The sequence below is a fragment of the Gossypium hirsutum genome, chromosome D11, assembly GCF_007990345.1.
Source record: "Gossypium hirsutum isolate 1008001.06 chromosome D11, Gossypium_hirsutum_v2.1, whole genome shotgun sequence".
Taxonomy (NCBI): Eukaryota; Viridiplantae; Streptophyta; class Magnoliopsida; order Malvales; family Malvaceae; genus Gossypium; species Gossypium hirsutum.
Window position 1 is genome coordinate 25,123,863 of NC_053447.1, and position 72,089 is coordinate 25,195,951.

The 72,089-nt window shown below is 31.8% G+C and overlaps 3 protein-coding genes, 1 long non-coding RNA gene, 1 other non-coding gene and 1 pseudogene across 5 annotated transcripts; 4 read left to right on the forward strand and 2 right to left on the reverse strand.

Annotated features, from left to right (window-relative positions):
* Positions 1-5,968: 5,968 nt before the first annotated feature.
* On the reverse strand, positions 5,969-11,417 carry LOC107911107 (triacylglycerol lipase OBL1; the record flags this gene model as incomplete). Its single annotated transcript, XM_041104253.1, has 5 exons — positions 5,969-6,358; positions 6,429-6,839; positions 6,877-7,047; positions 7,275-7,468; positions 11,234-11,417. Coding segments are annotated over 5 exons (1,221 nt in total), but the record flags the coding sequence as incomplete, so codon positions are not given.
* Positions 11,418-11,582: 165 nt separating this feature from the next.
* LOC121223023 (60S ribosomal protein L8-3-like) lies at positions 11,583-12,464 on the forward strand (annotated as a pseudogene).
* A 56-nt stretch (positions 12,465-12,520) lies between these two features.
* LOC107913244 (uncharacterized) lies at positions 12,521-13,542 on the forward strand. The gene is made up of 3 exons (XR_005920369.1): positions 12,521-12,714; positions 12,969-13,019; positions 13,356-13,542. It is a non-coding gene; the product is annotated as an uncharacterized lncRNA (long non-coding RNA).
* Positions 13,543-29,481: 15,939 nt separating this feature from the next.
* LOC107911381 (transcription factor HEC2) lies at positions 29,482-30,626 on the reverse strand. The gene has a single exon (XM_016839222.2). It carries the CDS (start codon positions 30,398-30,400, stop codon positions 29,597-29,599), a length of 804 nt encoding a protein of 267 aa, XP_016694711.1. The 5' UTR covers positions 30,401-30,626; the 3' UTR covers positions 29,482-29,596.
* Positions 30,627-45,643: 15,017 nt separating this feature from the next.
* On the forward strand, positions 45,644-45,717 carry TRNAR-UCU (transfer RNA arginine (anticodon UCU)). The gene has a single exon. It is a non-coding gene; the product is annotated as a tRNA-Arg (tRNA).
* Positions 45,713-46,595, forward strand: LOC107913243 (protein RALF-like 34). Its single transcript, XM_016841767.2, has one exon. It carries the CDS (start codon positions 45,935-45,937, stop codon positions 46,337-46,339), a length of 405 nt encoding a protein of 134 aa, XP_016697256.1. The 5' UTR covers positions 45,713-45,934; the 3' UTR covers positions 46,340-46,595.
* Positions 46,596-72,089: the final 25,494 nt, after the last annotated feature.

Sequence of the window (72,089 nt, forward strand, 5' to 3'; positions counted from 1 at the left end):
CAATGGCATTAATTGGTAAATGTTCAAAATTGGCTTTCAGCCATGAAATTTTCAAACCCGTAAAATTAGACTCAGTATCGGCGGACGAGACTCCTAGTAGGCAACAAATGGCAGTCGGCTCAGCTATCGCACTTACGCCCGTTATGGCACTCCCATCGATTGGGAGCCCAAGTTGCAATGCATCATCCTCCAAAGTGACAGTGCACTCCCCATACGGCAAATGAAGTGTGGGTCTCCGGGCGCCAACGCTCGACTAATGCGGATATTAAATCGTACCACAAATCAAACGTCCGAATCAATGTTGCTGACCCGAATCCAGCTAACTCCAAGTATGGCATCAGTCGTTCATCCTAGAAATATCCTAAACTATTCACCTGACCCCTTAATGCGTGTACGGGCCCTGACAGTGTTAAATTACAGAAAATAGTTATAATAACATAATTTATTTTCATAAATTAAGTAGATCTTTTTTAAGGGAACCCGTGATTAACAAATAACAATATATTACCATATTATTAACTGTGTTTGATATGTGACCATCGTTCTTAATCAATGGAGCCATTGCAATACCTGCAATTTCAAAACAAATTTCGGTTATTAATTTCAATGTTTGATGGATTTTAAATATTTATCAAAATACCTAAATTTTATATATTACTTTTAATTACAAAAAAAATACCAAACAATTTTTTCCACATCATATTTTTTGCTATACTACATTAACAAAATAAATATATCTTATAAATTCCAACTCAAACTCCAACTCAATGGTCCCATTCACAAATTCCATCTCAATGGTTTAATCTTTTACTTACATAAAAAACAAAAATTTTATATTAAAATACTAAAAATAACATGCCAATAAAAAAATATAACAAAAACATAACATAATAAATACATAATAAATAGGAATATTATTATTTAAAAATAATAACAAGTAAAATGTTTTGGTTTAAAATATAATATATATAATAACATGCCAACTTAATTATTTTCAAAAAATATAATCTTTTTCATAGAAGTTCAAAAGAAATTTCATCTTAAATATTTATAAAAAAACATAAAATAAAATTTAAAAACATAAACTCTTATTCTCAATTATAAAATCTTAAAAAATTAGAACATATAAACTAATTCCTAATTTATCTCAAAAATTCTAAATTCCATATCAATGATCTCATCTTTTACCTACATAAAAAAATAACATTAAAATAATCAAAATAACATGCCAAATAAATTTCATAAAAAATATATATAATCAACCTAAAACACACATAACAAATAAATTACATAAAATAATAAAACATTCTTTGTACATAACATAAATAGGCTTTTTTTTACTTCAATAAACATTAAAAATAAAATATGAATGAATGAAAATATAAAATAAATACGAACATACCTTAATAGCTCTTTTTAACCAAATAATACCTTACAAAAATAAATTTAAAAATTAAATCTGAATTAAATCAATAATAATAACAACAAAAACAAATTAAATATTATATTAATAAATTAATTTATAACCAAAAAAATTACCTTTTCTTTTCTATTTTTTTTCCTTCTCTTTCTCTTTCCCTCTTTCTTCTTCTTCTTCTCTTTTTTTTCTTTTCCTTCTCTTTCTTCTCCTTCACTCACCTGGCAAAAATGAACATTGGGGACCATTATAAGGTCCCCAAACACACAAAAAAACAAATGAATACAGCATGCAGTCGTCCCATCGCCTGCCACCGCAATGCCGCCTCTGCCAGAGGCGTCACCAGTACCGCCTGTGCCGTCTCCTCCACCACTGGGTGTCACCTCTTCCCTAGGCGTGACCCAGTGTCCTGTCCCATCGTGTCAGCGGGTCAATTTTTGGGTTCGATTTTTACCGTATACGACTAGTATTTGACCCATATTTTTACATGTGTGCCGCCTATCTACATGCCTCCACCATTATTTTTTTTATTATTTATTTAAAGTGTATTGTGTCAGAATATCAGGGTGGTGTCGCCTATGCACCACCCTCCACCCATCTAAATGTATCATTTTGGTACATAATTGCTGCAACATACCATTTTGGTATTTTTTTATATTATCTGGGTAAAAAACCCTGAATCGTAAACTAAAGAAGGAATTTATCATCAGGAACATTAAATTTGTATTTGTACTTTGCATATATAATGGAATTTATGACATAAATAGTCAAAAAGTTTAAAATTACTGATATTAATACATTATCTAGAATGAAAATTTTAAAAATCTCTAAATCAGAATTTTTTTAAAATTAAAATATTAAAATATTTATTTTAGTTAAAAATTAGGATAAACTACACCACTAGTCATATGATAAGTTTTTGTTTTGGTCACTTAATTAAAAAAATTATAATTTTGTTACTAAACTTTTCAAAATTGTTTTTTGTCACCTAACAGTCAAGTGGCGCTTTTTTAGTTATTATAATATATAAAATGATAAAATTGATTTTTTTTTTAAATTTTAAAAAATTCAAAAATAGATAAAAGTAGAGAAAATGAGGGAAAATTGTTTTGAACCCTCCAAATTTTCTATATGTATTATCGATATAGAAATATCCAATTCATGTTCTTTGAAAAACATAAAAAAAATATATATATATATATATATAAACCATTAAGATTCTCTAATTTTTTTCCCTCGTTTCTTGACATGACTTTTTCATTATAAGAAGAAAACATTTGAATATAGATTTTTATAATTTGGGTTTTAAGAAAATAATTTAAATGAAATCAAACTTTGAGTTGAGTTTGAAAAAGAAAATGTTGTGGTATATTTCATTTTTAATTTTTTTTTAAATAACATTAGAGTTTATTTCACAAGGTTATGTAATATCAGTTTTAGATGTTTTTCGAGGGTATGAAACTCGATTTGAAAATATTACTAATTTGGTTTCCAAAAACATTGAGGAAGCATGCAATGATCTAACTTTGTTTTTGTTCTATTATTAATTTATTATTGGATTCTATTGAATGGTAATTTTCTTTGTTTCTCATACATATTAATTCTTCAACAACATTATTTTCAAGATTTTATTTTTCTAGAATTTGTATATAGAATTTCTATTTGTTTATATAATTTTGAGTTTTTAATAATTTTTATATAGAACTAGAGATAAATTGAAAAAATATATAAAATTGAGGACTAACATTATTTTTATACCAATTTAAAAGTACAACTTGACAGTGGAGTGACCAAAAAATTAATTTTAAAAAGCTTAATGTCTAAATTTTAACTCTTTTTTAGTTAAATAATTAAAACGAAAACTTACCTAGTTTAATGGTTAATGGTGTAATTTACCTTAAATTAATTTGGCACTGAAAATTGACAATAAGAACATTGTTTTGACTCGTAGCTCTAAGATTACTAGCATGAATAAGTCAACTTCAACACCACCTAGACTCTTAATCATAGACAGACTTACACTGACCTCAACATAAAAAAGAGGATGAACCTGGTCCGTCTATTTGTACGCATTTGCTTAACTCACTTCTAACCTTCCTAGACACTGCAAAGAACACATAATGAAAATTACCTGGTCAAGGCGGTACAGGGGAACAAGAAAGGGGTTTGATAAGGAGTTTGGGAATGTCCCGCTTACATCGAGGTTGGACTCGGGGCAACATGGATACGAGACTATTGATTGGAGTGAAGTTTGGAATCATTGTGGTTTTCTATCTTCAGAGATTACCAAATTGGAGAATCACCAAGGCCTTTCAGCGGTTTGACGCACCCCCCTAAGCTAGACGCTTTACTTACCTGACCTCAAAGAGAATAGAATGAGTCGCCCTAGCTCTTACTAAGAGTTTGGCTCCTTAGTTGCTAGGTTTGTCTTTTCTTTTTTCGTAATGAAAAATTGGTAGTATTACTATTTACAATATTAAGTATCGAAGGGAACACTTCTTAATAAGTTCTTCAGAAGAAAAAGGGTCAAAAATTTGGTAGTATTTACAATATTAAATAGCAAAGAGTTGTTGACTCAACATGTAATGATTTAATTAATGCAGAATTTGATTTCCTCTAATCCAAATCTAAAGTTCGAATTTAGTTTTTATTTGATTGGAAGGTGAAATTTAGACATGTCTTGCGAAGAAGCAACAAGGTAGCTGATTGTTTAGCAAAGGCGGCAATAGGAAAGCTAAACCAAGTAATTCTCTTCCCATATTCACCACAGTATGTTATACCGTAACTTGAAAAGAATGCTTATAATTTAATATATAAAGAGATCACTAGTTCTATTCATTCCTAGTTAATAGGTGTGTGTTTTTTTATCAACCAAAATAAATTAATTTTTATTTATATATAGATTTATTACACTATCCTCACTCTCGATATTATATTAAAAGAAATTAAATCTAAAATTTTGCACGACATAGACATACTAAAATAATTCAGGAATAACAATGTAATACATTTAAACTTACTTAATATAACATGCTTAGTAATTGAAGTAAAGACAAGATATTAATTACTGATCTAGACTATATTGGGGACTTGCTCTCGATTAAATAAAATAAATGTTGCATATCCATAATTACAATTAATTTATTATTTACATGCGAAATCGACAATTTACAAAAAAATATATAATTAATTTATAGCTAATTCATGATCAAAACATATGGAAAAATAATATTCGTACCAACATAACATTAATGTTTTCTTCATTCGTATTTGATTTTCTTATTGCTCAAATCTCAAATCTCAACACTCCCCCTCCCCCCATCCAAGTCCACCCAGTTCATCGTCATCCTGCCAATTTTATCTTTCATAGTACAAAACATGTGTAATTGTGTTGATGGGTGAGAGTTGGAGGATGTAAAAGCGGTTCATTTGGCAGTTGAGGGTCCTAAGAGAGGTTCTGAGAGTTGGAGGAGCTAAGAAATATAGGAGAGATGAGTAGATGGAGTCATTGTTATTCCTTTTATTGAGCTTCAGAGAGTTATTTAAGGGGGATGCTCATAGGTTGTCTTCTCTTGATTGACGGGCAAGGTCATGTAGTGTAGCCTTCTTTGCTAGATGAGGGATTAAGCTTGATACAATGCAATTACAGCTGATGACAATGGTCTTGCCGGGTGGAGTCAACAAACTAGTAATGTAGTTGAGCTTGGCATGGTCTCACCTTTCGACAAATTATTTTCCATGGTAGAGTATGTCTAACATTTGTCCCCTACTAGAAGATGAGGTTATAAAGTGACCTCCCCTAAGATCAAGATGTGGTGCAGTGTAGGGTGATACAGTTTTAAAAATTTTGAATTTGTAACTGATGATTTAATGCGGTGTTGCTTAAGGAATCATGTGTTAGCTGTTACCTAAGCTACGCATATTATAAGCATTATAATGAAATATGGGCTACGTGGAGACTTGTGGTTGGTTGTCATTGCTGCAATTAGTGAAATTAATGTATGCAGGTCTTGCACTAGTGGCATAATGAAGAAGACTTAAACTTCTTTTATTAATAAGGGCACTTCTCCATCCATTCTCCAACAATTTTAGAAATCTCTTCTACAAATTTATTCTTGAAGTTGCTTTCTTTTCTTTGTTTCTTCTTAGAAGTTTGTTGGCTTGTTTGTAAAGTTTCCTTTAGGTGAGTATTCTATTTCCCTTCTATCTTCTTTATGTTGTGTTTTGTTTGAATCACTTTGATGGTTGGCCAAGGAAAGGGTAAGGGTAAAGATAGTTAGGGAGTTCATAACACTTTTCTTTTCTTTTTTTTTTGGGGGGGGGGGAGAACATGCCCTTAGATAGTTGACATATATTTGTCTACTAAAGTTTGGTTTCCATCTCTTATTACATTCTTTCTTTGTCGAAGTGTTGGATTCATACAATGTTATGTTTAGACAATTAGTAGGGTTGTCAAAATGGGATTACCAACATTGTGAAAATGGGATCAGAAACAAAAGCAGTGATGAGATTTAGTAGACAATATATGTCACATGATTAAAAACGATTAAGTTCCACTAGTTCAGCCCTGAGATTTTTATAGTCTAAAATTTCAGAATGACAACCATGCTCCACAAATAATGTTTAAACTAGCATTAAAAGAGAAATAATACGTTGGAAAAAAAAGAGAAATTTATAAGTCTACATGTCTTCAGGTGGAAGAAAAACATCGGATGACCCAAGACGAGTAGAGTTAACATAATCTTGAGGTGAATGAGCTGAAACTCCTAGGATCACCAATCCAATCATTCTAGAAACCCTTAAGAACCACCCTTCTTTGTAACCTGGTCCCTTTGAATAATGTATTGTGAAGCTTCTTATCAACTCAAAGACAGAGTTTATCCTCATCCGCACTGCGTGTAGTACCGAGAAATAGTTCTTGTTTGGTAATACATGAACAAACTGCAATAATCAAGTAGTTTTGGATAAGAAAACAATTGTTGTAACCTCAAAAATTAAACATTGTGGCTACCTTTCCATCATAGTGTCTGTTATAATAGAGACAGGTGCCAAAGTGCTTGTACCAATGCTCTTTGTCATCGTAAGGCAGCCTTGGGACCATATCGTTACAGTAAACAAACCTGAAATATGGAATTTTGTGCTCTTCCAGCTTGTTCTCCATGAACTTGCAAAATTCCTCATCCCCAACCCTGGGTTGACCATACGTGTAAACCCCTTCCAATCTCTTCAACAACAATTTCTCATCATGGTATAACAAAATTGCAGGAAATAGAATTGCTAACGCCCCACCCAAACTGTGGCCTGTCATTATATATTTTGTTTTCTCAGTTTCGCTCAATAGTGCCTTTAACTTGTCTCTTATGTGATAGTAAGCCAAGGGTTGTTCCTGGTTTCGTCCTTTTTGCATTCCACTGGCCACCCGTCACCATACTTTTGCATCCCTAGGGCTTTCATGAAACCGCGATGGACATGTCCAATGCTGGGAACCTTGTGATAAGAGAGATCGATGTCTGTACACCATGCATCAGCATCAAATGGTTCTGTTCCCCTAAAGGTAACAACAACAGTATCGTGATCATCGCTTTTATCGCGAAGAAAAAAGAGTTCAGTTGTGGCTTTTCCTTAGAAATCTGCCAAACAAAAAAAAAATCACATTAAATCATCAGTTCATTCGATGTCTAATCATGATTAACATGTTCTTTAAGGGTTGATGAAGATTGATATCTTGAAGTTACCATTCCAGCATTTATAAAATCCCAAGTACTCCATCTACCAAAAGATTGAAAATTAAGTAATTATATATATTCAGCAAAAGTGTAGGGAACAGAGATGTTGATTCAAATTAGATAATTTGTACCTTCCAATGATCCTTGACAATAGTTTCAATGTAGGCTTTGTTCTCATATGCTACTTTGGAAGCCATCATAGACAGTGCGGAATAATACTTGCATCCGTCTCTAGGTTTGATGTTCCTATCTAGCTCCTTTCTTTTATCTATATATCCAACGCAAGAGATGAATGCTGCTGAATTTCTATCCGGTATCAAAGTCCCTATACCAAAACATTACGTCTTCACTAATTTTTACTTTCCAATGCACATCATAAACCCAAAACCTATACTTTTAACAATAATAATGATTTTACAATGACTTCTTTTTTTTTATTACCTGATACTCGTCACACTAAGCAGCAAGGCAATGTAAAATTTTTATGAAAGCTTCACAGAAACAAGTAATTATATCATATGATGAAATGAATGTGCATATATATATCAAAGAGTTGAAAAGGATGGGTAAATAAGGCTCCCGCAAAACTCACGTTTCACTTTTCAGTGTAGACGCACCATACTTTTGTCTTTGGATAACATAAAATTTATTCAGCACTAATTCTCTACTTGTCAACTGAAAAAATTCCCAGTTAGAATTTCTTTCTTTCTTTCTTTAACCCTGTTCAGAGCTTAGATGTGATGATTGAATACTTAGGTAATAATTTTAATAATAATTATTTATTTAATATAAACATAATTTAAAATCCAACAATCCCACTAAAGCAATGGTTAAGATTTTAAGTATTAGCACCCACACATTTAGAGTCAAACCCGGTCATAAGCCGACAAAATATTAAAAGCAAATATTAAAAAGAATCCAAGATAAAAAAGTGCTATTACTTGAAGGAGCACAAGCAAAAAAAGGTTTTTAGCGGCATTTGAACCAAAAACGCCGCAAAAGTTGTACATTAGTGGCGCTAGTATGAAAACACTGCAAAAGGTTAGAGCTATAGCGGCATTTATAACAAAAACGCCGCAAAAGGTCAAGCATTAGCGGCGTTTCTGAAACAAACGTCACTATAGGTCAAGCATTAGCGGCGCTTTTTGAAAACGCCACTATAGATCAAGCATTGGCGGCCCTTTTAGAAAAATGCCGCTATAGATCAAGCATTAGCGGCATTTCTCGAAAAACACCGCTACAATCGAGCATAGTGGCGCTTTTCGGAGAACGCCACAAAAAAGTTGAGCAAAACACGTCGTTTTGTTGAGCTTTAGTGGCATTAGAGGCTCTTTTGTAAAAAACACCACAATAGATCGAGAATTAGCGGCGCTTGTTGAAAAACGCCGCTATAAATCGAGCATTAGTGACACTTTTCGGAGAATGCCACAAAAAATTGAGCAAAACACGTCGTTTGTTGTTGAGCTTTAGTGGCATTAGCGGCGCTTTTGTAAAAAACACCGCAATAGATCGAGAATTAGCGGCGCTTATTGAAAAATGCCACTATAGATCGAGCATTAGCGGCGCTTTTCGCAAAATGCCGAAAAAAGTTGAGAAAACGACGTCATTTGTTGTTGAGCTTTAGTGGCATTAGCAGCGTTTTTGATAAAAACGCTACAAAAAATTTATTTTATTTTAGGGTTTAAGGTATAATATTTAAAGTTTAATGTCTATGGTTTAGGGTTTTAAGGTTTATGATATAATGTTTATTATTTTGGGATTAGAGTTTTGAGTTTAGGGTTTATGGTTTAGAGTTTGTGGTTTGGGGTCTATTATTTTATAGTTAGGGTCTTAGTATTGTTCATGGTTTTAGGGGTTAAGCTATTAGGGTTTAAGGGTTAGGGTTTTTAATAAAATGACAAAAAATCAATTTATTTTAGGGTTTAGGTAAGCAATATGATTCTTTTTTAATTACTTTTGTCCTTTGTAATATATATTTAGGGTTTAGGGTGTAGGTTTATGGCTTATGGTTTAAGGTTTAGGATTTATGATTTAGTGTTAAGAGTTTAGTGTTTAAGATTTAGGGTGTAGGTTTATGGTTTAGTGTTTATGGTTTATGGTTTAGAGATTAGAGTTTAGGGTTTATGGTTTAAAGTTTAGGAGCTTAGGGGCTTAGGGTTTATGGTTTAGTGTTTAGGGTTTGATTTTAAACAGAACGGCGCCGTTTTGCTCCCTGTATTCTCACACATCATCCAAGTGGTCATCATGTATTCTTTTCGACAACTCATGCACTCTTTCTTCCTCTTCTATTTATTATTTAACTAGTTTCTATATATTAATTAAAATACAATTTATTTTTAATTTAATATTTAAAATCTTCAGAAAAAAATTAATGACATGTAGAAAAAATTTGAAAGTAAAAACATAGAAAAATATATGTTAAAAATGAAAAAAATTTAAAATACTATTATTTAAAATAATTTTAAAGTGTTTTGGGTATATGACTGATTAAATAATTTATTATTTAAAATAAATTAATATATTATTAATACATAAAATAATAAAATAATATATAACTATTATTAAAAGTATTAATACATATATAATTCAAAAAATATATTTCATATCATGATAACATAACATCATTTGTATTATATTTAATGTCAATAAATAATTCAAAAATTATAAAAATCAAAAAATTAAATTCAAAATAAAAAATATATAAAAAGTTCACAAAAGTTTTAAAAAATTAACATGGAGTACATGTGGACTATCATGTAGGTTGTGATGTTTAAAAACTTAACATTTTAGTTAGTATTCTTGTTGAAGAAAAGTCATTTTGACTCTTTTTCAAAAGGTTGATGGTCAAATTTGAAAAAGATTGAGGTCAAATTTAACTGAAAAGAGGAATAAGGGCCAAATTGACAAAATATGTAATAGTAAGGGCTAAATTTTATATTATGCCAATAATAAATAACTAAATTCGTGGTTTACTAGACAAAACTGTTAAGGGCAATACGCAACTAGACCTGTTCATGGGTCGGATTACCCGTCTAGGCCCGAAGGCCCGCTACAAATTTGGGAGGATTTGGGCAAAATATTAAGCATGAAAAATGTGCTTGGGAAAAAAAGTAGGCTTATTTAAAATCCAAGTGTATCAAAGGGTTATTGGGCTGAAAATAGTGATTTTGAGTTGGCTCTTGCCAAAATCCATTTCTTTTTCTCCTTTTTAACCCAAATCTCGATCTTAGAAACTAGAGGTGTTCATGGGCCGGGCCGGGCCCGAAAAAAATTTCAGCACGATTGCTAGGCCTGGGCCCGGCCCAGAATATGGGCCTAAGATTTTGCCCAGACCCGGCCCGGCCCGGCCTTTTTTTTTATTTAAAACTAATTTTTATTAAAATTATATCAAATATCAAATTATATTTTTTTTTGTATATACTATATAATGAACAAAAAAATAAAATAAGATTACTTATTTGAATTTAAATACAAACAATCAATTCTTAAAAAAAGAGAATAAAAATAAAAAATGATTATACAAGTAATTACAAAACAATTAACTCGAATTTAATTACTTTTAACTTTTTAACTTAAATATTTTAAAGTTTATCATATCATTACATTTTTATGCTTTTAAAGGTTAACAATATTATACTAAATCTGTTAATTTATGGCCAATTTTGCATTTCTCAAAGGTAATTTATGGCCTCACTATTTTATACTAAATCTGTTTGTTCTTGGCTATATTTTGTCTTAATTATTTATGGCCAAATTAGTTATTTACAAATGGTATATAGAAAGCATTTGAAGAAGACTCTCTTCATTTTGGGATTATTAAATAGACTTGATAAATCTGCTTATGGTAGCTTGTAAAAACTGATTCTCACCATTTTAACAAGGATTTGCACTTGCAAAAGTATAATTGCAGAAGAATCGAAGTGAAGAGAAACTAAAACTTAAAACTTTGGGGCTTCATAATAACAAAAAGATAACATTTTTCAACAGTTCATAACATAAAAATAATACCTTCGAACAGTACATAACATTTAAAAAGAAAACAAAAACAAATCTTTGGACAGCATAAAACATAAAGCATAAAAAATAATACCTTCGGAAGTTGCAGAAGAATCGAAGTGAAGAGAAGTAGAGAACAACAACAACGCTAGCGTCGTGGAACTGGAGCCTGGAGGTGGAGTCGTCGAGGACCGTACACCGGAGGTGGGATGGTTGATCGGTGGAGGTGAAGATGGGGTTTTCGATTTGGGGGAAAAAAAAGGAGGGAAGGGAAGGGGTTAGGGATTCTGAAGTTTGAACGGGTGGGGAAAATGGGAAAGGTAAGTAGGTAACTAAAATTGTAAATGTAATAATTAATAATAATATATATATATTAATTATAACCAGGCCGGGCCCAGCCAAAAAAATGGTACCTGAGGCCCGGCCCATATTTTAAACGGGCCTATTTTTTTGCCCAAGCCCATATTTCGGGCCTATATTTTTACCCAAATCCTCCCATATTTCAGGCGGGCCGTCGGGCCGGGAGGCCATGAACACCTCCATTAGAAACCCTAGACATGATAATCTATTTATTAGATTTTCTTTCAAACCCTAACCTCATTTCACTACTCTCTGCCGCCTCCAAGAGAGATTTCTTACAGCTTTCCAAATGGGTCGTGTCATCCGAGCTTAGTGTAAGGGTGCGGGTTCCGTCTTCAAGGCCCACACCCACCACCGCAAGGGTCTCGCCCGTTTTCGCAGCCTCAACTTTGGTGAACGAAGCGGCTACCTCAAAGGCATCGTCACTGATGTTATCCACGACCCAGGACGCGGTGCGCCCTTAGCTCGTGTCGCGTTCCGTCACCCGTTCCGTTACAAGAATCAGAAGGAACTATTTGTCATCGCTGAGGGTATGTACACCGGACAGTTCGTGTACTGTGGTAAGAAGGCCACCCTTATGGTCGAAAACGTGTTGCCTCTTAAATCTATCCCCAAAGGAGTCGTTGTTTGCAACGTTGAACACCATGTTGGTGATCATGGGGTTTTCGCTAGGGCTTCTCGTGATTATGCCATTGTTATTAGTCACAACCCTGATAACGACACTACGAGGTCTCTAATTTCATACTCTTATTTTAATTTTAATTTTAATTTTGATTTTGATTTTGATTTATTTGCTTTAATTATATGCCTTGTTTATGACAAAGGAGCTCTATAGAAGTGGTAAATGCTTAGAAATAGTGATCGTGCTTTAATTATCCATCGAAACACATGTATTGGTTTTAGTTTGACGAATAGTGTTCATTTAGCTTCTATTGGTTACTGGCCTTTACATGTTACATTTCATTATCCTTTTGTCTTTTTTACATATTTATTGTCTTTTTTGGACATTCAAGGCTCATTTAAAATCGAAGTTCAGGAAGCTTAATCTACCCACTGGTCATCGCATGTCCATGTTTAGGTTCTTCATTTTCCTTTATAAAATTGGTTGTTTGATTTTTTTTTTCTCTTTTTATATTGTTTCTTTTATTCTTCAATTGCAGAACAATGGTTTCCCAGTTGGTAAAGCACGAGCCCATTGAAATTACTGTTGCCAAGGTTCTTTTCTTTTAAGCGTGTCTTTGATTTCCTGGGGTTTTGATGTGTTTCCTTACTTTGTTATATTGATTAATCTTTCTAGTTCCTTTGCTTTTAAGTCCTTATTTCTGTTGTTGGGTTTCTCTTAACTGAGTCATTAAATCCGTGTTTTATTTTTTTTACCTGAATTGATCTAATTTCTTGTTTCTTTTAGCATTAAACTGTAAGTGGATTGTACATTTTATTAACTTTTTTTATTGCTTATTTTGTTGCAGGCAAAGGAGATTCGGCGACTTGCTGATAACACGGTACAGCTTGGGAAAGAGGTATTTTAATCAATTGTAGCAAGTGTTCCCATGGTTGGGCAACATTGGAAAATTTTGCCTCCTTTCTAATGGTGACATGGTTAATGTTTTGTGTTAGTAAATGAGTGTTGTTACTCCATTAATTTCTAAGTGGTGTGGAATTTGTCAATTCTGCTAACTATTTGGCCTGTATAGAGTAAGAATACCATCTATTCTGCTAACTGCAAGCCCATTTGGGCTTCAAACTTGAATGGTTATGCCTTTATTAGTTCTCATGCAAAAACCAAACTTGAAACTAAATTAACCAAGCTTAGCTCTGAATCAATTAACTGAAACTTTTTAGCTGAATTTCTTCAGAAAGTACGACGCACGCCAGCTACAGCTTCAGAATATGATGAAGATGTTTCAACGGTCGCAAAATCCGCCATCTTAGACATTTGTTTTCTTATTGTAAGAATATTTTTAACATTGTAACTTTTAACATTATTGTAAGAATATTTTGAATTATACTTTAGTTATCAATTTATATCATATATCTTTTGTTAAATTTGAAGTATTATTTAGATTTGCTATTTTTGGTTAGATTTCATGCTACAGGAAGGGTTGTATATGGATGAAAATTGAATGTTACAAATTTGCCAAAGTTAGTGGGGGTTTTTTCATAAACGCCGCTAAAGAACGGTACTTTTAGCTGCATTTGTGATAAAAGCGCCGCTAAAGATCATGTTTTTTAGCGGCGTTTGTGAAAAAAAAGCCACTAAAAGTCATTCTCTATAGCGGCGTCTGTGATAAAAGCATCGCTAAAGGTTATGTTCTATATCGGCTTTTTTTTCACATAAACGCCTCAAAATTTAGCGGCGTTGTCTATAGCGTCAAGCGCCGCAAATTGTTTAACGGCGCTTAAAAGCGCTGCTATAAGCCTAAAAAAAGCCCACTAAAAGCCTGTTTTGCTACACGGGTCATAATCATTAATGAATGCATACACTTCAATTTCCCAATTAGGTTGATTTTAGTATTTGTATTTTTTTTTGTTTTGATATCTAAATTTAGTAATTAGATCTATTTTAGTCTTTTAATTTAAATTCTGTCAAATTTTGATGATGTAACCAATATTCTTAAAACATGTCTAAACTGGTCGATTGGGCTAATTAACTGAGAACCAATTGGTATACTAATCCAAACAAAGAGATTGAACCGATTAAATAAAAAATTGCTCAAAATCGATAAAAATAAAAAATTATGACAAAAAATAATAGTTGAACAGGTTGACGTGGTTTAATATTTTTTTTAATTATTTATTTAATTATTGTTAGTTTAGCAATTGAACTGATCAAATTAATTGAATCGGGAACTAGTAGTTTAACTGATTTAACCACTAGTCTGATTATTATAGCATTGTATTTGACACTCTAAAATTATACCCTATCGTCACTTGAAACTTATAGAATTTGTTTTAAAATTTTCAAATTATGATGTAACATAATCAGTACTACATCATTAAACTTTTATACTTTTCAAATTCAAGTACATATAAAAAAAAGTATAGATATCAAAGTAGACTTAATTACTAAATTCAGGGACCAAAAATTATATTATCCCTAAACGAATATATTAAATGTTCCTAGGAAGCAGGGATGCTCTAGATTCTTGTGTTTATTTATTTATTTTTTTGTTGTTACATGTGTCTCTAATTTAGTTTGGTACTTACATATTAAATGGCTCAACTTGCTATTCAAAAAATAATAATCAATACAGGGTTAATCATTTTATTTATTTATTTATTATTCTTTGGGAGTAAAATGATCATCAAGAAGTCAAAAATCAGATCGGAGGAAGACTGAGAGTTGCTTTGAAGAGAACATCATACATCAACTACAGCTATATGTGTATGTATACATACCTTTAAGGAGATTGATGATGAAAAGAAAAAGGGTGGGATTGTTAGAGAGAAAGTTGAGCCACATCTCGATCAATGCCCCCATCCATGCCATTGGCCTGGAAATGAGGATGAGCAACTTCTGCAACACAACCGAGATGAATATCATCCATCTCCGCCTGAAACTTACGTCTCTCTTACCTGAACTCTCCACAAACTCCCTCTTCTCCAAGTTACTTGAAACCAAGATTGAAATGAGATCCACCACTTTCGCTTCTTCAGGTTTTAATACCATATAACTAGATGAGTAAACCTTGTAATTTTCACCCATTATTATGCTGTACTAACAAGAAAGAAGAAGAAAAACCTCAAGGACTATGGCTGAGGGCTGATTGTTTAAACCCCTTTTTATATATATAAAAACAACAACAACTAAACCTACAAATACATTTACCCTTCACTCTAATAAAATAAAGTTGTAATCAATAATTCAATTGTTTGGTTGAATGAAATGGAATAAAACTGTAATATTCTTATATTTAGTTGAATGAAATAGATCTAATAGCATAAGGAAAAAAATTGAAATGACCAAAGTACCCTTAGCAGATTTTTTTTAAGTGGATGATTATTGTTATTGTTATTAAATTTTAATATAATTATTATTAAATATAATTTAATAATAATATATAATTTAATAATATTCTTAATATAATTATTTTTATACTAAATTATATTAAAATATTTTATATTACATTAATTTAATATTTTATATTAAAATATTTCAAATGTTTTATTTTTATATTTATTGAATCCAAGTTTTAAAGGACTAATCTGAAAATTAATTTTATTTTGTTATTCAAGGTTGGTGATACTCAAAAATAGCTATTACGGGAGGATAATGAATAGGAAAGTAATGGTTATTCTATTGAATTAGTATTACGTTCAACCAAACTAAAGAATGATTTACCATTTAATGAATAATGGGAGGTGCTATTTTATTTCCCAACTAAACATGGTATTAGTGCTCGAGTTAGTTAAACTTCACAAGTGAACCTACCAAGTTTTCATCACTTATGCTAAAATACTTAAGGCATAATTATGCTTCATCTTTACCAACATTCTATTTCATTTTTCATTTTTTTTAATCCTTGAAATTATGCAAAATAGATGAAAAAGTTAACGTCTATTCATTTTGCTAACTACATTAGTAATTAATTTATTTTAAAAATTAAAAATATTTCTTTTATAATTTTTATATTTTTAAATAATTTTTATATTTTTTTTGAATTTTTTATATTTAAAAATTAATTAATTATTAATGTGGCATCATGCGACAATCTACATGTACAATGCTTTAGTAAAATTAATATATGTTGATTTTTTCATCTATTTTTAGATGATTTGACAAGCAATTCAATATAAAAACTAAAAAAATAAAAATTGAAAGATTAAATATTTTTTATATAAATTTAGAGCCGAAAATAAATCATTTTATAAAAATCAAATAGAAAAACACATCATAGCATTTTGTACTAGAGGTGTCCATGGGCCGGGTGGCCCGGCTCGCCTGAAATATGGGAGGGTTTGGGTAAAAATATAGGCCCGAAATATGGGTTTGGGCAAAAAAATGAGGCCCGTTTAGAAAATGGGCCGAGCCTCTAGCACCACTTTTTTGGCCCAGGCCGACCCGGCCCGAATTTAATAAAAATATATTTTTTATTTTTATTTTTTAATTTTAAAATATTTTAAAATACTTTTATTTTTATTTTTTTATTTTTAAAATTATTTTTTGGTGTTTATTAAAAAATGGCCCGGGCTCGGGCTTAGGATTTTATTACCGGGCCAGGCCTGAACAAAATTCTAGGCCCATATTTTTTCTGGGTTGGGCCCGGGCCTAGGAGGAGGGCCGAAATTTTTTCTGGGCCCGACTCATGGACACCTCTATTTTGTACCCATTTATGGGGGTTTTTTTTTCTTTTTGGTACATGAATAAATAATGGGAATACCGCCCTATCTCATCATGCTCCAGTACATGCTGAATCCCGACCTAAAATTGCCCAATGCTGAATCCAGTACATGCTGATTTTTAATCAAAATTATTGGATTAAGCTAGATGTTTTAAAGTTTATCAGAATAAGTCGATTTTGAAGAGAGAGTAAAAATGTGTCCAGTTGGATGTATTTTCAACAGATTTTGCAGGAAAATGCTTCCAGTTGGACGCGCTGAGCATAGGGGCAAGCCAGAACAATTTTTTAGGGGGACCGAATGAAATTTTAATTTTTTATAGTCTATATCTTTATAATTTTTAAAGGATTAAATCAATTTTTTATAATTTTAGGGGGTCAAATTATAATTTTACCTTTATTAATTTAAAATTTTAAATTTTTTAAAGGGCCTAAATAGTATTTTTCTATTTTAGGGGGCCGGGCTCCTGCCAAGCCCCCTAGATTTGCCTCTGGCTAAACAAGTTTTTCCTATTTTCTCCCCTTGATCAGTTTAGAGTTTTCAAGATTTTTGGTTCTAGGGTTTTGTTTTAAGGGTTTTTTTTAGATTTTTTAATTTTAAATTTTTTTTATATATTCTTTATGATTTTTTTTATAGTTTTTATATTTGTTAAAAAATTGTAAATTTTAGAATTTTATAAATATTTTAAACTTTTAAAATTATCCGTGTAATTTTTTAAAATTTTGGTTGAGAGAGTCAAATTTGTTCATTTTCAAAATTGACAAGAACCAAAATAGTACTTACACCAATCTGTTATTCAAATTATTCGAATTGTAAAATTCAACTCGATTCGAACTCGAAACTCGAATTACTTATGCAAGTTATTTTTCGATTTTTTCAAATCAAATCGAGTTTTTCTCACCCTAAAGGAATAAGTAAATATGTTAAAAAAAAACATGCATATTTCTGAAGATATTATCCCGAAATATTTGACCAATTCTAAGGTGAGGGGCAATTTTGAGGGGGTTGACAATTGAAAAGTTTGGGGCTCGGAATTTCATCCAACTAAATGCATTTTCACACACTCTTTCTGAAATCAACCTATTCCGAAAAATTTCGAAAAAATCAATCTAATCCAATAATTTTAATTAAAACTCGATATATATGAGTAATTCACCCGACATCTTAAGGTTATACCAAACAGTTATGGAGTTAATTAATTCTATTATTAGAGTACTTTATAATAATTCATGAGTTTAGTTAATTATTTATTAGTAATTAAAAAATATGATAAAAGTCAACTAAATCATTAATTTGATGGTAAAATACTTTCATTCATTTCACGGAATAAATCTTAAAATTACAAATTAAATTTGTTATAATAAAATTATGTCTCTATTTAGACCATCGATTTGGGCCTTGAACAAGTTTCATTTATATTGTCCACTTGAATTTGACATATTTAACTAAATTAGAAGTATGGATCTACTAGGGTGTTAAGACTTCCAACCGAATTGGTTGAGATGATTGGGTAAATATGAAAATTTTATTATTAAAATGTTATTTTTTAGATATAAATATCATATTTATTCAAGAGAGTTTTGTAGCGGTTAGAATATTGATTTATATAGACTTTTATGAGATAAATACTCAAGATAATTAATGAAATAATTTCAGCTTTTAAATAGGAGTTTAAAGCCTATCAAAATACTGTTGGTTGACCACTTGAATAGGTTATTTTGTGTCGCATGTCAAGAGCAGTTTTGAAGTGTCTTTATCGACAATTTTGTTGTGTCCTTGTGTGGTTATTTTGCAACACTCTTTATATATTATTTAGAGAGTTTATTAATTGTATTGTGAGATATTTGGGTGAGTTGTTTGTGACAATTTGGGTCGATATTGGGGCTGTATTTACTTTTTTGTGTAATAGTAGATTGGACTTAAGCTAATAGGTGATTTGGATTCTTGTAAAATAAAATCACTCACTGGACGAGACTCCGCAGACGTAGTACTATTGTATTTGAACTGCATTAACAAAGATCGGTTGTATCGATTTTTTTGCTCTTATTTTTACACTGTCTATTTTTTTTCTAACTGTCGTTGCAACAAACGTTAAATAAAGTTGAATTGTCATATCGACAGACTAATTATTTTTCAACTATGATCTTTTGTAATTTATACCTAAAATTCTGATTTAATTAAGTTTTCACAAATCATTGAGACAATTATCACTATAGTACCATTTTACGTTTATATATTGCACATATAAATAATTATATTAATTTAAAATTAAAATAAAGTGATGTATTTATTTTAATATGTACAATTGAATCAAAATTAAAGTTTTATGTATACATTAAAATCATAATCAAAATTTAATGTATATTATTGCACAAAATCATAATTTATATATAACATTACATATTTGACCAAAGTTTAACATATAATTTTGAGGTTTATCCAAATTAAATAATAATAATAATACCATAACAAAGTAGCAATAAAAGCCAAAGAGTTGGTTGCTTCAAGTTGAACATGTAATGAGTAAATTGATACGGAGTAGTCAAATTAAAAAGTTTAAATTTAAAAAGTTTTCACCTTACATATAAACATAAAAAAATAAAATAAAAAGTTGGTGGATATTTACATTTGTATTTCAACATTCAAATAAGGGCTCCTTTGGATGCCAACGCACTACAGTGCGTTGAATTTTTTCCCCTTTATTATCAATCTCACTGCACCACAGCTGCAGCATTACCTATTTGGATGTGTTAGCTTTCAGCACAGTGAGGAGTTTTTGCTGCACTGGACAGCCTTAAGCTGACTGGTGGTAAAAGCTCCAGTTAGGTGTAGCTAGGGCAGTAGACATTTTTAAAAGATAATAATACCCATATTTTAATTTATTATTTTACCATTTTATCTTTAGATGTTAAACTAATTTCTTTCTCAATCTTATTTGTTTTCAGATTTTGGAACAAAACAACAATTTCTAATATTTACCATTGTTATAAAAAAATATTTAACTATAAAAAATTAAAAATAATTATCATTTTATTTAATAAATAATTTAAATTAATTATATAATTCATTAAAATATTGAAAGATACATTTTAATATTTTATTAAATGAATTTATAAATTCACATATTTTAATAATTTTAAAAAAGTAAAATAATTTAAAAAACTTCTATTATATATCAATTCTAATCTGATGTCCTTAATAGTCATTTTTTATTCTCACCTCACTGCTACAGCTGCGTTTGAATCCAAACACACACTCCACCATTGTTTCTAATCTCACCGCTACAGTATCCAATCTCACCGCTACAGTAACTAATCTCACCGCCACCGCTATTTTTAACCTCACCGGAGGTAAACATACCGCCCATCCAAACTAACCCTAAGTGTCTTTAGAGTCAGTGCGGCACATTTGAAGCATTTTTCCTCTCAACCACACCACAACAATTTATTTGGATTGCAACGGTACTGTGTTGGGTGGATTTGGATTAGTGGTGTGTTTACTTATAGTTAGTATAAAAATAGCGGTGAGGTGAGATTAGACACTATAACGTGAGATAAAAATTAAGCTAAATACACAGTTTTAATGCATTGGAGACTTTTTTTTTTCTACCTGCTCTTTGCTGGAGCTAGAAGTTTCAACATCAAATAATTAATAGATCATTTTACATTTATATCCTGTTTTGTCTTCTTGCCATTCTTTTCATTTTTATTGTTTTTTCCTTCACATTCTTTGTTTTTGTTGCGGCTTCACGTTCTTTTCTTAATTCTTAATTTAAAATAAAATAGTATTCATTATGTAATAAATTAATACATATTATTAACAATACAATTTGTGTTTATTATATAAAAATCAATTAAAAATAATTATCATTTTATCTAATAAATAATTTAAATTGATTATGTAATTAATTAAAAATTTATAATAAAATATCGGAAGATACATTTTAATATTTTATTAAATGAATTTATAAATTCACATATATTTAATAATTTTATAAAAGTAAAATAATTTTTTTAAAAATCTTCTATCATATATCGTTTCTAATTTGATGTCTTTAATAGTCATTTTTTATTCTCACCTCATTGCTACAGCTGCGTTTGAATCTAAACACACACATTACCTTTGTTTCTAATCTTACTGCTGCTGTATCCAATCCCAGCGCTACAGTAACTAATCTCACCACCACCATTATTTTTAACCTTACCGGAGGTAAACACACTACCCATCCAAACTAAGCCTAAATTTCTTTTTCTTTTTTCAATACACGTTGGGTTTGGCAATAGTGTGGCCTATGACTTTATTAAGGGTGGGTTTGGATTGACGATTGGGTGTAGTGCGGTGCGTTTAGTTTACTTTTTGTCTCACGCTACAGTATCACTACAGTATCTAATCTCACCGCCACCGCTATTTTTACACTAACCGCAGGTAAACGCACTGCCCATCCAAACTCACCCTAAGACGGATAGGGATAATCCTTTGTTATTAGATATCGATTATATTGTAATATGATTTGGATTATATCTTGTCTTTATTTAATTCAATATCAATTATACTGTACTAGGATTTTGATTATATTTTTTCTTTATTTAAAAATAAGTAAAGTCTATTGGGTTTTAGCTCGATTGGCATGGGAATTGTTGCCAATGCAGGGAGATGTAAGTTCGAGTGCACTGAAACGTATTATCCTCCTATTTATAGGTTGGGGAGGGGCTATGAGTAGTTCTAGGCATTGTGTCAGAAAGAGCAGATATGACCAGAACCTATAATGATATTATTCAAAAAAAATGAGTAAATTAATCTATATATATTAAATTAAAGAGCAAAATAATTCTGACTTAGCAACTAAACATCAACACATAATGTACCACATATACATCAAGAAAACTTAAATTTAATAAAAGAGTTTTAAGTTATTGAATTATTTTTCTTGTCAAATTCTAATTAACTGAAAAAATATTTCCAGTATTAAATATAAATAAAATTAGTATAATTAGAACCAAATCAAGCCTGAAAATTATCATAATTCAAGATGGATTTGATTGATATTACATAATTACTATTTTTCAAATGAAAATAGTGTATGATAATATATCTTTGGAAGATCAACATTTTCTTTCTATATGATAATAAATTGTACTATTTGAAATATTCTAGTTGACTCAATGTGCAATCAAAATTTATTGAAAATAACTTACTCTTCTTTCAATCAAAAATTAAATTTTGGTATTAAATCAATAAATGTTAGGTGTAACAGTAAAATACATTATATAAATTTAAATTTTAAAAATAACACTGTTGAGAGAAATAACTATGAATGAATTTCAACACTAGTATAATATATATAATTGGATTAAATCCATAATTTTACTTGGTTAACTTTATGTTCACCCTGTATATAGGTTACTTTCAAGGCCTGCTATAATACAATTTGTGGGGGCCTTTAGGTTACCGGTTTTTAAATGGCTTAAATCTACCAAAGATCCCCATATATTTTTAAAATTTAAATATTTTATTTTTTTGAGACATTGAGTCCTTACAATTTTCTAATTTAAAATATTAGTTCCTCCGTCAATTTTGCCGTTAGATTTGTTGGTGTGGCTGATAAAAGGGTAAAAATATAAAAATATAAAAAAACAATAAAAAAAATTGTTTTAAAAATTATAAGTTCTTTCATGCTTTCAATAAAAAAATATAAAAAACTATAAAATTTTTGAAAATTAAAAACTCTTTAAAATTAAAAAATAAAAATAAATTTTAAAACATTCATTTTAAATAACTTTAAAAAAAGATGAAAAATATAAAAAATTTCCAAAATGTGTTATTTACTCCATGAATGTTAATGAGGTCTCTCTAAACCTTGAGCTTTTCGTTTGGTCCATATTAAATCAAATTTGAACAATTTTTTTTAATGTTAGATTAGATTAATTATATATCTAAAATATTTTTATGTAAATTTAATTATATTTTTTATTTAATATTAGTATAAATTAATTTTTAAATAATGATATAATTGTGGTTCAAAATAAATTTAATATAGTTATTTGTTCAAAATAAAATATATTGAAAGAATTTCTATATAATGCATTTTGAACACAACACTTACATAGTATATTTAAATTTAATTTAAAACACTTCAGAGTTTGTATCATTATTTAAAATTTATTTTACATTAATATTTCATATAATTTATAATTAATTTAATTAAAAATATTTTATATATATTATTTTAAGTAAATTAAAAAGATACGACTTAATATGAGTTGCAATAATAGCTTAAATTTTAGAGAAACCTAATTACCATTAGATGTTTTCATAAATAAACCTACGCCGAGGCCTAATTTCAAAAATTTTCCAATTTCAAATAATATCAAATTATTTTATATTTAAATATAATTATAAAAAAATATTTATATATTACTATTTTAAATAGTAAAATGGGTCATGCCAAGCTAGTCAAAGATTAAAAATATAAGCGTAAGACAGTCCCAAAACAAGTTGGGCCAATTGGGTTCGCTAGGTTACATAGCCCATTGAACACCTCTTATCACCATTCAAGGAGTATTGTCCCAATTTTACCGGGGATGTCACCAAAGGGACAATCATTCAAGTAGTAAATAATATATTTTTTAAAATATATAATTTTTTTATATTTTTACTATTTTTTAAAATTTGAAATTATTTTTTAAAAAATATATTTTTTATTTTTTGAATTTTAAAGAGTGTTTTTCATAATTTTGAATTTTCCAAAAAATATATAAATTTTTTATATTTTAAATATGAAAAAAACTTATTCTTAGAAATTTAAAAATATTTTATGTAGTTTTGAAGAATAAGGACCAAATTTAAAAGAAAAAACTATAAACGTTAAGGGTTAAAAAGTTATTTTACCATTTTTACACCGCTACTTGACTAACTTCAAACAGAAAAAGTAGACAAAGGGACCAACATTTTTGAATAAAAAAGTACAGGGACTCGTGTCTCAAAATTAAAGTATAAGGACTAATTTTAAATTTCAAAAGAGAAGAAGGATCTCTATCATATTTAAACAAATTTTTTATGTAGTTTTAAAGAATAAGGATCAAATTAAAACATATATAAACATTGAGGGTTAAAAATGTTACTTTTACTACTTTTAGCTGCTACTAAAGAACTTTAACGGTAAAATTAAACGGATGGATTAAGATTTTTAATTAAAAAAAGTATAGGGACCCAATGTCTCAAAATTAAAGTATGGGGATTAAATTTTAAATTTTAAAAGAATACATAGATCTCTATAAGAATAAAGATCAAAGTAATAAAAATTATAAGAGTTGAATTTACTATTTTTTAATTGTTGCTCAATTAACTTTAAAGACAAAATTAAATAAAGAAAACAAGATTTTTAAATAATATATATATCTTCAAACAAAAATAAAAATAAATTTTAAATTAAAAAAAATATAGACATCTTAGCATATTTAATCCACGACATGATTAACACTTTGGTAATAATTCAAGTCTTTTTTATTTGATGTCTGGAATGACCCACTCCTAAAATAGAAGAATAAACATGTTTCAGTGTACTTAAACTCATGTCCTATTGCACTAACAACAATAATAATATAAACTAATTTAAAACTAACAGATTTAATTCAAAAAAGAAATCCAACCCAATCAACCTTTCTATTGTCTTCATCCATAATAAGATGCAGAAACTTACATTGGAATGTTTTGGAAGTTTCTGTCCATTTCTTCATTTATAGCCTCACCATTGCTCTCTCCCTTCCTTATATAAAATTCATAAATAATGATTCATGACATTGATTTCAATATCTTGGATTGAACTAAAAACTAAAGATTTAGAAATGATAATACTATAGCCATAGTTTTTCTAAAGGAATATTCAATCAATCGATACCATTATTATTATAAAATTAAGAAAAATGTTAATTTGAGTACACTTAAACACAATTTTAGAGATTATAAATATAAATAGATATGATATTGTGAATAATAAATATGAATTTATTTCTTAAAAAAAGTTTAGTTGAATCATAAGAAGAGATAGGAATATGGATGACTAGAAATTAATCAAACCTAGAAGTAACACTAAATATAGCAAGTCATGAAAATATGCCATCTTATCTGCTTTAATGCAATTAATTCGTGCAATTTATCATTGAAATTGATATTCGGTTAAAATAAATTTCATTTTTTTATTTTTAAATGTAATAAAAGAACATAAGAACATATGCTAAAGGAAAAGAAGTAGATGGAAGAAATGGATAATATATATATATATATAAAAAGATAGAATGTGTCAGAGGGAGGGATACAATGAACGTTGCTAGGGTGGGGAATTGAGATCTAGGAAAAATGTCCTAAATACTTACCATATTGAATAATCAGAGGCTTTGTTGGGGGGGCCTTAGTGGGGGCATCTCACATGGGTCTACTTGATGAGATTATGTTTTGACCATTTCATTTTCTTCTTCTTTTAAAAGCATTATAAATTCTTATTCTAAAGTGTCCACTATATGGAATTCATTAAGATAAGATGGGGGGAATATGGGTGTGTTAGTGAGGCATGACCCTTTAGACATCAACACTAACACTACTCGACCCTGCCTTGGGAGGCAACCTACCTCCCACCTTCCCCTTATTTAATATTACACCACACACAAAAATAATTTCTCTTTTTTTTTTCTTTTAATAAATCAATAAACATGCCATGCTTGGTAATACAGAGAAGATCATGAAAATTTTTTTGGGAACTGTTTGGAGATGGCATTATTATTTAGGTGGTGAAATTATTCCTAGAAAGAGAGCAACCCAGCCTCCGCCTTTGTTAAATAAATAAAAATGGGCAGAATAAGCTCATTATTGCATCACACGCTCTATTAGTAGTAATGGAATACAGACTCCACAAACCAAACTTTTCGGCCGACCTCCTTTCAGTGAAACCCTATTTCTGCTCCTTCATCAAATATGTATGACGAAAGCAGTTTATCTGTCGGCCCATGGCAGATCAAATTTTGCTAATCTCATATACCTACAAATATAGATACATTTGTCTAAGGATCTATAGCTAAATCTAATTTTAAGTCTTTCAACTTTGTAATTATTTGTATTTTTTCTTTATTTTGGCACATAAAATCAGATTTCGTTAAGATTTAATAACTTAATATTTTGAGATTGGTTACATTATCACTTAAAAATATATATTTTTTAATTTCAAGCGATGACACTAGATTCACTTTGGTACCTAAACTTAAGAAGGGTGTATTTTGATCCTTGAAATGGGAAAATGTAAAAATTTAATGACGTGATATTTTGAGATTGTATTATATTATCACTTAAAAATAATTTTTTAAAATTTCACGACAATCTCAAATTGTCACATCATCAGTTTTTTTTACATTTTCCCTCTTAAATGATCAAAATGGACTCTACATAAGTTTAGGTACCAAAGTGGATCTAGTTACCGAATTTAAGGACCAAAATTTACATCAATCCTATTATAAATTGGGTTATCGAGTATAAGATCATCAATTTAGTTGGTTAAGATAAATAAAATCTCAAATTTGAAAAACATAAGAAATAAATGGTATAAATATTATTCAACATAAAACTTTGTTAGTAATATTGTATTTGTAACATGTGATGAATGTGTGTTTAGATTTGTAAGGTAGGTAAGAGTTAGTTAGTAGTTAGCACATGTAACTATGAGTTAATTGTATTTGTCAAATGTAATTAATATAATCAATTTATTTTACAGAATAGAATTAGCTAATTGAGGAAAGTTGGTTAGAAAATTTATAACCACCAATTGTTCTCACCAGATTCTATTCTCTCAATTTTACAGTATTATTAATAAATGAAGTAGCCTTTGTTTTCTCTCAACCTTGATTGTTCATGGTAGCAATTTCTTATTTGTTCTTCATTGCCATTTTATTCTTCTTTCTCATTCTTCTGAACTACACTTAGTATCATAGCTTAGATAAACCATTAAAGATTATTGATTGATTGTTATTTCTTAATTGATGATCTGCTAGGGAGGAATGATATGAACTTGATTAAAAGTTTTGATAAGTTGTTATTTTTTGTGTTCTCTAATTGTTGATGGCCCCTCTTCTTGATCAATTTCTTTTACAAATTTGAGTTAGCCTCTACATGGCAACGTGTTAAGATTCATTAATTGCAATGCTCCAAACTTGGCCAAAAAGTGTAGCCAGATTCAAAGTGTCACTAAGCTTGGTAGAGAATTCTTTTTCTAGTTGAAGTGTTTGAGGAGTTCTAGAAGAGAGTTTGACATGAAATTTGGCTTATAAAAAAGTTTAGGAAATTTGCTATTTGATCTTAAAGCTAATGACATGATAAAAACCTTCTCTTTTCCTTTTTTATTCACTTTAGTCTTTAAACATGTAATCACGTAAATTTTATCTCTTTTTTTCTTCAAATTAGTTTATGACCCATAAAAATACTAAAAATCTAAATCACTCTTCTATCTAAATTTTCTAAATAATTTATTTTACTAATATTATAAAAATAATATGGTATTACAATTCAATTGGCCCAAAATTCGATATCGAAGTCTTCGTGGCATTACAATTCTTCTCTCCTTAAGAAATTCCATTCTCAAAATTTACTTGATTTGTACAAAACCTCAAATAAAAAAAGTAAAAGTAAAAGTAAAAATAAATTTTAATATTTGAAACATTTAATGATTTGTTCAATAGTATTGCTGAAAGATTTAAGAGTTCAAAACGTCCTAAAAATCTTTAAGAAAATCCTAAATTATGAAACTGTCGCTTATCAAACTTCTCAGGTTCACGATCTGAAACAGAACCATTAAACATCTCGAATCTATTCAAAAATAAGGAAAAACAATGTTAGAGTCTAATGCAGTTCGGAAAATCGTAGTTCAAAGTTCCTATTTGGCATGTAAGCTAGACTCTCTATCTATTTATACTTGATTTAAATATAGGAGTGGCTAAATCTAGGCTCTGATGCCAATAATGCAACACCCCAAACTTGATCCAAAAGTTCGACCAGATATGGAGTGTCACAAAATTCGACAAAGCGAACCCAATAATTCTTTCGTTTATAGTTATTCAAAGAATATTGTGTATTGAAGCATTCAATCACCAAAACATATACAAATAAATATGATTGAAAACTAGATTAAAATGAACTTAAAATATCATTTGGGGCCCATTTAGACAAACTGCAAGTTAGGTATTAAGACTTGAATACAAATACCCATTATTGTGTACAAGTATCTATACTTGAACACAAGTATCTATACTTTAGTAAATATACCTATACTTGAGTAGAAGTATTGATACTTGAAGCAAGGTATGGATGCTTGGCACCAAATTTTGAAAAAGTAAGCTATTGTTTGAGGAGTATCGATACTCCAAGGGTTTGTATTAATAGTCGAGCTCAAGTATCGATTACTTGGGGGCCATTGTGTCCCCTGTTTCAAAAACTTGGCTACTGTTTTCAATAGTATCATTACTTTAATTAGTTTGGGTTCTAATACCCAACTTAAAAGATATCGATACTCGGGCTTTAGGTACCAATACTCGAGCCTAGAATTGCATAAAATAAGCCAAAATATACAACAAACTCATATCGATTCTCTTTTTTCCATAATAATTTCATGTTTTTTGAAATTTTGGACTTTATTGAACAAAATGATTTTGTTTTACGGCTTTTGAACATTATTCGGTAAGTTTCAAAGTTTTTTTTATTCGGTAATTTTACGCCCTTTCGTGTCTCTTTGTATAATTAATATTTTAACGTTTCAACCATCATATTTTATATTTTATTCATATAGGTCATGCAGTCAAATTTGATATAAACTAAAAATTTCTAACTAGTTATTTTATGTAAAAAAAAATTAATCTTTTAATAAATATTAATATATGTAATATTTTAGACCGATATGATAGAAATATTAGATCAATTCAAAATTTTACATGTATGACAAGTATAATCATATTGATAAATTCAACTGTTGAATCGTTATAAAACATTAATTGTAAGAAACAGCCTAACCCAACTTTAATTTTATCTAAGATCCTCCTAAAAAATTATATAATATTTTTATTCACTGGAGATTTTATTTTATTATTCATACATGATATAGCATGTAGAAACAATACAATATACTGGTTATCTGCATTTCAGCTGGTAGAAGATATTTTCCAAAAATAAATTGAACTTGAGGAAAAACTAAAATGTTGAACTCCAAGAAAACCAAAACTGAAATGGATGCAAATATCACGTAAAGTTCAGAATATGATGGTTAGACATATGCCATTGAAAGCCACGTATCGCTAAAAAAGGAAAGGAAAATCCATGCATGGATGAGAAACATTGAGTTTGAAAGTTAAAATGCTAATATATTCTCCCCAATCACCGACATTACCTTATATTAATGTTAGAGTTTCCGATCCCCGGGAAACTGTCAAAGGATGACAATAGTTTCTTTCAATTTGCTAATCAAATTCCTAGTTAATGATTCTTAGACTTATCTCATCATTTTGCAGATAAAATTAAGTTTTAAATGGTATTTTTCTCGGGGTTGAATGGGGTGGCTGCAATAGAGATATAAAGAATATATTCAGAAGTTTAATCTGATAATGAACGCATAAGTTGAAATTCTCTGTGGCATTAATAGTAACAAGTAAATTTCACACTGTACAAGTAAACCAAAGACATAATCATGGCTACCCATTACAGGAACCAATAAAACTCTAAACTCTATCTTTTATCTAAGCATCTGCATATTGCCCACGGCTTGATGATGGTGATGAGATGGCTGGCAAGCTTTAACCAGGGAATTAGAGTAGCCCATGTTAGCCATTGTTGCACTTGGAATCCCAACTCCCATCGGCCTGTTAACGGCAGCTTGTTCCAAAGACTGCACTTGTTTCTTCAAAAATTTGACATAATGAATCGCCTCGTCCAACATTGAAGCTGTATCCATTTTGGTGCCTCCTGGAACAAGCCTCTGCAGAATCCTTATCCTCTCGCTTATCCGTTCTCTTCTATGCCTGGCGGCCACGCTCTGAGGATCCTTTGAGATCTTAACGTTTCTTCTTTTTGGAGGCTTGATGGATTCTGGGTCTATATGGATAGGTTGCATTGCTGCTATACGGAATATCATCTCCCTCATTGCTGCCATAGAGTTCTTCTTATCTACTGAAGAAGGGTATGGATTTGCATTGTTGAAAGGAGTTGGGTATTTGAACTTGCTGTTGCTACTGCATATATTATGGGGTTGAAGAGGTGGAGTAATGGGTTCTTGAACTGGGTTGCTGCCATTGCCAAAAGGCAAGGTCATGAACGTATTAATGGAAGAAACATTGGGGTTGGGGTAAACAGGTAGTGTGGGAAGGATGGTGGTGCTTGAAGTCCCATTGGAGAAATGGGTTTCAGGTGGCAATAACGTGGGAGAAGTATGGAAAGCAGGCTCACAAAAATCGGGAAGCTTTTCTTCCATTTGCATCATCATTGTCATCACATCCATGTGATCATCTTCTGTTGAGGATTTCACCATGTCAACATCCATTGAATCTACTGAAAGACGGAATGGCAGAGGGATGGGAAGGAGCTGAAGATATATAATGGCTTTTTATAGAATTAGGGTTTTTAATCGGAGATATGTGCAGAGAGATAAGGAGATGAGATTAAAAAGTGTACCCACCAATGTCCAACAAAGAAGTGGAAAGGCCTTTATATAGCAACTCGTGACCATTTTTTCTTTAAAAAAAGAGAAATTTCATGCAAAGATGATATAGGAAACTCCACTCTCAGCCAAACCTCATTTATGATTTGATTATTTGATGTTAGATAGTGACCGCCCATTATGTGGGACTAACTCCAATCGCTGACCCTATCAACCATCCGATCTATATAGTGAACCTTAAAGGTTCAAAGCTGACAACACGTGTAAAACATCAGAATAGCCATGCGTTTTGGCCCACAAATTCAATGGCTTGGATTGAAGGAATTTTCTCAAATAAGATGCATGAACCACTTTATTTCTATACACTGACCCTTTGAGTACAGAAAGAAAGAGCTTGCTTTGCATGCTTTTTTGCCTTAATTTATTTATTTTTACTTTGTCCAAAGAAGACCATGAAACCCCACAGTCACATGACATTTCTCAGAAGTTGCCCGACTCCGGCACCGGATAAAGATTCCGGTAACTGTGAAGTGGGGTTGAGAGGTCAATATCTCAATTTATATAATATTATATTAGCAGTGGCAGTAGATACAGTTTGGGTCTGTTTGGCACGCTTTTTAAGGTGGATTAGAAGGTGACGGTGATGCAGACCTCCACTGCAAGTACGCAAATTCTCCTTTCGGGTGAAATTTATTTTCTTTTGTTGCTAACTGCTACTGCTTGGCATTCCTCAGCCTGCCCTTTTCAGTTTTCATCCACTCGGGGGAAATAAAATGTCACACAAAGGACACCATATGTGAAGAAAATTTTTAGTGACATGAAAATTAACTAACATGGTTTGCTTCATACTCAACTCTACTCTGAAATTTGGATGTATAAATATAATGTGTCAAGATTTATGTAGTTTAAAATGAGAAGCATGACAAGTAGTGAAATGCACATGGGGGGCTCTCAGACCCAACATTTTTCCTCTAACTTTATTCAATATTCGTGGAACCATATCAGAAAATCACCCAGGGACCGAGTTGAAAAGATAATTAAAAGAAATTGATTTCTAGTAGAAAAACAGTATTTTGATTACAACTTGTTATTCAAGAAATAAGTACAGAGCAGATAATCACAATTTTCCGAAAGTGGTCCCATTTTCCTGAGCCTACTGGGTTTTGTTTTTTGGTTTCATTTCACTGATATTTTTCGATGTTCACCAAAAGATGTCTCTTTTTTACACAGCTTTCTGAAATGAACAAAACAAAAGCCGCAATGGAAATTCAAATTTTATCAGATTGTAAAGCTTTGACCTTGGTGGATTGGCATTAACAGTACATGCATCGATCATTCAAGAAAGAGAACCTTCCATCTTTTTAATGCACTCATACAGAAACAAAGGCAACACAAGGAGAACTTTTTAGGTTCCCATTAAATTTGGAGTCGAAGTAGGAGGGGGGGGGTCGGTGCCTCCAAATTTCCAGGCTCCTACAAGCACTATAAAACAGTAGTAACCCATTCATAAATGCAGTATTGATTCATCTCTGCCAAAGAGCCAACTCAGGGCCTGGCGGTCCAACTTAATTTACTGAAAACATTAGGTCAAGATTTAATATCACACATCCAATTGAAACTGGACTAAAATGGCAAGTTCTTGAGGATTTCTTTATTACTAGCTTAGCTATTCTTGCATAGTGAAAAGGAATCTAAAGATAAAATGATAATATATATTTATATATATAAAAATAAATCGGAAGGACCACAAGAAGAGATAAGATAGTCATGCATGCTCAATGAAATGATTGAGCTTATCGCACCGGTTGTCATGATCTGTTACATGATTCTTAAGGTGTTGATGAGCTGATATATATTAATGAAGGAGACATATTGCTTTGATGTATATACCGTTCATTTGTATGAGTTTTTCAAACATCTAACATTATACATGTAACTGTATTTATTAATCAAAATATAATTTATTTTTAAGTTAATATTTCAAATATTTTAAAAGACTAAAGAAAAAAAAAAGAAAGTAATCAAAATGAAGAAATTGAAATACTATTATTTAAAATAATTTTATACTACATTTTTTTAATTTTAAAAATAAATAAATTTATATATCTAGTTATCTAAAATTTAAAATAAATAATACATACTTGATGATAATTTTTAAATTTAATAATCAAATAATTAAAGTAAAATTTAAACAAAATTTAATTAAATTATAATGATTTTTTTATGATAAGAAATTTAAATATCAAGATAAAAAAGCATCTTTATAATAATTAAATTATATTTATATTTATGATAAGGTTAAAATGTGTTTGTAGTCCTTGCACTTTTCGAAAATTAGAAATTTAGTCTCTCTACTTTTCAGATTTCAAAACTGATCAGATCCAACTGTTAACACTGTTAATTTTTTTGTGACATTTGGAAATAAAAAAACTACTCACTTGGTAGTTGGTAGGCATGTAATTAAAAAAAGATGTTGTAATTAACCTAAATTTAACAAAAAAAATAATTAATAGTATTAATAATTAGATTTGAATTTTGAAATCTAAAAAGTAGATGGAGTAAATTTCTGGAAATACAAGTACAGGGACTAAATTCCTAATTTTTGAAAAGTACAAGGACTGTAGGAATATTTTAACCTTATGACAAATATTAAATTTAATATTATTAATCTTTAGGATATTTTTTATATTTTATTTTATTTCTGAATTTTAAACATTAAATTATATGTTTAAAGGATAAATTAAATATATAAATTAAATTTTCTATGAAAAACTTAACATTTTTTTTAAATAACTATTATATCTTCAGTAATTAAATTATAATGATATAAGAAATTTTAACAAATTTGGATATATAAAAAATAACAATGAGTCATTTTGTATTATTTAGAAAAAAAAGTAAGGATTAAAAGTTAGTGAGAGAGGATTATTTTAATGTATATTTTTAAGTATTCACTTTATGAAATAAACTAATGAATACATTCATGTATAATTGTATACATGCATCTATAAACTATATTATATTTAATGTACAAAAACGCTACAATGTCTTTTTATTTTACAATTGGCATTTATACACTTTAACATATTCATAGAAATATTCTTTTCTATAAAAAAATCTAAAAGCTCTTCAAACCCTACCACCTCCTTATGTCATCCATCTAAACACATTGGAGTGAAGTTTGTTTCCGACTCAAACATCACCTTTGTTTTGCTAGAATCGAACTTCAACTCTAACAACACCAAGGTAACCACATGCGAGAAGATAAACATATTGAAATCATAGGTTGATCGGAGTAGTTTAATTAGGGTTTTCATTTGAAGATTTCTAGTTTTCACGTCGTTTTATAGAGATCCAAACTATAAGATGAGAAGGGGCTTCGGTCCGGTGTCCAGATTAGCTGGATAAGGCCATGGACAGTAGTGACTTACGACTGTAGCTAGGGTTGTGCAAAGAAAGAAAAGAAGAGAAATAGAAGATTTTTTATAAATTAAATGCAGGTCCGGGCCCTGGGGTCATTTGGGCATAAGGCTGAAAAGGATCTAAAATGTTGTTTTTCAATTTTTGAGGGCCCAAAAAAACTTTCACCAACTTTTAAGGGCCCAAAAAAAAACTTTTAGCTTTTAAAGGCCCAAAATTCTTTTTTACCAATTTAAGGAACCTAAAACCCCATTTTATTGTTTTGCTTAAGATCCCAAAAATGTTAAGAATGGGCCTATCTAAATGGAATCAATTAATCACAAGAAATGAAGTCTTTATAATTGATTTATAAACTTGATTAGGAATTAAATGCATAAAATACAAAATTTAGGTAAATTTTAAAATTTTCAATTTAGATTCTGTGAAATTATATCACAAATAATTATCAATTTTTTATTTTTTATATTTTAAGAAAGGAAAAAGATGATGATAAATGACGAGCTTTAAAGTTTTTGGAATGAAAAAAGTAAGAAAGAAAAAACATGATGGTAAGTAATAACAAATGGAGAAAACCAACAACTTATAGGAAAAATAAGATATCAATATTGTTGGGTAAGAATGTAACACACTTTACTTATCCCGTCGATTGATATGGATTGATGATGTCACTAGAGCACCATTAAAGTGATAATCTTAAAAATATTTAAGATTTAAAACTTCATAAATTTTTAATAAAATTGTACAAATAAAATAAGATAAAATCAATTTAAATGTTTGAACACCAAGTTGAAATCATTTAGGAACAATTAATGGGTGATTGGAGGTGTTTGGGACCCAAAACAAGGTTTGACGAGTTCAAAATTTCCAAAACAGTGCAGGGGCACTATCTATGGGCTAAGTATCAATACTAATACCTAGGCTCCATGTTCCAATGCCTTTAGGCAGGTTATTGGTACATGGATACACCTGGGCCAAAAGTACTGTAGCTTTTTAGCTATTTACTTCCTAAGGTTCGATACTTAAATAAGTGTATCGGAACTTGGATCCCTGGGACTAATTTTTTTGCCACTAGCTTGCAAAGTTCAAATATATGAAGTAAAGGCACCGAACCCGTAATGCAGTGGACCCAAAATTCACATAGAAAACACCTCAAGCACACTCCAAATCACTTTTAACCAATACCAACATAAAATTTCCACAAAAGATCAAATCAAGGCATATATTATCAACCACAATCACATCCTAACTTACTCTAATTCCATGGTCATTGAAGACAGTTAATAAAATCATGTGAAGTCTTCCCAAAATGAATATCATACACTTCCACAAATGGCTAAAATTAAGTTAATTAAGTGCATGTATGCTTGATAAATATTTCATACAACTCAAAATTAAAGGTTTATTAAATGAGCCTCCAACTGAAGATTCAATTCCCAATATTTCAAAATACTAAGTAGCTTATGAAACTAGTATATGAACAAACCTTAGAAAGAATATTCTTATTTTATTTTTAATTAGGTTACAAACTTTATAGGGAGAACTAAGTACAAATAAAGAAATAATCCCTAAAAACCAATAACTTCCTAAGAATTAGAGATTAATATTAGATCCTACTATACAAGGTAACTCTTAGGACTAAGGCAAGTATTATGTCCTTAATCTTAGGGATTCTAACACTCCCCCACAAGCTGGTGTGTAGATATTTATTAAACTCAGCTTGCCAATGAGTTCCTCGAACATGTTCCTGTTCAAGCTTTTAGTTAGCATGTCTGCAACTTGTTGCTTGGTAGGTAGGTAGGTGATGCACACTTCTCCTGAGTCAATTTTTTCCTTGATGAAGTGGCGATCTATTTCTACATGTTTGGTGCGATCGTGGTGAACAGGGTTATGAGCTATGCTGACAGTTGCTTGGTTGTCACAATAAATCTTTATAGGTTTAGTGTAGAGCACTTTTAGTTCTACCATTAGTCGTTGTATCAATATTCCTTCGCATATGCCATGGGATAGTGCTCGATACTCTGCCTCTGCACTGCTACGTGCTACAACAGAATGCTTTTTGCTTCTCGACGTCACAAAATTTCCCCACACATAGCTACAATAACCACTTGTAGAACGTCTATCATTAACAGACCCTGCCCAGTCTGCATCAATGTAAATTTCCACACTTCTGCTGGCAATTTTTTTGTAGTGTAGGCCTTTATAAGGGGCCCCCTTTAGATATCTTAAAATTCTGTAAGCAGCTTCCAAGTGCTTCTCTCTTAGGGCATGCATGTATTGGCTGATAACACTCACACCAAATGCTATGCCTGGATGGCTGTGAGATAGGTAGATGAGTCTTCCTACCAGGCGTTGATATCTTCCCCTGTCGACTTCTTCTCCATCTTTATCAGTTCCCAATTTGAGATTAAATTCCATGGGAGTTTCGGCTGGTTTACACCCCAACATCCCAACTTTAGATAATAGATCAAGAATATACTTTTTTTGGGAGATGCCAATCCCTGTTTTAGACCTTGCTACTTCTATTCCAAGGAAGTACTGAAGGTTCCCTGAGTCATTAAGTTCGAATTCAGCACTAAGAAATTCTTTTAGACTTCTATTTCGCTTGAATCATCCCCAGTTAATATTATATCATCTACATAAACAATGAGAATACAACATTTCCCACCTTTTGAATGCTTGTAAAACATGGTATGATCTGTCTGTCCTTGGGTGTAGCTCCTACTGATCATAGCCTTGGCAAATCGGCTGAACCATGCCCTTGGAGACTGCTTCAACCCATATAAGGACTTTTTCAACTTGCATACTTGGCCATTGCTTTCTTCAAACTCGGGTGGGAAATCCATGTACACTTCCTCATTTAACTCTCTATTGAGGAATGCATTTTTTACATCCAAGTGAGTCAAAGGCCAGTTCATGTTGACAGCTAGGGATAGAAGAACTCGAATGGTGTTTAGCTTGGCAACCGGTGCAAACGTCTCGTCGTAGTCTAGGCCATAGGTTTGGGTGAAACCCTTAGCGACGAGCCGAGCTTTGTGTCGATCAATGTTGGCATCAGGTTTAAACTTTATGGTAAAGATCCATTTGCATCCTACAGTCTTCTTCCCACTAGGTAGATCCGAGACTTCCCAAGTTTCATTTGCCTTGAAAGCCCTCATTTCTCCCATCACAGCTTTTCTCCACTTAGCAGATTCAATAGCCTCTTTTATATTTTTGGTGTTTTCATAGAATCAACATTAGACACAAAAGCTCTATAAGACTTAGATAAGTTTCTATAGGACACAAACATAGAAATAGGGTGTTGAGTGCAGCTTCTTGTGCCCTTTCTAACAACAATTGAAAGATAGATAGATGGCGATAGAGGTGAGACTTCTATTTCAGAAAAGTTCTGTAACACCTCTAACCCATATCCGTCGCCGAATTAGGGTTACGAGGCATTACTGAACAAACACAACCATCTCAAAATCAATGCATATATTATATATATATAATAAGCTTGGTCTATTATAAAACAAAATGCAAAATTTTAAACTTCTCTCTTCTAACCATTTCTAATAAACAAAGACATTAAAATCTAACTAATAAAAACATTGCAAACTAGCAAATCCATAAGAAAATAAACCATTTTAGTATGGCTATAATAATCATATACAATACAACAAAATACGACCTTCAAAACATTTATCTAGTCTATACATGCCATAGTTAGAATTTAAATATTTTAAATACCGAGATAATAGATAGGGTGATGAACTTGCTGACGATCCCCGAGCTTGAAGCTTGATCTAAAGTCTATAAAACAGAGAGAGGTAACGAACAAAGTAAGCTTATAAAGCTTAGTAAGTCTATAGCATAACTAAAAAATATATATATAAGTCATATAATTTCCAAATCAAATTCACTGAAATCGTAAATAACACAAATAATTATTATATTAGCATTTGATGTCCTTAAACCATTTTATTTATAATCAAATATATATATACCTGTCAAATGCATACCTCTGAATATATGTATACAGATACATCATATGCATATAACCGATCATATATATATATACTAAATAAACATTATAACCAAATGCATTTAACCAAACATGTATATATATACTTATTGAATGCATTTGCCGAATATATATTTATCAATTGCTTAGCAAATGCATATACCTATTGCATATATATTTAATATATGCATATACCGAATGCACATATATATATTTAATAATTGCTTAGACTGAATATATATGCTCATCAATTTAATATAACCAAAATCATATGACTGAACATTTGTATACTCATCAAACACATGTAACTGAAAAATAGGTCGAACGTTTATGTATTCATCAATTCCATATAATCAAAATCATAGATATATCAATTGCATATTCTCACATAATTTAAACAGATTCACCGGCACTTAGCCTGCTAGGTTTTAAAACCTGATTCGGTACACCGGATTTTAGCCTGCTAGACTTATTGTCCGAAATGTATCACCGGCATTAAGCCTGTTAGACTTATAGTCTGAATAATTTCACCTGCATCAAGCCTGCTAGACATAAAGTCTGAATTATTTCACTGACAATAAACCTGATAGGCACTGAGCCTGAAAATCTCAATTCACAGAAGTTGTTACTCATGTTCGAACTATATTTGTATATACTGTCCATACATAAAATTTAGCTCAATAATTTATAAACTATTTTTTTAAACCACATAGATATATAAAGATCAAATACCAAATTCAGCTAAATAATTTAATTATACATCCGTACACTCACATATATATATACATATAACTTAATAAATTAAATTCTACTATTAAAATCTTATCATTTAACTTTTATCATACCTTAAGTAATATACATTTACTAATCGAATCACTTAAATACATATATATATTCATAACATTAAAAAAATCAATTCAAAGAAAATATATATCATACATTCTAATACCTTATAGAAAATCTAAGCTAACAATTTCATACATTTAATTCAATACAAAAATTTGTACATGTATATACACACATATTCGAAATTACATATACATACATAAGATTCATACCTTTAAATATATTCAAGACTTATTCATGAGTATACATATATATTACAACTCACGTGTACATATATATACACATTCATACCTTTAACCAAGTCCAAGGGTTTATACATGTATATGCTTATATATATTCGGACCTTATGTATACATATATATTATATATATAAATACCTTTGATTAAAAACAAGTATTTATACATATATATTTTTTCATACATGATACATATATATATCATTCATACTTAAACCAAATTCAATCCATATACTTTCAATTTTAGCTCATCAAAATACAATAGATATTCATGCATATATACTGATTTAATAACCTCAAATTGCTAATGGACTTACCTCGTACGTTGAAAAGTCGAAACCAGACGATTAATCGACAACTTTAGTTTTTCCCCGATCCAACTCTAATTTCTTCGGTTCTTGATCTAATTATATTAAAAATAAGCTAGTTTAAATATAATTACATTCAATTTAATTCAAAAACACATAAATTGGTAAATTACCATTTTTCCCCTAACATTTACACTTTTTACAATTTAGTCCCTATTGGATAAAACACAAAATACACAAAATTTGTTCACAACATACAACGGCCGAATGTACCTATTGTTCATACAAGTCCTCACATTTCATTTATTTCACATTTTAATCCCTCAAAAATTTAATTTCACAATTTAACTCTAATTACTCAATTTCACCAAAACTTCCAATACAAAACATATTAATCTAAAATGTATCTTTCATTATTCATCATCAAACATCACATAACACAAATGTTCATCAATGGTACAACTCAAAATATTCATCAAAATTAAAAATTCAAACATGGGTCGGATAGTATTCAAAGCAACGATCTCAAAAACGTAAAAATTATTAAAAACCGAACAAAGAACTAACCTTAATTTGAGCTCATTAATGGCCAAACCTAGCTAGGTTTTATTTTTTTTTTCTTGTTTCAAATTCGGCAATAGAAAGATGATGATGAATTTATTTTCTTTTTGTTTTATTTAACATATAATAACATATATATATTTGGTTTACTATTTTAACCTTATTTAATTTAATTATAAAACATATAATACAAGGGCAATGTTGACCATTGCCACCCACTATCATCTAAATGGCCCAATTTTCATTTAAATCCCCCATTTTTAAAAGACAACAACAATTAGGTGCTTTGATGATTGACCCTTAAATTTTTAATTTTACACGATTAAGTCATTTTCTTTAATCGGTCATTCAAACGATAAAATTTAAACATGGAAATTTCACACAATAAAATTCACACATAATAAACTCTCTAAATAATATTAAAATATTTTTTTGACTCAGATTTGTGGTCCCAAAACCACTCTGTCCGATTAGGGTCAAAATTGGACTGTTACAAGTTCTCGGTTGGGGATGAACTTGGCATTGCTGTCTCAGTTTCAGGAGGATGCTGTCGTCGAGAATAAACCCATAATTTTAGAGCCTGTTCTTGCTATACCCGTAGTTCTAGATCAGGTGGCTGCTGCTCATTGATCATGCCTATTTCTTGCTGCATAGGGGAACCACTGTCTAAATCTAGAACTACAATAACATCCTGATTTATAGGCTTGGTAATGGAGGTAGGATCAAGAGGTATAATGAGGAGGGTATTAAGAGTCTCATCTTCATTGAGAGTGTCCTCCTGAAGATGAGCTGCTATAAAGGATGGTTCATTCTCAAAAAAGGTAACATCTCGAGAGAAACATTCGGTGTAAGGTAGGTGAATAACACTTATAGCCTTTTTGTGTTGGAGAATAGCCAATGAAAGCATAAGTGTGGGCTCGAGGATCAAGTTTGGATTGATTTGGTTGGTAATTGTGGACAAAAGCTTTGCACCTAAAGATTTTGGTTAGAAGATTGGGCACACGAAATAAAGGAAAAGCCTTTTGAAGAATATTTATAGGTGTTTAGAAATTTAAAACCTTTGATGGTAGTCGATTTATGAGATAACAGATTGTTAGGACAGCTTCTCCCCACATATATTTTGGAACCCCCATGGTGAACATTAGTGCTCAAGCCACAGCAAGGAGATGACAATTTTTTCTCTCAAAAATCTCGTTTTGTTGAGGGGTGTCAGGACAAGAACTTTGGTGTATGATGCCTTGTTCAGCAAGATAAGGACTAAGGACAAAATTAAAATATTCTCTCCCATTGTCAGTATGGAGAGTATGTATGGTAGAGTCGAACTGGGTTCCAATCATTGAATGAAAGTTTTGGAAAACTTTAGGTGTTTCTGATTTTTTTTGAGAAGGTACACCCAACAAATCCTAGTGTGGTCATCAATGAAAGTTATGAACCACCTAGCCCCAGTAATATTTTTTACTCTATTGGCTCCCCATAAGTCACTATGAATTAAAGAGAATAGTTGAGACTAGTTATTGGGTTTCAATGGGTATGGTACACGGGTGTGTTTGGATAGTTGACATATTTCACGTTTCAAGGAATCAATACTTTTATTTCTAAATAACAGCGGAAGGTGTTTCTTCAAATAAAAAGTACAGATGTCCTAGTCTACGGTGCCATAACATAATTGTGTCTTCCTTGGAAGTAGATAGAGCCAACCCTTCTTGTCCACTGTCTTTATTCCAAATATAGAGACCACCATCAACTTTAGCAGTTCCAATCATCCTCCTCTATTTCTGTTCATGTACTACACAACCAGTTGCAGAAATTCAACAAGGACACTTTCATCCTTAGTTAGTTTACTGATTGAAAGTAAATTGCAGGACAGGTTTGGAACATGTAACACTTCATCAAGAAAAAAATTATTTGTTAATTGTATATTTCCAATAGTAGCCACAGGTGAGTAAGAGCCATCAGCAATGCGAATTCGGGACTAATTATGACAGGTGGTATAGGTGCAAAACAAGGTAGAGTTACCTATCATGTGATCAGAGGCACCCGAATCGAGTATCCAAGATGATTGGTTGTTAGATTTGAAAATACTGTTGAGGGCAATACCTTGAGTGGCTAGGGATCCATGAGCAATGGTAGTGCCTAGTATCTTATGGAGAGCCTCAAGTTGATTTTTGGTTAGGCGAACATTAAGAGCTTTATCTGTATCAGTAGAGGTGTTAGAGGATACTAGTACAGCCTTATTGTCCTTCTGATTTTTTCCAAGATAGCTATGTAGTTTGAAGTATTTTTCCTTTGTATGTCCTACATGGTTGCAGTGGTTGCAGGATGGCCTGGTTGAGCCTGAATCATTCCTAACACGGGGATTTTGTTGTTGTGGGTCTCTAGAGATAAAGGTCGAGTTTTCAGTGGGACGATCACTAGCAGTTGTCACAGGTTTAGGTTCCTTTATATCCCCTATCATGACAAGTCGATGCTTCTCTTCTCTTCTAACTTTTGCAAATGCTTCACCAATGGTTGGCAGGGAGATTCTACCCAGAATTCGACCACGGACCTCATCAAGTTCTCAGTTTAGTCCTGTCAGAAACTCATAAAGACGTTCCTTGTTGAGATGAGTCGTAAACTTGGTGTGTTCCTCGCCTTTTCTCCAGTCTGCCTCATAGTACATGTCCAGTTCCTGCCACAAAATTTTCAAATCATTGTAGTACTGAGGTACTTCACGTGTACCGTGTCAGATATCTTTCAATTTCAGTTTGATCTCAAATACTTGGGAGGCATTTCCAAGATTCGAGTAGTTTTCTTTGATTGCATCCCACATATCTTTTACAATTTTGAAGAAAAGGTAGGTGCAACTAATATGGCCTTCCATTGAATTAATTAACCAAGCCATTACGATCGAGTTGTTGAGTTCCCAAGTGCCATAAGTTGGGTCTATTGTAGCTGGTCATGGGATGTCTCCATTAATATATCCTAGTTTTCCACGACCACGGTTCACCATGATGACCGATTGGGACCACTATAATAAATTTTTTCCATCTAGTCGATGGTTAGTGATTATAATAAAGGAATTAAGGTTCCCCTTGAGGAGTTCCTTATTGCTATTTGGAATCATTCACTCATGGGAAGGAATAAAACAGAATACAAAAGAAATTAAAGATGAGGGATGTTTGGAATGAGATTAGAGATGCTAGGAAAAAACCTTAAGGCGCTGATACCATGAACAAACCTTAAAAAGAATATTGTTATTTTATTTTTAATTAGGTTATAGACTTTATAGGGAGAACTAAGTACAAATAAGAAAACAATCCCTAAAAATCAGTACTAAAAATCAGTAACTTCCTAAGAATTAGAGATTAATATTAGATCCTACTATACAAGGTAACTCCTAGGACTAAAGCAAGTATTTTGTCCTTAATCTTAGGGATTCTAACAGTATACACTAATTTCATACTCTCGAGAGTCTTGCGATAGTATAGATAGGTCATACGCATAAGCGTTCTTAGTAATTTCAAATGGAAAACATTGTACTAATTTCAAATGGAAAACATTGTACTAACCTTGTCATAAGGATAACCCAATTAATATAACCTTACATAATTACCAAGTGATTAAAAATGATTAACATGGATAGGTCAAAATGTAACAAGAGAATGGTGGTAAGAAAGTCTTTATCAAAGCTATTTTGTAGGCTATCCCAACTTACTCGATGTCATTTTTTTGCTCATGATTCTCTTTGTTTGGAGATGAAGCATATTATTAGTAAATTTTGGTGGCAGAAGCATCATGGCAAGCGTGGGATTCATTCGTGTGAATAGACTCAATTATGTGATCTTAAAGAGAACGGCAGCAAGGGTTTTAGGTGTTTGTCAAAATTTATTTTGGCATTACTTGCTAAGCAAGGGTGGCGACTACTTTGTTGTCTAAATTCTTTATTGTCTCGTACATTGAAAGCTAAGTATTACCCAAATTTAAATTTCTTATGAGCAAGTTTAGGATATCACCCTTTACATACCTGGAAAAGTATTTGGGCTACAAATGGGCACCTTCAAATTGATAAGTGTTGACGAGTTGGAACAATGACTCAAATCTTGGTCTAGGCTAAAGCTTGGGTGCCAGGGTCTACAGATTTGAGGATCCAAAATAATGTTAGTAACTCACACATATGATTGGTTACTGGTCTATTTTACTCAAATACAAGACTTTGGAAAGAGGATTTGATTAATAATACATTTCATGCTGATGAAGCAGAAAGAATTATATGCATTCCCTTACATGAGTTCCACATGATGATAAACTTGTATGACGAGGCGAAGCTTCAGGTGAGTATTCTGTGCAAAGTGGATACAAACTACTTTTACAAAGTATTCACACGCCTATGCCTAATTACAACCAAAATACTTATACACTTTTTTACAAAAAAAACTTTGGCTCATTAATCTACTAGCTAAAATAAAGATTACAAATTGGAGATTTTTCCAGAATTTCCTTCCTGCTTTTAAGAACTTACACTACATAAGATTGGTTGGTTTAGCTAATTGTCTTAGATACTCTAATGGAGTTGAAAACTTAGAGCATGTTTTTCGTGATTACTCCATTGTAAAGGAAATATGGCAGATGTTAAATACCATTTGGCCCCAAGCAGTATCCGAGTTAGAATACAAGGAATGGTTGGCATATATTTTCTTGAATAATTCCATTTACCAGTGTAGGATAGTGGCTTGTGTAATTTAGACTATATGGACAGGTAGGATTAAAGCAGTTCATGAAGGAGATAGATAGACACCTTTCGACACAGCCCACTTTATCATTACATATGTGCAGGAGTTAGATGGAATCAACCAGAAATTACATGTTCAGAGGGTGGAGACTGAACGATGGAGGTTGTCGGAAAGTCCTTGTGTGAATATTTATTTTGATGTTACTTTTCAAAATCATTCCAAGAGGTCATGCACGGTAATTGTGATTAAAATTCAAATGGTGTGGTGTTGGGTTCCAGAATGATAATGAATGACCACATATTTTTGGCATTCGCTGCGGAGGCTCTTGAATGCTTTCATGCGGTTTAGATGGACCTGGTAATGGGATTTTTGGAGGAGGAGATTGAGGGGGACACGCTTACTATAGTGAAAAAGCTTCATGCAATCAGGGAAGACAGATACGAATCAGTGCGTACATAAGGAGCTCAATATCGCTCAGTGAAAGTTATCAAAGTTGTTTTTTCGGACATGCACCGAAACAGGAGAACAGAGTAGCACATCTATTAGCTATAGAGGGCATAAAGAGAGGAGTATCGATTTATCTGACACAAGGAATGCCTTTTTCCGCTGCTATTGCGGTGGAAAAAGATTGGTGGTGGATGGATCTGCCAGATTAGGTCATACCGCTCGTCGATTATCTACAGGCAGTCTCTGAAATTTGTTCATCTTCAAGGGATAATAGTGATTCATATAGGCTTATCTATTTTTTTTTCAGATGGTTTGAAAGTAGGTTTCATGTCATTTGTTTTGGTTGGGTTGCTTTTGTTTAGCATTAAAACGTTTCAGTTTTCTAACGTACTTTACAGCTTTCCTTTATTATTTGGAAACTGTCTTTTTTTTAATAATAATAAAATTCATTTGTTCATTAAAAAAAAGAAATTAAACATGTTATAGAATAATATTATGTAATAATAAAAATCAAACATTTGTAAATGAATTAATTGGTCAATAGACTCAAAGTTTGATTAGCAAGTTATTAATTTGTAAAAGAAAATTTCCACTCAAGAGCACCCATGGCTTAATGGATAAGGCGCTCTGACTTCTAATCAAGCGATTGTGGGTTCGAGTCCCACTGGGTGTGTTCATTATTTTTTCTCCAATTCTCTTTCTCTTTCTTTTCGGTGAGACCAAGATGGTGGCAGAGCTTTAAATGGTGTGCATTGATGACGCACAGCTAGAACCAAATCACCTCTCTGCTCCACGTGACCCCCTTGTCCCATTAGCCTACTTTTTCATTACCAGACTTGAAAAGTTTGAAAGCTCCTTCACCTCTGCAACTTGTTAGCTGTTTACCAACAATGGCTTCTTCTTCGGTTCTCAGCAAGCTTCTTTTGCCCCTTTTCCTCACTCACATTGCCGTCTCGATCTCGAAAACCGAAGCTCAAGTTGAAGACACAAGGTTGAAGCTGGTGAGAGATGCTTTCGAATGGCCACTTTCAATGTCGTTTCAGGGTGACTTACACGACAATGAAGAAGGCGATGAGGAGGTAGATGATGAAGTTGAAAATGGGTATAGTGGTAGATCTTTGTTGTGGTGGAAGAGAATGAGGTATTACATTTCGTATGGGGCGCTTTCGGCTAACAGAATCCCATGTCCACCAAGGTCAGGCAGGTCTTATTATACTCACAACTGTTTCAAGGCTCATGGCCCTGTTCATCCTTATACCAGGGGATGTTCCAGGATCACTCGCTGCAGGAGATGAGGTTTTAAATTTAGCCCTTTTTAGAATCTGGGTTTGTATTAGTTAATCATTATTTTGCGAAATGTGGAAGATTTGAGTGTTTTGGGATTTGGGGCTTCTTTTTGCCCTTCGTTTAGTATTTGAAGAGCATCATGTGTCATAAGGTTAAACTACTTTATGATTATGGTAGTTTTTATTATATGTATAGTTTTGGTCTGGAAGGGCGGGGGTGTTCATTGGCAGTCGCTATTTTATATCATATATGTGATCTCATCAACTTACCTGTAAATGCTTGAAGACCTGAATCCTGCTGTTGCGTGCTGCAACAAACGCCGCAGCTTGAAAAGGTGAACTAGTCACCAAAATTTTCCGCCTTAATTTTAAATAATTATTAAATAATTCGATAATTTTTATTATTTAAAATCGTTGTTATATATTTTTCTTTGTCACCATTTGTATTAATCAAAAGTTTTTACCCACTTTCTCTTTTACGGTTTAATTTTTTTTATGAACGTGATAAATCTGTAAATTAAAATCTAAATAGTTTTCTTCTTCAATTTCAATACTGATGCTTAGATTAACTTAAATCTAAGATATATTCTTTTACTTGTTAATGAGTACTGATCTACTGTACCGATATTAAATCGTCACTTAGAGTTTCTTTAAAAAGAAAATGATAAACTTTCGAATAATTAAATAATTATTTTATAACTTTTAAATCAAAATATAAATTTATTAATAATTTAATAATTTAATAGATGAAAACTTTTTCTTTTCTTCAATGTGGTAGGATAATAATAAGATAATAAGTAGCCGAAGCTGTCCCAGCCACTTTCCAACAACTTACTGAGACAAATTTAAGTGCCATCCATGGCCATGGGGCTTGGACGAATCTCGAGGGGATGAGAATTGGCATAGGTGTTTAAAGTTTGCTAAAAGAAAGGAGGGTCAGGAAATTTCCATTGATCAAATCAAGTAAGGAAGTTGAAACTTGAGAGTGGTATTTGCTACCAATTAAGTACATAGTAAAAAATGGGTGGTAAACCCATGGCGGAGCGGGGATGTTAATATTGAGGGAGGTTAAGTTAAAGTTAGATGTATTACATAACAATCGATTTAAATATATAAACAACCAAGTTTTGAGAGGGTTATAGTATATGTATAGAGAGAGAAATTACAAAAATATTAAACTTTAGGGAGATCTACTTATATTTTTGGGACGACTATACTATATCAACAAAGAACTAAATTGTAAAAGAATTTAAACCTTGGGACCATGACCCTTTGGCCTCTGCTAGGCTCCACCATTGGTATAATTATAGGGATAGCATTTGTTTGTGAGATTATTCGGCATCAACCCATCAACTAAAGGACATCAAGTCAAAAGAATGAACTAAGGCCCGCTCCAGGAGTAGGATACATATTGGTTTTGGGCCTCATAAAACTGATATCTTAACCCTAACCACAAATTGAAGAAAAAAAAATATTTATTACATATGTACGGTAATAGTTAGACATGAAATAAATGATAATTAGTACAACCTCAGACTTAAAATTAGAATAATGAATAAAAATTATTGTAAAAAATAAGATATCTCCAAAATAAACAAAAAAATATTTCTTCTCTTTTCTAAAAATAAGTCATGGGCAAACATACATAAAAAAATAACAATCTTACCAAATGTAGCATACTAGTGTCTTATTTTAAGGAGAAAAAAAGGTGTGGTGTGGAATACACTTCTCAGTATTTTTTAAAGTGCAACAAGTACAAATATAAGTTCGGGTAACCCCAAAGTATTAAACTATTACAGCACAAACATATTAAGAATTGCTACAAACTAGACTAAAACTCCTAAACAAGATAGGATTCAGAGAATCCAAATAAACCAAGGCTTCATTGGCACATGTGATGATTTTGTTTTTTTATGTAAAGAAAAAAGTAATTATTTAAATGAAATTACTAACTATATGGAATTTTACATTAACTGAAAATTTGCTGTTATGGATTTTACTTTGAATATTTTCAGGCATTTAAAAATAATTATATTGTTTATATTTGATTTCATTTGTTTATACAACAATTATCAAACACTACACATTGGTGCATATTGATACGATATAATTCGAAAACTATATTCCTAAACTTTTAAGTACATGTAATTCTAGTAATATTAGAAGTTAATAATGTATTTTTTTATTTTATAATTAAATTTAAAATTTTAACATGTATTTTTTTATTTAAATATTTTACTATACGTCTATAGGTATACTTATCAACCTCTAACTTTACTCGTTAAATCTAAAAATTTCATTAAAAATGTATTAAATATATAATTTAATAAAAATATTTATTCCTTAAATCTAAAAATTCCACTAACAATGTATTAAATAATCTAATAAAAAATGTTTATTAGAAAAAAAAACTACGTATGTTTAAAAGAGAAGGGATTTATGTGTTGTTTAAAAGTTTTTAGAACTAAAAATAAATATGCGAAAGAAAACACTTTAAAAAATACAGTCAAATGCATGCAATAATAATTCTGCTTTGAACAAAACAAATTAGATGCTTGATGGGGTTTTCTAACCCTCACAATTCCTTCTTAATATCACAATACAAGATTCGAGTATTTCACTTTCCTTTTCTTCAAAAATAAATTCACAAATTCCTATTTAAATTATACTCTCTTTTTTTACCTTCCTACCTAAACTATTTTTTCCCCTAAGTTGTTACTTTCACCCTTAAGTCTGCTTTTAAAAAAAAAATTTAACTCATAAATTGGTAACTAAACTATGTCATTTTTCTCATTTTGGCACCTACATATTTTTTTGGTCACAAGTGGATAGGGGTGAGCAAAACTCGATTTAATTCAAAAAATATAAAATAAAATCGAATTTTGATTTATTCGAATTATTCGAGTCAACTCAAATAACTCGGTTCAAGTTTTGAGTTCAAGTCGAGTTGAATTTCACAATTCAAATAACTCGAATAATTCGAATAACAGATTGTTATAAATACCCTTTTGCTCCCTATCATTTTGAAAACAAGCAAATTTGTTTCTCTCAACAAAAATTACAAAAAAAAACTCAAAATAATTTTCAGATTTTTAAAATAATTTTTAAATTTAAAAATATTTATAAAAAATTTAAAATTTATATTTTTAAAAAATTATAAAAATTCTAAAAAAATATAAAAAAAAGTTAAAATTTTAAAAATTTTCTAAAATCATATTTTTGGACCTAACTAATTCTTCAAATAGATCATACTCAAGTATCTTTTTTTTTTCTTTGAAAAAAATTCAAATATATATAGTTTCAAATTTATATGTTCTAACATGTAATTAGTTATACTATAACAATATTTTTATTTGACATGTTTAATTTTTTTAATTTAACTTGATTCGACTTGACTCGATTCGAAAAAATTTTAAATTGAGTTAAGATGATAAAATAGGACTTGTGAACTCGAAATTTTTTCACTCGATTCGACTCAATTCGATAAAATGCTCACCCCTACAAGTGGAATCTAAACTAATTTTTCCCCAAACTACCGCTATCGTTAGTCAAACCATTAAGTTTTTTTTAATAACCAATTAAAAATTGTCATGTAGTAAAAAAAGAGAGAGACAATATGCCATTATGCCATTATAGATTAAAAAATAATTAAAGGGGCTAAAGAAGCAATCATGCCATTATTATTTAATGAGGCGACATAAATTGTAAAATTATTATATATATTATTAATAAATTAAAGTTACAAAATATATATTATAATATGTTTCACTTAATATTTAAGTAAATATATATTATAGTAATAAAAGAAATAAAGAAAGACAAAAGCAAAACGAAACAGAAAGAAGAACGCACTACTTAAGAGTTTCAAAGTTTCAAAGTTTTAAGTTCAATTGGTTAGTCAATTTAGTCCCCTTTTCTTTTAATCTTTATATTTTGGAATCCCGGTGTTAAGTACTACCCGAACCATGTCGAAATTTTAGCAATTATTGAATTTTTAAGTGTTGTTAACATTGAATAATTTTAGTATTAGGGATTAAATAGATAGATTTTTAAGTTAGAAATGAAAAGGGATTAAATTGTAGAATGAATTGTAAATTTTGAGTAATAAGGACTAAATTGTAAAAAAATTAAATTTAGAGATTTAAGTAAAAATAGGGAGTTAAATTTAGTTTAAAGTGGGAATTGTATGAAAATATAGAATTAACTGTGAAGAATAAAAATTAGTCTCTGTTTAGGGACTAAATTGGAATTTAGGAAAATATTGAATAAAAATTGAAATATTCAATATGAAATTGAATTGTGTTGTATTGATGAATTTTAATTGTTTTAATTTCGTAGTTAACATCGTGCCAAAATCCTCAACTAAAAAGGGGAAAGATGAAGTTGACGTGGAATAACTCAGAATTCCTGGTTTGTATTTCTATAATCCGAAACTAGTTATTAATTGTTATATTTTTTATTTAATGCATATGGTAAGTGTTGAGGTGAGTATTTGGCACTTTGACATGGAATTGAATTAAAAATTGATTGAATGGATTGAATTGATATATATTATGAATATATTGATTATTTGAATTGAAATGAATATATATGTGCAAATACGATAATTGAATATTGGTTGTATTTGGAAAGTGAAATTAAACCCTATTAACTGTATTGGGTTGAGTCGGATATAGATGGCATGCCATAGGATTGGAAGAGTTCAGTGATTTTTTCGACTTCGAGTCGATGAGGCACTGGGTGCCAATTTACTTTGGTTTAACTGATGAGACAGTGGCTGTCAAATTTATATAGAGCTAGGCACAGTTATTACTTCAGATTTATCCGATGAGGCACTGAGTGACAAACTGGTGTGTTGGTTGGATCCATGTATCCGTCTGAGTCCGAGTCCTGTTAATAGGGGTAATTAAATAAGATAGTATTATGATTGATATTGGATGATATTGTATGTGAATGAAAATGGGATAGTGAATTGAAACATGAAAATGAGACACATGAATTACATATTCATGAATTGGATATGGATTGAATAATATTATGGTTTAAATGATATATATATTAAATTGTGAAAAACTATTATATAGTAAGTGATGAGATTTGGGAATGGTATGAAATGATGTATTTATGAATTGAATATTGAATGGCTAATGTCATTGTATGAATAAATGTGGTTTTAAATATTCAGATGTGCTTATAATTAAAATATGCATATTATATTATCTTGTCTTTAAATATTCGGATTATAGAAATACCACTAAGTTTTACTGAACGTACGGTTTTGTTTCCGTGCGCAGATTAGATACTTCAATTTTGATCACCGATTCAGCATCCAACAACGCTCCCGAACTCAAACGTGGTGATAATTACTCTTTTGTGTCGGCATGTACCTAGGGTGTCTAAATAATAGTTATTTTGTGGATTGAATGTAAATGACATTATAAGTTTAATATTGGTTGGTTTTATACATATAAATATGTGTTTGTTTTTGAAGCCATATTATGGCATGGTAAATTGAACTAAATCTAGATAGGTGCATGTGAATTTAAATCTATGTTTAAGTGCTCATGAACTAGGCAAATTGATTTGGATTTGGTATGTTTATAATTTGGATTAAAATGATGATTTGATGACTTGTTTTGATGATATGAAATGTTTGAGAATCTTGCCTGTTTGATTGATAAACTTCGGTAATGCTTTGAAACCCTATTTCGGCGACGGATATGGGTTAGGGGTGTTACATTTTGACTGATTTTTGATCCAACTGATTGCTCCAATCTGGTTTTGAAAACACTACTTTTGATCAATGAAGAAACTTTTTTAATCCTGTCAGGTTAAACAAGTAGACAGTAAAGCTCAAAAACAAATTTAATTGCCAACATTTCGAACTAGCGTGGGCCAAATTCAAACGTTGGTAACATTGGCAAACATTATAAAAGAATAAAAAAGAAAATTAGAATAAAAATAAAGAAAGAGAAATAATGTAAAGGAAAATAAAAGAATTAAAAAATATTTTTTAAAGGTTATATGACATGGCAATCTATTATTGGTTGGATTTTTTTTTAACAAATATAACATTTTGGTGCAAAATGAGCATCGGAAAAATAGTTTAGGTACCACTTGAGACCAAAAAAAATTGAGGTACCACTTGGGAAAAAGAGTATTGTTTAGGTACAAATTTGTGGGTTAAACTTTTTTTTTAAATAGACTTAATGGTTTGACTAATTAAGATATCAATTTAGAGAAAAATAATAATAATTTAGATATCACTTGTGGTAAAAAAAAATTTAAGTATCAAGAAAAAAATAACATAATTTAAGTATCAATTTATGGATTAATCCTCATTTACTATATATTTTTGAAAGAATGAAAAAAAGAGAAGACAAGCTATGGGGCAAGTGAGAAAGAAGAAAAGAAAATAATATTGAGATGAAAGGATAAAAGAAAATAAAAAGTAAAAATACTAAATTCTAAAATATAGTAACTTTTTTATTGACGTCTAAAGAGCAATCTTATTATAGTGATATTCCTTTCTAAATCAATGAAAAAAAATTAAAAAAAATAAAACAGAAATGAGGAGGTGGTAGCCTTTTGCTAATTTTTATTTCGGATTATTTTCATAGTCAGTCTCTCATATTCTATTAGGCTTATAATTTAGTCATAAATTCATTTTAAGCTGAATTAAGATAATCCAAACAAGCAACTTGATATTTAGATGCCTAATGAAAAACAATGGAGGGTTAATTCCATTTATGGGTCCTTGTAATTTAATCCAATTTAGTGATTATTCTTGTTTCATTTTTGGGTTGTCGCTATATTATGGTAAGTTAAGCATCATTACTAAACATGATGCTTTTACTTTTCAAAAAAAAAAAAAAACCTTTTTAGCCAAAAGTAGAGTTTCAACTTTTGCTTAATAAGTGTTCTTTCTTTCATTTGCTTGTGGGTTTAGAGTTTGTTGGGAGTGGGCTTTTGGGCTTTTACTACGCATCTTTTCTCCTTCATTTATGAACGGTAGATATTGAAAAATATAATCTGGCCACCAAAAGACATCAACTACCCAGTAATCATAATTTGGTGAAGTAACTGAAAAGTAGGAAAATTGCAGTTCACGTTGGTGTACTGTCTGTCTTTCCATGAAAATGTAATGTATGTCCAAACCCCTTTCATCACTCTAGGTTTTGACAATTAGTTCATCCATAATGCCTGGTTGGTGGACTCCCCCACCACTTTCTCTTTCCACCCAACAATTTGTAAATTTGGTGTCCATTTGGGATTGTACTAATTTATTTATGCATCCACTCAACCTTAATATTTGACTTCCACCCATTTTTCTTTATCCAGCTACACATCTTAACCCCAAAAAATCAGTATTTTAATTATAGTAAATAAAATATTTATAGCTTTAATTCCATGCAATAAAATAATCAAGTTTGACTAATTAATACATGCAGCTAGTGCCCAAAGCATTTACATTATAAATACAGATGGCATTTTGACTGACAAAAATTATGTATTATGAGAGTTGAATAAGAGTGAGTTGATATATTAATAATTAGTTGACATGACAATGGCATCCATTCAAATACAACCAATTTTATGAAAAATGCATTTTTTTTTTAGATAACTACATGTATGACCTAAGCTGTCTAAAATAGGTAGTGTCGTAGTGTGGTGAAATTAATCGTTTTAATTATTTTTGTCAATTTAACTAAATAAAAATAATGAATTGAAAAATATTTTAATAAAAATAAATGAACAAAATTAGGAGCTAAATTAAAAAGTATAAATTATATTAGTAGTCATCTAATTATGGATTTTTTTTGTCACCCAAGTATGTAAAATTATAAAATAGTCTCAATTATTTAATTTCGTCCTTTTTTTTGTCACTGAACTATATTGATTTTTTGAATGTTTCTATTTTTATGTTAGTCAACTGATAATAAAAAAGATAAAATTAAATAATTAAGTGATGATTTTGTAACTTTTTAAAAAAGTTATAGATAAATAAAAAAACATTGGACATAAAACGGCGACCAAACTTAGTGGGCACTTACGAAGGAATGGTGGCAAGTAAACTTGAATGGTTAAACTAATGTCACTTACCTCAACAGTGAACTTTCAACGAACCTAAGCTTCATTTTAAAAAAAGAAAAAAGAAAAGTTATCGTCCAACTTCAGCAGCAGCGAATTGAGCTTGACTGGTCCAAAGCCTTCTTAAACGTGGGGAATTTTGAACCTGTCTTGTTCTTTCGCTCCTCTGAATAGTTTTTACTTGCCCAGTTGAGTTGAAGTCTAAACCACTAATGACCTTGCAACTTGCAATTAGTTTAAAACCCAACTTGATCTTCTTACATATATCTCAAGGGACAAGAATCCCCTTGACTGGTGGATCAAATTCACTTATGTGGGTTCAATAACATCAACATAAAGGATGGGAGGCACTTGACTATACAAGTTACTAAGGAGACTAAAGACAACTTCTTTTTCATTAATGAGAGGAAATATGAAGTAATGGTTAGATGATGACAGGAAGGAGTAAGTAGTGAAGCTATTGGTCCGTTTTTAAATATCTCAAAACTTGAGAAAGCAGCCGGAGGTTACCCCCAAGATGGTCAAAAGTAAAGAAAGCAGCCTTGAATGTCCTCTGGGCAGCTAGGGAAGCCAAGATTCCATGATCAATTAAGGGTTGGAATTGCTTGAGCTGAATTAGGTGGGGTCCCCACTATAAGAGGCTGCACATTTAATTGATGGATTGACTGACTGGTAGAACACTTAAAACCGCACTTGGTGCATTGCACGGGTGCAATTTGTTTTTGTTGCTTTGCCCCTGGTCCTGGTGGGCTATAATTTAGTCCTTCGTTTTTTGGACCGTCGAGGTTGATTAGGCGCACTCGCACCGTCCGTCCGCTTCAGCTACGGTTCGATGTATGTTTTGGACTAATCTAAGAACCCGACAAAATCTCACGATTTCACCATTTTTCTTCTGTTTCTACTTCCCAGGAAAATTGACGTTTCGGCGGCGCCTCAGATATTTTTTTGGTGGGGAGGGGTTTAGCTTTGTTGATTAATTTGATGTTAATTTGGAGCCGCTAAACCATTTTTCATGCCTAAAGTGGATTATGTTGTTCTAAAATAAGCAAGTTATACATGAATATTTGTAAATATTTTATTCCTTCTTCTAAACTAGAAAGTGAAGTTAAAGATTAGATTAAAGTTTCAGCAACAAGTTTAACCACTTTTCTATAAATTTAAATATTCAAGGTAAATATAAGACAGGTAAGGTGAGCTTTGGCTATATGTACAATTCTTTTTGGCAAACTCAATTATAATTATTCAATGTAATTTGTCGAAACCATTTTTTGATAAACAAAAATTTAGTTGTTGACTAAAAAAAGAAAAAAAAATTGGAGTCGCCAAATTGGAGTTGCCACTGACCTTTTTTTTATTAGGTGTGATCGGATCACCTCTTAACTCGATCATTTTAATAAATATTTAAATTTACTAAAACAATAATTTTTGGTCTATAAAATCCAGAAAATGAGCTCGGGAGTCGATTACGCACGAGGAAGGATTAGCATCCTCGATGCGCCCAAAATTGGTACCTAATTGATTATTTAATGTCTTAATGTCGAGTATCGAAAAATCGAAAAGAAAAAATACGACCCCTTTTGAAAACTTGTATAAATCAAAATGTATGCTGAGGTCTTCTTATTTCGGGAGACAAACTATCACACCCAACAAGTTAGGTTGTGCTATTTCGCGTTCTTGAAAATGAGCTTGTCTTTATATATATATATATATATATATATATTAAAAAAACTCATGTAGTGAAGTTTAAAGAGGATATTCAATTGTTTAAGACAGATGAAAAATCGCGGCTCAATACATTAGGGCACAATTTCTCAAAATTCCAAACATTGAATATTGCTTTTATTTTTTTGAAAAATTCTCGTCTCGAGAAATCAACATGTCATGTCCAATACATTAGGACACAAAGTATCAAATTCCCGAGAGTGAGCTTTTTGTTTATATGTTTTGTTTAAAGAATATTCTCGATTATTTAGATTCGACGAAGAAAATTGGAACCCAATACGTTAGGGCTTAATCTTCTTGAAGATTTCAAATGCCGAGTATTTGCGTTGTTTACGAATAAAACGATTTTAATGCTCGAATAAAATGTAACGCAAAAAGATAATTCATAAGTCAAAATATACACTAATGAATACAAATAATCAAATAATATGAACAAGCAACACAATACGCGTAATAGCAATCGTCTCACATCATACAACATTCAAAAATTAAATGAATTATTAACCAATTTTTTAAAGATACACTACATAAATAATAATATTTAGATGAATTTTGAAGCAAATGTTATGAAAATTAAGGTACATAATAATATATATATGTTAATTTAAATAAGTAATGAATAGAGATTGAAAAACTTCATAGAATAGTATATACAATAGTACGTATAAAAAGGTTGAAATAAATGAAGTGTATAATGGAGTATTTTAAAAAAAATAAATTATATAAGAAATAGGTGGAAGTAATATAATAACATGTATCGGTGATTTATTATGTATATATGCACGTATAATAAATAATTTGATATAAATTATACATGTATAAAAATATTAAAAGAATATTATTGTATAAATACTTAAATATAAAATACATAAAAATGGATTTAAAAAATTTATAAAGATAAAACCACAAAAATTATATATTATGTTGAGTTAATAAAATAACACCTTATAAAATTATAATAATAACATAAGTAAAACTCAAGATGAATATATATAATAAGATAATGTATATAAAATAACTAAATGAAAATATAACCGAATATATCACTAATAGTAACAATATAAAATGTTTAATAAATTAATAAAAAAAACAAATGTTAAAAAAAAGGGTTAAATCGCAATTGAATCTAAATTAACAAGAAAAGAATAGAATTATAAACAAGATGATGGGTTAAAGTGCAATATACGGATTGCATGGGGGCAAATTGAGAATATTTCCCCGCCCCCAAAACGCTGCGCTTCCTTTTGGACCACAACAGAATAAAAACAAAATGTGAGGTAAGAAAATAAAAAAAATAAAAGGGCAAATGGAACCTATTCTGAATACACTGCTAATGCGGAGGGACTAGAGGGACGAATAACCCAACAATCAGAAACGCGTGGATCCTTCCCTAGGGTCGGGTCACCGCGCGGGTTTCAGCCTTTAACGACTCCATTTTGAAACCATTACATTGGCATTAAACAACGTCGTTTCTTACGTTGTTTATAAGCTAAAAAAAAGCAAACCCTAAAATCTTAGCAGCCTATTCTTATTTTGAAGAAAACCTAAAGCAAAGAAATAGCCCCCATGCGCCGCTTCAACATCGGAGCCCCCAACCATCTGATTTCGATCGGAACCAACAAGGGATTCGACGGCGGGCTTAACCAGGTACGGGTTCTACCCCCTCTTCTTTTTATCATTTCATATATGTATACGTGACAGTGAAGAAAAGATCAGAGAAAATAAAATAGAAAAAAAAAAGAAAAACAAAACAAACTTCCAGATTTACCTTAAAAAAATCTTTGATTTCTTTCTTTTTTTGTATTTCAATCTGTCTCTCAAAAAAAATACAAAGGGCTCCCTATTCGTTCTTATAGCCGAACATTCAAAAAATGCCCATAAAAAATACAATCTTTTTCTTTTTTTTGCTGCGTTGTTTTCGTCCTATTTGCAGGTATAGCGTACGGAGGCAGTGGACGTGGCGTGTACGGAGGCCAGCTTGAGGCGCGTGGGGGCGCTGCACGCGCGAGGAGCAACGCGAAGGCTGTTAGGGTTTCTGGCTTCTGTTTTTGTGTTGGGTCACGTTGGGCTATTAGGTTTGGGTTTATTTGGGCTATTGAGCCTGTTGTTTGTAAATGGACACTTAAAAATGGACTGCTGTTTTTTATATATATTATATTGGTTTATTATTTGTGTTTGGGCCGGGCGAATATTGGGCATTACATAATTATTTTGTCTTTTTGTTGAGTAATATTTTTCTCGTATCGTATTAAGGGAAACGCAAAAGATATTTATACATGTTCCTACTGTTACTGTTACAGCTCACAATATGACCCATTATATTGTCTCGGTCTTGGGGCCGATGGTACTGACATTCCTTTGGCATCCTCTAACTTATTGGACGCGTGTCTCTGGAGCATGCGGTCTTTTTTTTATCTTGGGACTGACACCTCCAGCGAGTCCCGTACCTGTTCGTTACAAGCGAGAGTCCCTTGCGAGCTCTCCCCGTGACCTATCTTTGCGAACATCTAGCATCCCAGCGGGGTCCCCAGCCAACTAACTTTACGGGGTCCTCAGTGAACTATCTTTACGGTGAACATTCTTCTTCTGGGTCGGGTTTATCCTGGTCAGAAACTCAGACCCTATTAGGTCATTTGGGCTGGTGGTTACTAAATCCTACCAATCCAGTCCCCCCTTAGTGGGCCTAAGGAACGTTATAAAGTGGCGGAACTTAGGTCCATTTTGAACACAACTTTTTGGGTACGTCGCGAGCCACGGTGTATAGCCTTACCGTGTGAACCTAAGTATTGGGTGTGTGCATCTGACCGTTGAGAGATGAATCATTTCTTCTTGCTCGCATCTTGGTCGTTGATTTATTTTTGTCCATCCGAACGATTTAAGAAACTTCTCTTTAAAAGGGGGTCTCTGGTGGGTTAGGTTTCTTCACTGTTTGGTATTTTCTACAAGTTGGAATTTAGGTAATTCTCACAAATATTTTCTCCTTCTTAGTTTCCATTTCTGTTTTTTTACTCAAATCATGGTGAGGATGAAAAGAGGCCACAACCAAGTCGTCTCGGTCAGTCCAGTTCTAGTCATTGTAACTGAAAAGTCTTATGTCTGCACCACTACACCGGATGAAATAGAACAGGCTTTGGCTGTGTGAGGAATAAAGCTCCCCCACTTTGCCTATGAATTTTCCATCCCTTCGTTGTCGCACCGAGTGTCCGAGGCAATAAAGGATAACTTCCTTCTCCCGTTACATGCCATAGATATAACACCCCTAACCCATATCCGTCACTGAACAGGTTTACAAAGCATTACCAGAATAAACATATCAAATACAAACGTTTCATATTATTTAACATTCATGTCAGGTATTATTCATAAATTCCATTATATGAGCCCTCAAGGCCCAAAACACACATTAGAAACAAGTTACGACTAAACCGAGTACTTAGAGAATGTGATAGCCCGAAATAGGGCCTAATCGGAATAGTGGTTTTGTAACCACAAATCTGAAGTGAAATAGTTTTATTTTATAAATTTTTATTAGTTATTGATTGATTGAAATATTGTGTGAAAATATGGATAGAAAATTTTAATGATTTAGTGCCTAATTGAATTTTTAAGACTAAATTGAGAAAAATGCAAAGTGTGTCTAATTAGTGATTAAATGACTTAATTGAATTATTGCATGAAATTGGAAGTGTTTATGTGGCAATTAGACCATAAATTAGTGTTATGGACACAAAAGGGTATTTCTAGAAAAATATCAAAGTAATGGGTCAAGGGCATTTTTGTCCAAATTGAATAAAAGACAAAATAAAGATGAAAACAAGTGTTCATCTTCTTAAAAAGTTGAAGCTTGCTGCCGAAATTTTCATGTTACCATAGCTAGGGTTCTTGATTTTTCTAAACTCAATTGTAAGTGATTTCTTGCCCCGTTTTTAATTATTTTCGTATTTTTATGCTTATTGATGCTTGAATTTCATGTTTCTACTATTTAATTTAAATGAAAATAAAGTTTGAAAATTGACCCATTCATGATATAATTGTAAATTGATTAGTGATGTTAGATAATGAATGTTTAAAGTGTTAATTACAAGTTTTATTAGATGAATTTTGATGAAAATGTTGAAAAAGGGCTAAATTGTGAAAGATGGTAAAGTGTGCATAAAGTTGTGATTTTGTGAAATTGAGGGTTGTTATGAGCATGAAATATGATTTAGTGAAGTTTGAAATTTAAAAATTTAGTGAATTTTATTTTTACGAGCTTAGGGACAAAAGTGGAATTTTTGAAAAGTTTCGGGGAAAATGTAAATTTGCCAAAATGTTGTGTATGAATTGTATTTGAATGAAATGTTGATAAAATGTATTAAATTGTGTTAATATAGATCAAGAAAGAAGAAATAGTGGAAGTGATCTGGGAAAAGAGAAAGTTATCGACTAAATTACAAAAATAGTCGTTTTGCATCCGAGGTAAGTTATGTGTAAATAATAGTAATATATTTTTATAAATTGTGAATTTTATTTGATATGTGAATCAATATTGAATGTGGAAGGAAAATTGTTCATGAATTATTCAAGTGTTAAAGTGTTGAAAATAAAGTGTTAAGTGTAAATTCCCGGTTGAACTTAGGAATAGAAGTGGATACAAGTGACATGTCACTAGAGATCAGTGTTACAGTGTTACAATGAGTCCCGGGTGCTGGGTGATCTAGCATGTGTTGTAGACACCTGACAGCTTGTGTGAGCAGGCCCGTGGACATTTCCAGTGTTATTGATCAGTGGTAGCTTCGGCTACGTTTCAGTGGCAGCTTCGGCTACATAACAGTGGTAGCTTCGGCTACATATCAGTGTTGCACTTATGTGCTAAATCTCTATGTATCTGTGTATATTCCGAGTGTTCAACGGGATTAATAATGAGTTAAAGTGAATATGAAATGAAGTGTGTATGCAGGTACAAATGAAAGAATGAGCATATATGATAAATGTTAAGTGAGAAAATGTATATGCAAGTGAATTGGTAAGATTGTGCATGTGTAAGTGATTGAAATTGCTAAGAAATGTTTTGATTAGTTATATATTAAAAGTGTTAATTATTAAATGAGTACATATTGTTTACATGTAACTTACTAAGCTATTAGTAGCTTACACTTTTCTTTCTTTCCTTTGTTTTATAGTGTTTTGAGCTTGCTCGAATTTGGGATCGTCGGAGCTCGTATCACACTATCATAATCATCTCGGTATTATGTGCTCTTCAAAACGTTTAAACTATGGCATGTATAGAGTCTTAATCATTTTGAGCATATTCAAATGATATGGCTAAGATTAGCTATTGAAATAGTTAGTAAAAATTATGTTTTGGGTGTTATGTATGTTAAATGGTAACTAATTCAAAGAAGCAGTTTCTTTGACAGCAGCAGTGACGTGAATGTAAAAATTCACCATAAATAGTAGAAATGGAATTAGAGAGTGAATTATATATGGAATTAAAGCTTATCAAGTCTATTTTTATATGAAAGAAACGGTGTAGACAAAGGAATTCTGTATTTTGAGATATTTGAATTTTAGTGAGACAAGGTCAGAATGGTTTTTGAAGTCCCCTGTTCTGACTTTAGAAAATCATTATAAATTGCACAGAAAGAATTATAGGTCATAATTTATATGCCTATATTCCCTAGTGAGTCTATTTTCAAAAGAAACAAACGATAACCTTATATGAATTCTATCTAATGAGATAACTGATTTTTAGTGCCAAGAGGTCAGACCTGTTGAGCCGTGAAACAGGGGATACTTTAAGGAATAAACTGTACTAATTGGCTAAGTCTAGTTTCAGGGAAAATTTATGGATTTAAATTTCAAGTCTCGTAACTCAAGTTATGATTAAATTAGTGACAGTCACGCAGGTGGACAGTTTTGTTGTGAACAGTGAATTTAATTTTAAAAGCAAATCTTTATGCTCCGAATTGGTAAGTTAAATTGGTTGACATCTCGTACTCGATTCCGGCGACGATCTCGGGTAAGGGGTGTTACAGAGAATTTTTCACAAAATCTCAAAATTTTTCCAAGGTGCAGGAGACACACACCCGTGTGGTCAGGCCATGTGGCTCACACGACCAAGAGACACGTTCGTTTCTCAGGCCGTATGGGTATTCGAAATAGGGCACACGGCCATGTCCCAACCCGTGTGCATACCTGTGTAACTCTCTAACTTGGGTCACACGGCCAAGCTACACACTCGTGTGCTAGGCCGTGTAAACATGAAAATTTATATTAAATAGGTGCAGAGGTCACACGGCCAAGCCACAAGCTCGTGTGCCAGGCTGTGTGATCAAATTTGAGCATTTTATTTTGAAGATTTTAAGATACAGGGGACACACGGCCAAAACACATGCCCATGTGCTAGGTCGTGTGTCACATACAGCTGAGACACACGCTCATGTCTCTGCCTGTGTGGACAAAATAAGAGCATTTCCTAGCCATATTTCTCACACAAACTTGTCTTCCGCCTACAATAACACTTAAATACATTCCCAAACCAATATAAAACATTTGAATCAAACCAAAACCAAGTCTTATGCATATCATATCATTATATATAACCAAGTATCCATACTTAACAATTTTATCACTTACATATATATATTCATATTTGTACCAACTATACCAACTCAAACCATGTTACAATTTGCCTTTTTGTTAACCATCAATCAATTGTACCAAGATACATATTAACCATGATAAGGCCATATACTTAAATATATCAAAATGTATCAAACATAAGTCATTCAAATGTCTAATCACAACAAAACATTTACATGCCATAAATGGCCAAATTAACCTATACATGCTATTATACCAATGTTGATTTAATAAATATACCGAAAAGGGGCGATTGATAGTGTGATGTGGCTCCGACTAGCTTCCAACCTTAATGAGCTTCTAGGTTACTATAAACCAGAGGAAATAAAATAGAGTAAGCATTTAATGCTTACTTAGTTCGTATAACAGGAAATTAACTTACCAATTAATTCACATTTAAGGTATGCAAATAAACATGCTCAAATCAATTTGGCTAATTGCCTAAACACATATCCTCATCAAGCTTGTTAGTCATGTAATGCACAGAAATACCAAGAAACATAAATGAGTTCATCAATTCAATTTCGACATACATGTATTTATCACTTCAAGTGTCCATGAACATGTACATATCATATCTTTGTATTTCAAGTGTTTCTCATAATAATTCATCTTGAATTCATATCAACTCATATCGAAACTTTACCCGTTAAATCATTTAAAATACCGATGGATACAAGGGTAGTACACATGAAGTGTACAAAGCTGTAAACCATTAATTCATATTCGAGAATGCTCATACGAGCACATAAACGAAAAGCTCTCTCTCAAGCCACATAACAAAAAGCTCATGTGAGCTGTATAACGGGAAGCTTATCCGGACTGTATAACGGGACGCTCATAAGAGCCATATTCAGGAAGCTCATGTGATCCAATAACGGGTAGCTCTGAAGAGCCATTAATCAGGAAGTTCTGAATAGCCATATATCGGAAAGTTCAAGCGAGTCATATTTGGAAGCTCCGGAGAGCCATTAATTAGGAAGTTCACAAAGAGCCTTTAATCGGGAAGCTCCGAAGAGCCATATAACGGGATGCTCATAAGAGCTACGATGTACCCACTACACATGCAGGATCACAATCGATCGGGATACTCCGAAGAGCTATTAACGGAAAACTTGTAAGAACCATATAACGGGAAGCTCGAGAGGGCCAAATATCGGGATGCTTATGAGAGCTAATAGTGAGACACTCTTTCGAGTTATGGTGTGTCCGCAACATATGCAGGGCCACAACCAATTCGGGAACCCTGTATCCATCGAATCTTATTTATCCAAACGTGATTTATTATTTATCGGGCATTATTGAATATGTGATCAGTTTCCTGCATATGGCATTTATACAATTCACATATACAATATTAAATTCAAACATATAAATATACACAATTTAATTACAAGAACTTACATCGACAATTGTTTGTATACACAAAATCTACTAATCCGACACTTTTTCCTTTCCACGATTTAACTCTATTTTTATCTATCCGGATCTATACGAATGAATTTAACATCAATTCAATACAATTCATATTCAATTCAATCCATTTCAAATCTTAGGCAAAATTATCATTTTGCCCATATACTTTTAATTATTTTTTATTTCGTCTCTAGGCTCGGAAAATGAAATTCATGTAATTTAATCCTTATTCCAAGCCTAGCCAATTTTTACATATAACAATAGCAGCCAATGTATTTCATAAAATTCAAAATTTTTCCATGAATTTTATAAATTTTCAATTTAATCCCTAAATCATAATTTCGTCAAAATTCCCTTTATAAAAGTTTTTTATCTACCAACAACCTTCCATTTTCTACCATAAAACTTCAATTCAACTATATTCATCAATGGTAAAACATAGTACTTTGATAACTTTGCAAATTAATCCTCGAGATAGTTAAATTAAACTATTACGATCTCAGAAACATAAAAATGACTAAAAATAGGACTTCAATACTCACATAATTGAGAAGCTTGCTACTTTCAAGCTCTTCTAACTAGGGTTTCCATGTAAAATAATTTGGGAAAAATGATGAAAAAGATGATATTTTGTTATTTAATCATTTATCATCTTTTATTATTTCCACTTTCCAATTTAGTCCTTTTCTTTATTAGATTTTCTCATGATGACTAATCATGTTTATCTACGAACTCCACTTAATTGTCTATTTACCATATAAGGACCTCAAATTTTGAATTATATAGCTATTTGATACCTATAGCTATTAGAATCTAACTTTTGCACTTTATGCAATTTGGTCTTTTCTGTTAAATTAAACATGTAATCGGTAAAATTTCTTTATGAATTTTTCATACGATATTCCTATCATAATGTAGATCATGAAATAATATTAAAATAATTTTCCTTCTGAACTCGAATTTATGGTCTCAAAACCACTATTCCTATTTCACTAAAATAGGCTGTTACACTAGAGGCAAGGTTCCACCTCCTATTGTAGCCTTTCTTCTGTAGCCTCCTCAATTACTACTGCCTACTCCTGGCCAACTCTTCGGCTTTTCCTGGTGGCTAGACATGGTGTATTTTCTCGATTGCTGCTAACGTGGCGAAATGTCGATGCTCTCTGTCTATTAGCATCTGTACTAGTTTAAAGGGAGTGATGTAGGGGAGTCAGCAGGGTTCTGCTACTTTTCCCCTCACTGGAAGGTGCGAATGATCATAAAAAATTAGTGCAAGAACCTTCAGTTGAAATGGGGAAAGTATATCCAAGTCTACAGTATCCTTGGTGAGGAATTTGGGTTCTCTACTAAGTGGTCTTCCCTTAATGAAGATATGCACACCTTCTAAAGGAGTCTTACCACTGATGAAACTATCGCGAAATTTCAGAGGTTGTGGGTTGGTCGTGTGCTGGCCTTGGAGGCGATCATGACTGTAAGAAATGTCTTCAGGTTCTGCCCGAAGGATTTCATCCCGAACGTTTGGAAGGCTGACAACAACTAAGAGATCACACAGTCAGTTGATGAGCTAGCAGTGAGTACTTTGCCTAATGATTCCCTCGATTAGGTGGGCATGATATTAACAAGGCATTTGAAGGATCCTACAAAAAATTTTTACCATTACTTTAGAATGACGCTTCATCCCTTCCCCTTTTCCTAAGTTCGTGCAAGCGGAGAGGGCTAGAGGATCTACTAACTTGTTAATTGCTTCTATTGATCCTAGGGTTATTGATGGTGCAGGGGGCAATCGGGGTTACGAGGATAATTCTAATGAGAATGACAACATCTCGTGCGAGCTTGACAAAGGTATTGATATTGATGCTTTGATAGGTGATGGTCACAAGAAGCGTAGGACTTCTGCTAGGGTCGTACATATCAACTTTTCCAAAGAGAAGAATAGTGTTCAATTGGAGAAATACCAAAAAAGGAAAGTCGATTGTGGTGGCCATGTTTTTGTGGTCACCCCAATCCATTCTTCCTCTATTGCAAGCTTGCCAACTATTGCCCATGCGAGCTCACAGATTACCTGCTCTTGAGAACTCCCCTGTAGCTCCTGCTGTTGAAAGAGTACCTGTTGAGACTGGGGAGGATTTTGAAGTTACGCCTCTTGTTATATGAAGTTAGTGCTCTCGAAAAGAGGCATACAGAGGCACTCAATAAGGAGCTCGTGGACACCAAGGCTGAGCTGAGTAGGATGTGTGAGCTGTATCACAAGATGGGGGAAGAAAATAAGATAATAAATGAAAAATAGGTATCCTCACCGAGCGCCTAGAAATGATGGAGATGATGGTAGAGGAGTGTGAGGTTGAGCTTCCTTTAGAGAGAGAGGCGTATAACTACGAAGGTAGAGCTGAAGAGGGTCATCGCGAGACACTCCACCGAGCTGAAAAATATTATTAGGGAGTGCCAATAGCAGATTGATAACACCCTTTAATATGCTTCGAGAATATTGTGTGTAACACCCCTAACCCGTATCTGTCGTTGGAACAGGGTTAAGTCACATTACCAGAGTTTCTAATTCAAATGGACAAAAATTATAAATATTTCATAACATTTCAATAAACATAATGAAACTAGGCCAAAACATACATATTGTCCCTTATACGAGCCTTCGAGATCGTAAATAAGCATTAGAAACAAGTCGAGACTAAATTGGAAACTTAAATAATTTTTCAGAAAATAGTAAAAATTTTCAATACTGCAGGGGTCACATGGCCAAGAGACACGCTCGTGTCTCAGGCTGTGTAGGCATTCGAAATAGGACATACGACCGTGTCTCAGCCTGTATCCGTGCCCATGTAACTCACTGACTTGGGTCACACGGCCAAGCCACACTCCCGTGTGCTAGGCCTTGTGACTTGCAATCCTTTAAAAGCTACAGGGGACACACGGTTGTGTCACCTAGCCGTGTGTCATACACGGTTGAGGCACACACCCGTGTCTCTACCAGTGTGGACGAAAATAGGCCATTTTAGAAGCCATTTTTCTCACCCAATTTGGCATGTACCTACACACAATATTGCACATACTTATAAGCCATAACAAGACATCCAAATCAAGCATAAACAAGTCTTATACATATGGTATAGTATCATACAACAAATATGCCCCTAGGCACCTCAAATGACAACATTAAAACATATATAAACATGTACTTTATTTGGTAAAATAATCAACTAACTACTAAGCATGATTGCATCAATTCATGTCATGTAGTTCACTTACCAAAACTTTTCAATCGGTACCAAATATGTCATTCTAGACTAGTACCAAATCACCATAAAATTCATCAAACCACAAAACACATTTAACCATCCTATTTACGTTTCATTACTCAAACACAAAATAAGCCACATAGCTACCATGACAAGGCTACTTATATACATATCAAAATATACCAAAACACAAGCTAATCCAGTTGACCATATTTATAACAAAACATATAGTCCAGCATTAACCACAATACCTATACATGCCATTATAACCAAAATTTAACAACTGAATATACCAAAAGAGTCGATGGATAGTGTCATATAACTCCAACAAGCTTCCAACATGAATGAGCTTCCGATTTACTATAAAACACGGAAAATAACACAGAATAAGCATTTAAACTTAGTAAGTTCATATAACTTAGAATTTAACTTACCATTTAATCAAGTAATAGGTAAGTACAAAGCATATCCCAACACATATTGGCCAAATGCCTAAGCACATATACACCAACCATATTAGCCATGTAAATCCATATATATAAACCAATAATCATGGATGAGCTCAACAATTAAACAAGTTCCATATACATGTATCATCCATTTCATATATCTATATATCATGTAACATCATTTCCATGTATTTCATTTGTATACCTGTAATAGTTCGTATTGAACTTATATCATTTCGTAACAGACCATTACCCGTTGAATCGTTTAGAATACCTTTGGATACCCAGGATATCTCACACATAGTGTGCTAGCTCATATAACTGTAATCCATAATTCATGTACATGTATGCTCATACGAGCTGTGAATCGGTATGCTCATTTGAGCTGAAGATCGGTATGCTCTCACGAGCTATATATCGGTAACCCTAATGACATGTCATTTGTATCCTATGGATTCCTAAAGTTCAAACGAGACTCGGTTTTTGTAAAAATTTGTTGGATATGTAATCATGTAAAATTATAACAATTCACAACTCATAAATAATTCAATATAAAACATATAAACACAATTTAATCACATTAACTTACTTACCTCAACAAGTAAACGTAAGTACGGAGGCGATTAATCTAAGACTTTCTCTTTGCCCTGATCTAACTCCGTACGAGGTCTAATTAGATCTATACATTAAATTTAACTCAATTTAACATGTACTTTATTCAATTTAATCCATTTTTTGCAAAATTACCATTTTGCCCCTATACTTTTAATTTTTTACAATTTAGCCCCTAGCTCAAAAAATGAAATTCATGCAATTTTACTCTTATCCAAGCCTAGCTTAATACATTTTTCAATTTAACCCCTAATTGCTAATTTTATCAAAAATTCCTTTACAAAAATTGTTTATCAAACAACAACCATCCATTTTCTATTATCAAACTTCAAACTCATGTATATTCATCAATGGTAAAACCCTACTAGTTTAACAATTTCACAAATTAGTCCCCGGGCTAACTAGATTAAGCTACAACTATCTCGAAAACATAGAAATCATTAAAAACGAGACAAAAATGCATACCTAATCAAAGTGAATAGCTTAGACGAAATATTAAGCTTCCATGGCTATATTTTTCTTTTCATATTTGGTTGATGATGATAATGGAAGATAATGGTTTGTTTTATTTTAATTAATTATAACTTAAATTACAAATTTCCAAAATTAAACTTAAATATTCATCCAAATTTCAATAATGCCAAACCATTAAAATCCACTATCAAATCTAATGGTCTAATTACAATATAAGGACTTCCACTTTAAAGTTCTATAACTATCTAATACCTTTAGCTATTAGAACTCAACTTTTGTACTTTACGCGATATAGTTTTTTTTATCAAATTGAACATGTAAACGATAAAATTTCTTAACGAAATTTTTATAAGGTATTACTATCATACTGTAGACAATAAAATAATTATAAAATCAAATTTTTGATGTCAGATTTGTGGTCCTAAAACCACTGTTCTGATTTCACTAAAAACGAGTTGTTACACTGCGTTAGGAATGTAGATTTGCAAACTGTTCTCGACTTAAGAATTTTAAAATTCATAACTGGGAATACAAATCCACAAGTTGTTTAATACTTAATAGGTTTTGTATTGTTCGACCACTTTGGAGGTGGAAGATTTTTACTTGCGAGCTTTGGTTTTACAGTTAGAAGCTTTCTTCTCGCTAACTGTTTTAGAGGCTGCGACTCTTTGCCTACGAACATTGTTTTCACAATTGGGAGCTTTGCTTTTACTAATCGTTTTAGAGGCTGCAGCTCTATACCTGCGAACCTTATTTTTACAACTGAGAGATTTGCTATCGCTAACAGTTTTAAAGGCTACGGCTCTTCGCTTGCAAACATTGTTTTTACAGTTGAGAGTTTTGCTCTCGCTAACTATTTTAGAGGCTGTAGCTCATCACATGCAAACCTTGTTTTTTACAGTTGAAAACTTTGCTCTCGTTACACTGTTTAGAAGCTGCAGCTCCTCGTCTGCGAACATTGTTTTTACCGACGATAGTTTTGTTGAAATGGAATTTTATTCATGGGATAGGAATTCATACATGGTAATTTTTGAGGTGTCAGGCATTCCAAGTTCACGGTACTATCGTGCCTTCCATTCTTGTTAACTTATATGTTCTATAGCTTATTTCATTTACCACTTTATATGGTCCCTCCCGATTCAAAGCTATTTTCCCGTGTTGGGAAGTGGGTAGGCTAGCTTTAGTGTTTTTCAGCACAAGGTCACCTCCTTAAAATGTTTTCCTCTGTCCTTAGAGTTATAGTAACGAACTACTTTTTCGGCATGAGCTGCATTTCTAACTTTAGCCATTTCTCTAAGCTCATCGATTTGGTCCAGGTTGAGTCTTAGGGTCTCATGGTTAGCTTCTTCATTGAAGTGTCACGTTCTATGTTATCTTAAGCCTATCTCCGCGGGGATTACGACTTTTATGCCAGAAACGAGTGAGAAGGTTGTTTCTCCCGTCACAGTGTGAGGTGTGGTTCACAATACTACAGGATTTCTAGCAACTTTTTCAACCAAACCCCTTTTAGTTTTTCTACCCTTTTTCTTGAGAGCTGTTAGAATTTTCTTGTTTATAGTTTCCACTTGACCACTTGCTTGTGGGGTCTTCACCGAGCTTTGGGCTAATGATATCTAAAGGTTTATGCAAAACTTCTTGAATTTCCTCTGAAACTGTGTACCGTTGTTCGTGATAACAATGCGAGATATTTTGAATCTATAAATAATCAACTTTCACATGAACGACTCTATTTGTTTTTCTTTGATAGTTTTCAAAGCTTTTGCCTTGGTCCACTTGATGAAGTAGTCTACAGCTACTACAATGAATTTCTTCTGCACCGTGACTATGGGGAATGGTTTAAGGATATCGACCCCCTAGGTCGCAAAAGGCCAATGTCCGATCATGATCTAGAGGGGTTCTGCTGGTTGTTATTGTATTCTAGCGTTTCTTTGACAAGAGTCGCACTTGTAGACTAGGTTCTGGGTGTCCTCGTAGATGGTAGGCTAATAGTACCCCCGCCTGAGTATCTTTTGTGCTAGCAATCTTCTTCCCAGGTGATCACCGTAAATACCCTTATGGATTTCTCTCATGATATACTTAGCTTTTGAGGGAAAAAGACATCACAATAATGAGTGTGAAAACCTTTTTCTATATAACATACCATCCAAGAGGGTGTATCTTGTCGCCTTGAGCTACAATTTTGCGAGTTCTTTTTTGTCTTGACTTTTCTATTTACCCTATAGCGTGTGAATTATAGGGGTCATCCATGTTTCTTCTTGGGTCATACAGAGTACTTAGGGGCATTGTATCTTGGCGTTTCCTTATGTTTGAGTAGGATTTTTTCTTAATGGTGCTGGAGGATGCTAACTTTGATAGAGCATCTGCGCTCTGACTTTGTCGAACCCCACCCACAATTAGGTCACTATTGCATGATATTATTTTAGGATTGCTTCTTTTACCTTGTACTCGTCATGTATTTACTTCGCTACTAGCTGGGAGTTCGTGTGTATGGTCAGGTCCCTACTGCCCAACTAACACGCCAATTGTAGCCCAAAGATCAGTGCTTTATATTCGGTGGTGTTGTTCGGTGTTTGGAATCCAAACGATAGTCCATATTACCATTCGTTTCCCTCTAGGTCTACGATGAACGCGCATGCCCCCAATCCTATTTTAGCTGTAGAGCCGTCGATGTAAACTAACCAACCTTTCAGGTTGTCTATTGTGCGCATAATTCTTGGAGGCGTGTTTACTATTGGCGGTGTTCAACAATGAAAAGAAAATTTATGTTCGCATATTACACTATCTCTGCGAGATATTTTACTATTTGATGCATCAAATTACAACCCATGTTACCTGTCATGTCCAGCTTCTTTCAAACGAGCACTCTATTATGAAGTCGACTAGTACCTGCCATTTTATTGTCGTTCATGGGGTGCAATCTATCCTGAACTCTACGAGTTCGATGTTCCACTTTGTTATCCTCCCGAAGGTGTCTACTTTGGTGATCACTTCCTTCATTGGTTAGTCAATGACTATAACGATTGGGTAGGCCTGAAAGGACGGTCGTAGCTTGCGAGTTGTAATTATTAGATCATAAATTTATTTTTCTATTTTTGTGTACTTGAGCTTGCCGTGCTGAAG

What these genes read in the sequence shown, in the direction of transcription:
- LOC107913243 (XM_016841767.2), top strand. Translation starts at nt 45,935, where the DNA reads ATGGCTTCTTCTTCGGTTCTCAGCAAGCTTCTTTTGCCCCTTTTCCTC.
- LOC107911381 (XM_016839222.2), bottom strand. Translation starts at nt 30,400, where the DNA reads ATGGATGTTGACATGGTGAAATCCTCAACAGAAGATGATCACATGGAT.